This window comes from Calliphora vicina, chromosome 4 (genome assembly GCF_958450345.1).
Source record: "Calliphora vicina chromosome 4, idCalVici1.1, whole genome shotgun sequence".
Taxonomy (NCBI): Eukaryota; Metazoa; Arthropoda; class Insecta; order Diptera; family Calliphoridae; genus Calliphora; species Calliphora vicina.
Genome location: NC_088783.1, coordinates 20,527,076 through 20,599,164, shown reverse-complemented (window position 1 = coordinate 20,599,164; position 72,089 = coordinate 20,527,076). Strand labels below are relative to the sequence as shown.

General features: G+C 29.1%; 5 protein-coding genes across 8 annotated transcripts in view; 2 read left to right on the top strand and 3 right to left on the bottom strand.

Annotated features, from left to right (window-relative positions):
• Positions 1-32,577: 32,577 nt before the first annotated feature.
• Positions 32,578-33,334, bottom strand: LOC135957182 (thioredoxin domain-containing protein 17). The gene is made up of 3 exons (XM_065507870.1): positions 33,040-33,334; positions 32,893-32,977; positions 32,578-32,821 (listed from the first exon to the last, which is right to left on the bottom strand). The coding sequence occupies exons 1-3, from the start codon at positions 33,185-33,187 to the stop codon at positions 32,671-32,673; spliced, it is 384 nt and encodes a 127-aa protein (XP_065363942.1). The 5' UTR covers positions 33,188-33,334; the 3' UTR covers positions 32,578-32,670.
• Positions 33,335-34,600: 1,266 nt separating this feature from the next.
• On the top strand, positions 34,601-35,382 carry Fcp3C (Follicle cell protein 3C). Its single transcript, XM_065507549.1, has 3 exons — positions 34,601-34,604; positions 34,663-35,138; positions 35,200-35,382. The coding sequence occupies exons 1-3, from the start codon at positions 34,601-34,603 to the stop codon at positions 35,380-35,382; spliced, it is 663 nt and encodes a 220-aa protein (XP_065363621.1).
• A 1,253-nt stretch (positions 35,383-36,635) lies between these two features.
• Positions 36,636-43,152, bottom strand: Klp3A (kinesin-like protein 3A). Its single transcript, XM_065508617.1, has 8 exons — positions 42,823-43,152; positions 42,048-42,759; positions 41,790-41,941; positions 40,153-41,524; positions 39,273-40,008; positions 37,948-38,103; positions 37,353-37,849; positions 36,636-37,177 (listed from the first exon to the last, which is right to left on the bottom strand). The coding sequence occupies exons 2-8, from the start codon at positions 42,716-42,718 to the stop codon at positions 37,120-37,122; spliced, it is 3,642 nt and encodes a 1,213-aa protein (XP_065364689.1). The 5' UTR covers positions 42,719-42,759; positions 42,823-43,152; the 3' UTR covers positions 36,636-37,119.
• A 1,877-nt stretch (positions 43,153-45,029) lies between these two features.
• Positions 45,030-49,047, top strand: LOC135957256 (uncharacterized). 2 transcript variants are annotated; one of them, XM_065507971.1, is made up of 5 exons: positions 45,030-45,059; positions 45,753-45,795; positions 45,873-46,035; positions 47,749-47,838; positions 47,901-49,047. In XM_065507971.1, exons 2-5 carry the CDS (start codon positions 45,786-45,788, stop codon positions 48,940-48,942), a joined length of 1,305 nt encoding a protein of 434 aa, XP_065364043.1. In that variant the 5' UTR covers positions 45,030-45,059; positions 45,753-45,785; the 3' UTR covers positions 48,943-49,047. The 2 variants fall into 2 exon arrangements, with proteins under 2 accessions (XP_065364043.1, XP_065364042.1); XM_065507970.1 differs by lacking the exon at positions 45,030-45,059 and adding an exon at positions 45,135-45,297.
• A 6,444-nt stretch (positions 49,048-55,491) lies between these two features.
• The window catches only part of Pvf1 (PDGF- and VEGF-related factor 1), a 16,849-nt gene continuing 251 nt past the window's right edge, over positions 55,492-72,089 (bottom strand). Inside the window, exons 1-6 of one of the 3 annotated variants that reach the window (XM_065508861.1) lie at positions 71,915-72,089; positions 58,970-59,066; positions 58,846-58,872; positions 58,493-58,782; positions 58,228-58,413; positions 55,492-55,705 (exon numbers count right to left, since the gene is read on the bottom strand). The exon at positions 71,915-72,089 is cut by the window's right edge and continues 251 nt beyond it. In XM_065508861.1, coding sequence (XP_065364933.1) covers positions 55,580-55,705; positions 58,228-58,413; positions 58,493-58,782; positions 58,846-58,872; positions 58,970-59,066; positions 71,915-72,089 — 901 coding nt within the window. In that variant the 3' untranslated portion in view covers positions 55,492-55,579. Of the gene's footprint in view, positions 55,706-56,202; positions 56,357-58,227; positions 58,414-58,492; positions 58,783-58,845; positions 58,873-58,960; positions 59,067-71,914 lie in introns of those variants that run through there. The other 2 variants (XM_065508859.1, XM_065508862.1) reach the window with 2 other exon arrangements.

Genomic DNA, 72,089 nt, shown 5'->3' with positions numbered 1-72,089 from the left:
ATTCATATGAATATCCTTTAATTTTATTTCATTTTCATCTTTTTTGCTTTAATGTTATTAGAGTTGGTAACAAAATACTTGTTAAGTAGTCTGGAAAGAAATTTCATCAAAATCAACATTCCATCTAACATGCTTACATACATTGTTTGGATTGTGTCAAGATTAAATATTTTTTTTCTTTCATATACAAACAAATAACTGACACAGCTTAAATTTTCAACATTTAAGAAAAAGAGGACCCATTTACTGAGGACTACTACCACTACTGAGTGAGAGTGTCAAATAGAAAACCCCCAATTGATTTAAATATTCATGAAATAAATTTAAAAGATACAACTGTCACCATCAAAAAAAAAATCAATGATTATACTACATTCCTAATCTTTGAATTGTAACCGAAAAATAAACACAAAAGTACTCTTGCACACATTTTAAATATACTATACTCTACTGATGCTCTCATTTAAATTCAAATTTTTTTTTTTCGTTGCTTTTGTGTTTATCTCTGCAAATTCTTGTAAAATAAAGTATCAAATACCAACTGACAAAATGTAAAGAAACAAAATAAACAAATGGGATAATAAAATGGCACAAAACAAAACAATGACCGACTATTTTATGCACGATTTATCTATAACAGTAGTAACAACACTCCAACACACCACAAACAAAAGAGCTTGAAATGAGAAAGAGAGAGAGAGAGAATGATTGTTTATTTTATTTCATTTTGTTTGTTAAGGATTAAGAGAATATTGTATAACGAGAGTTGTGCGGTTTGAAAGGAAATGGATATATTTTGTGTAGCTAAAGAGAATGGGCGCATAAAGAAGGAAATTTGTAAGTGGATAGCTGCAAAAAAGTACTTAAAGGGAATAATAAAGGTACTATTTTAATACAGGAAATTTTTGTGAATTTCAAGCAATATAATGATATCTGTAATCAGCTTAATTTTCCACAAAAAATATATTTTTATACAAAAAATCTAAAATAGGCTGTATATCCTTAATAGACGAATCACGTCTATTTTCTATCAAAAATAAATTTGTATGTGAAAAACCTAAAATCGGCTGTAGATCCTTAAATAATGGCGCAATCGACAAAATAATGATAATCCGTGATCAACTCTATTTTCCATCAAAAATCTATTTTTATATGAAAAACCTAAAATCGGCTGTAGATCCTTAAATAGTAGCCCAATCGACTAAATAACGATAATCTGTGATCACCTTTATTTTCCATCAAAAATCGATTTTTATATGGAAAACCTAAAATCGGCTGTAGATCCTTAAATAGTGGCCCAATCGACTAAATAATGATATTCTGTGATCACCTCTTTTTCCCACCAAAAATCTATTTTTATATGGAAAACCTAAAATCGGCTGTAGATCCTTAAATAGTGGCCCAATCGACTAAATAACGATAATCTGTGATCACCTTTATTTTCCATCAAAAATCGATTTTTATATGGAAAACATAAAATTGGCTGTAGATCCTTAAATAGTGGCCCAATCGACTAAATAACGATAATCTGTGATCACCTTTATTTTCCGAAAAATCAATTCGGCTGTAGATCCTTAAATAGTAGCCCAATCGGCTTTAGATCCTTAAATAGTGGTCCAATCGACTAAATAATTCTGTGATCACCTCTTTTTCCCACCAAAAATCTATTTTTATATGAAAAACCTAAAATCGGCTGTAGATCCTTAAATAGTGGCCCAATCGACTAAATAATGATATTCTGTGATCACCTCTTTTTCCCACCAAAAATCTATTTTTATATGAAAAACCTAAAATCGGCTGTAGATCCTTAAATAGTAGCCCAATCGGCTTTAGATCCTTAAATAGTGGCCCAATCGACTAAATAATGATATTCTGTGATCACCTCTTTTTCCCACGAAAAATCTATTTGTATATGAAAAACCTAAAATCGGCTGTGATCCTTAGCCCAATAGTAAAAATAATGATAATCCGTGATCACCTCTATTTTCCATCAAAAATCGATTTTTATATGGAAAACCTAAAATCGGCTATAGATCCTTAAATAGTAGCCCAATCGACTAAATTATGATATTCTGTGATCACCTCTTTTTCCCACCAAAAATCTATTTTTATATGGAAAACCTAAAATCGGCTGTAGATCCTTAAATAGTGGCCCAATCGACTAAATAATGATATTCTGTGATCACCTCTTTTTCCCACCAAAAATCTATTTTTATATGGAAAACCTAAAATCGGCTGTAGATCCTTAAATAGTGGCCCAATCGACTAAATAACGATAATCTATGATCACCTTTATTTTCCATCAAAAATCGGTTTTTATATGGAATACCTAAAATCGGCTGTAGATCCTTAAATAGTAGCCCAATCGTCTAAATAATGATATTCTGTGATCACTTCTATTTTCCATCAAAAATCTATTTTTATATGGAAAACATAAAATCGGCTGTAGATCCTTAAATAGTGGCCCAATCGACTAAATAATAATATTCTGTGATCACCTGTTTTTCCCACCAAAAATCTATTTTTATATGAAAAACCTAAAATCGGCTGTAGATCCTTAAATAGTAGCCCAATCGAATAAATAACGATAATCTGTGATCACCTTTATTTTCCATCAAAGATCGGTTTTTATATGGAAAACCTAAAATCGGCTGTGATCCTTAAATAGTAGCCCAATAGTAAAAATAATGATAATCCGTGATCACCTCTATTTTCCATCAAAAATCGATTTTTATATGGAAAACCTAAAATCGGCTATAGATCCTTAAATAGTAGCCCAATCGACTAAATAATGATATTCTGTGATCACCTCTTTTTCCCACCAAAAATCTATTTTATATGGAAAACCTAAAATCGTAGATCCTTAAATAGTGGCCCAATCGACTAAATAACGATAATCTGTGATCACCTTTATTTTTCATCAAAAATCGATTTTTATATGGAAAACATAAAATTGGCTGTAGATCCTTAAATAGTGGCCCAATCGACTAAATAATGCTAATCCGTGATGACCTCTATTTTCCATCAAAAATCGATTTTTATATGGAAAACCTAAAATCGGCTGTAGATCCTTAAATAGTGGCCCAATCGACTAAATAACGATAATCTGTGATCACCTATAGTTTGCATCAAAAATCGGTTTTTATACGAAAAACCTAAAATCGGCTGTAGATCCTTAAATAGGGGCCCAATCGACAAAATAATGATAATCTGTAATCACCTCAATTTACTGCCAAAAACCGAATTTTATATAGAAAACCTAAAATCGGATGTAGATCCATAAAGAGTGTCCCAATCTATAAAATAATGATAATCTGTATTTTTCCTATCAAAAATCGATTTTTATATGAAAAACCTAAAATCGGCTATAGATCCTTAAATAGAGGCGCAATCGTAAAAATAATGATAATCCGTGATCACCTCTATTTTCCGTCAAAAATCGGTTTTTATATGAAAAACTTAAAATCGGCTGTAGATCCTTAAATAGTGGCCCAATCGCCTAAATAACGATAATCCGTGATCACCTTTATTTTCCATCAAAAATCGGTTTTTATATCGAAAACCTAAAATCGGCTTTAGATCCTTAAATAGTGGCCTAATCGTAAAAATAATGATATTTCGTGATCACCTCTATTTTCCATCAAAAGTCGATTTTTATATGGAAAACCTAAAATCGGCTGTAGATCCGTAAATAGTGGCCCAATCGACTAAATAACGATAATTCGTGATCATCGGCTATAGATCCTTAAATAGTGGCCCAATGGGTTTTTCTATGAAAAACCTAAAATCGGCTGTAGATCATTAAATAGTGGCTTAATCGTAAAAATAATGATAATCTGTGATCACCTCTATTTTCCAACAAAAATCGATTTTTATAAAAAAATAGTGGCCCAATCGTAAAAATAATGATATTTCGTGATCACCTCTTTTTCCCACCAAAAATCTTTCCCAAAAAAATGATGAACCAATCGACCTTTTTAAATTTTTATTTTCTTACACCTGTTAAGTACCACTCTATAAAAAAGTACCTTATCATAAGTCCTCTCTTTATTCATCTCTCTGCTTTTGCTACCTTTTTTTCATACATCCTACTCTGTGAATATCCTTAAGCCATTCAAAGAGCGAAAACAAATGACACAGAAAGGCAGCAAGAGAGAGAGAGCAATAAACAAATTTTCATTTTATGCCCTTTTAAGTTTTGTTTTTGTTTTAAAATTCGTATGTGTGTATGTATGTATTTTCCAAGAATTTAATCAATTTCAATTTCTTTTGTTTACAATAATTACACGGATATTGTCTACTTCTTCATCAACATCCACATCCTTTTAACAAATAGTACTATGCAGTAAGAGAAGGCCGTGTAATATAGACGTAACCATGGAGAGGCATAGAATGGAATGGTATGGAGGGTGAGATGAGATGAGATGAGATGAGGTAAGGTTTTACATATAATTGAAATTGATTTAAAGTGTGTAAGAATTTATGTTTATTGAGGTGAAAAGTCATTGACTTTTTAAGCCCTCTTTCATTAAGTAAATGTTTACACAACACAACACTGTGTCTGTGTCTGCATTGTAACCGTTGTAGGAATATTGAGAATCACAAGTTAATCTTTATTTAAATAAACAAATAAGACGCTATGAAATTTTAAGACGAAAAAAATAATAATTTATAGGAATTTTGTTTTTATAATGAAAATATATGTAAGTATTTTAATGGTATTTACAGACACTTGTAAGGTACTTAAAAGTTAAGACAGTTATTTAGTCTTATCGGGAAAAAGTTGGCAGGAGGTGGGAGGAAAATTTAAAATTGTGCGGAAAGATAAATTGTTTTCTTTTATAGACATTTATTGATTTCACATGAATTACAAAGATTAGCGAAGTTGTCAATTTTTTTCTTCGGGACTAAGAAAAATTATATACTACATAGCAGCAAACAGATGGGATAATCCACCCCCTTAGTAATAAATGAATTTTGGTATATAAATTTTTAAATTTTTTCAATATTGTTTCAAATTTATGTAACAGTTACTATAACAGCAAAACTTTGAATGATTTCAATCGGCGGCTCTGTATATAAGGATAATAATGCCAAACTTTTATAAGAATTTCACAATCTGATTTCTCCAAACATATAAATTTAGCTTTTTCTTTAATTGTTATTATATTTGTCCTCCAAGATTTGTTTAAAAAATCATAGATTAAAATGTATTTATTAGTTTGAAATTATTACATTTTCCTCTGCACAACAAAACAATGTTTATTCTTAAATTCCCTTTAATTTAATCAAACAATACCCATGTTATAATTTTGTATGTTAAAATTAAATAAATATTAATATCTATGCATATGGCAACACTGCATTATTGCAGTTATTTGTTTGTTTACGTTTAAATGTAAAATCAAAACAAAACAAAACGAATATAAACTTCAACAACAACAACAAGCGGAAAAATAAACTACTAACGGTAACAACACAACCTGATAAGAGAAATGGATTAAAACAAAAACAACAATAACAACTAAAATCAAACAAACCATAAAACAAAACAACAAAGTATGTATGAGAAGATAACGCAAACTAAACAATAACAACAAAGCCAGCAAAAAAAAAAACAAATGGAGGGTTTTTATACTAAAAAACAAACGGTACAACCGAAAGGAGAGTAGAGGTGAGTAGAGAGAAAACTTGCACAAATGTAAACAAAATACTATATCAACGAAATGAAAACAAAACGACAAAAGTAAACATGAATTTGCTTCATATTTTTTTAATAAAACCATTAAAATTAAACAATTTAAAAGTTTTATTTTTTGTCTCCTTTTTTTAAAGCCTCACTTATTTATTTAAATCCTACCCATTAATCCAAAGAAGGAAACTCGGTTTTTTTTTATTATTTTTAAATTATCCTGTATCTAACCATGAACAAAAGCAACTGATGAAACGGAAAAAAATTATTAATATTTGCGTGTTTAAAATAACAAAAATTAAAAAGCAAAAAAACTTTCAATGTAATAATGAATACGAAAAGAAGAACAAAATACTAAAATAATGCTAAAACAACACGCGATATGAAGGAAAAGCCCTGTTAAATACAAAAAATCACACAAATAAAGGACTTATAAAAGGAATATTGACAAGCAACAAAAAAAAATTTTGTAAAATAAAACTAACAACGGCTTTACGAAAAAAGTCCACATCATCATTATTATCCATGTTGTCGTCATCATCGTCATCATGGTTCGCATGAATATTATGTCAAAAGACACACAACCAAACCCAGTAAGCCAAAAATAATATTTTTTTGATGTTAAAAAGTTCTCTACATCAAAACTTAAATCAGCTGTTTGCTGAATCATGACGAATTTTAGAATTTCCAACTTTGGAAATGTCAAGCATAGGTATTACAAATCATTACAACTGAAAAATTTCAAATATTTGGGGTTTCAACAAGTGACCGACAAATAGCTTTATTGAATAAGATGTTATTGGTCTATTGAGGACTCCAAAAACACAGTCAATCGTTATTTGGAATTTAGGCTTAGAATAAATTGGATGTTTATCCTGCTGCCCTATTCCAAAAAAGGACAAGTAAAGGTAGTCTTTTTGCTTATATCTCAGGCATTTGTTGAACGATTTTCCCGAATTTTAGTAGCGTAAGAAGGACTAAAGCGGATATATTGATGTCTTAATCATGCACACATGAAAGGTATAAAAACATTAAATTGTTACCAATATCAATTGTGCCAGCCTGCTACAGAAAAGCCTTAAACTTTATACAGGTATTTTAAATCTGCCAGGCGGCTATATCTTGATGACAGCCCTTTGAATAGATTTCCACTAAGTGGAGAAGGACCAAACTTTAAAATCCTTTGCTATAAGAAGTCAATCGATTTCGAAGGGAACATCCAATATTATTGGATAGATATTTTAATTGTCTTGCGATGGATAATGGTGGCATAATTCTTAAACCACGGGTTTCTGTGGCCTCTGGAACTTAACTATCAATCTTTCTTTTGTGTGGTTCTTCGGTAAGCAACGTTGTGATTTAAACTCAAACCGCGGTGTATAATACTATTGATGAAATGATTTCCTTGTGTAAGAGAGAGACAGAGACTGCAAGAGTTTTGTGATTGTCTTTATCAAATATTTTCGATAGATTCCATTTTCTTATACAATTAGCAGTTTAGAGTAGTTTTACTTTGAATTATCGGGATTGTTAGATATTGTGTTATTGTGGATATTTCGATTTATAGAGGATTTAAATTTCTTTGCCCTTAACTCTCCAATGTGTACCATTAAGAAGCGACACTGTTTTGACAGTTAGATATAAAATGAGAGAAGTTACAATGTTCTATTCCTATCAAATAAGCGGTATTCACTCCCAAACGGATCTTCCTCTCACATGGTTCCTGTTTATTAACACTATGCGATTGAATTGAATTTAATTCTACTATAATGTAATCTGGTATTCGAAATGGTGAATGTTTAATCTTAAGCTTTTTAATGGCTTCTTGAACTTTTCTTTTCTTTATGAACCACAGCTCTGACTACAAGATTGTGAAGTTTGCGAACTTATCTCTCTCTCTCCCTCAATGTGTAGAGGACTTTAGAATATCCAATTAACCTTTCAACATCAAGAAAATGTATCAGTGTCCAATTTGACGCATATCGTTCTCTTACACGGTTCCTATTGATTTAAACTATGTAAGATTTCCCTGGCAAGTTATGAAAACAGTGCGGGAGATTTCACGGTATCCATCCACGGTATAAAGATTGTCTCTGAGCATTAGATGATATGACTTTTTGGTGGACTCTTTAGCTTTTCTATTCCTTACGTATTTAGTTCAAGAACAATCAGGTGGATGTTATCCAATTCGATTTATAATTCATACTTATTCCAGTTTTTAAAAGGAGTTTTCTCTGGATTTCATCAATTGCCATTTACAGTGAAGAAATCTTGAAAATATAAAGCTATCAATATTTAAGAGCATTCACAATATGTTTACCACAGAGTGTGGAGAGAGACTTTATCAATTTTCAATGATCTTCTACAGGTCCCTTACAAACATTAGACTTAAGTTATGATTGTGTGTTAACTGGTTGTTGCATAAATCTGTATGAAAGTAGATGGTCTAAAGCTGTACGATCGCTTAGACTTAAAGGAGTATACGAACGAGAGATTAATATTTTCTTATCTCGTAGACAAAGTGACTTGCAGGCAGAGGTTTTGGCAATCAAGCATGTTGTAGATTGGTAATGAAGTGTTATTTGTAGCGCAAACTGATATTTAGTCCAACAACATTCATTCTAGAGAACAGAAACCTAAACAACTGCCACTATCTTCTAAACCAAAGCAGTTAATCATCGGAATCAATTGGGTTTGAAATCAACTGTAAATATACAGAAATTTAACAACAGAAGTAGGAACTGCAGCATAACCAGGCGATATTTTTAACAAAAGGGCGTACGAAATCCTCAATCTCATTTCTGTCAACATATGGATTCCGAACCAAAAGAACTGTTCATCTTTTGAGGCCAAGAACGAATCAAGCCAATTTGGGATACTCTTATCCCAGAAAGAGCGTTCTGCATCGATCTAAACAAATAGTATTCTCACGGGGCAAGGACTGGACTATAAAGCGGGTGAGACAAAACACCCCAACCATTTCATTCTAAATAGTATTTAAAAGGTATTGCAACATGTGGTCGAGCATTGTCATGATGGAATATTACGGTATCCATGCATATTCTGGGTGATTTTCGGCAAATGCTCGCTTCAAACGAATCAGTTGCATTCGAATCAGGTTCTTTGTGGTGGGTTCGGCAGATTCCAGCAGCTCATTATAGATAGGACCCTTTTGCTCTCATCAAATACAGATCATTAACTTAGCGCCATGGATATTTGGTTTTGTTGTCGATTCGGTTGGTCACGTACGATCTCTTACGCTTCGGGTTATCGTAATGAATCCATTTTTGCATCGCAAGTAATGATTCGGTGCAAACATTGTTTTCTTTTATATCGTTCAAATATCATTTCGGCCATGCAAAATCGTTTTTCAAGGTCTCTCGGCTTCAATTCATATGCTCGCAAATGTTTCGAGCATATGCTTGAGTAGCTCCCAATGATTTTGCAAGGTCATGTTGAGTTTGACAACAATCTTCATGGAGTAATGCCTCCAATTCTTGGTCTTCAAACTTTTTTTTGGCTAGCATGGGTGATATTTGACTTCCGTGTCGAAATCACCACTTATATGGAAGGTCGAGCTAGTTATTTGATGTAGACAAATTTCCATTCCATTCACTAAATTATGTTGTCTTCTAAACTATTACATCCTGTTCTATGGGGTTGGAGACAAACCTAACCGGCTGCCGAAAATATGTTTTAATTCTTTCAATAATCTAATCATAAATATTTTTCGTTTATCACTATTGGCCGATCTGCTTATTAACTTTGTTTAAGTATGGATATGTACCAAACTCCTGTTTGTGGGAAGATCACTTTCCAAAATTACTGCTATATAATTTAGTAAATGAATCTAAATGTTTAACAGGATAAAATTCTCTTTAAACATTACTTACTCACGCACAATAAATTACATCAATCAAAATATTTAATTTCATCAAATATTTCCTCTATGGCTTATAAAGAAATAAAGTATTTTATTTCTTGCAAAATCTTCTTAAATACTAAAGAGAATTAAAGCAGATAAGGAAATAAATAAAAAGAAGAACTACAGCATAAAAAGAAAAATCAAAAGGAAGCCAAATCTTTATATTGTTTTTGTTGCTCTCTAAGCCAGACAACAACAAAAAACCAATATCCCTTTCATGAGAACTATTGTGTCAAATTGTTTACTGGTTTATGGAGGCAGCAATAAAGAAGACTAAAATATATATGTATTTTATACATATTTATTTCGGCTTAAGCTAACAAAAACAAAATGGGGAAAAATCTTGGAGAAAAAATGACTACAAAAAAAAGACATGGTTTGTTTGTTGGCTGGTAGCAAGTTACATTACACCAAAGAATATGGTGACACAATATTATGACTGAGGAAGGACCCAACCAACAACAGTCACCACCAACTAAACAAACAAAGTAAGTATTGGATTACAACATGAAAAAGATAAATGAAACAAGTGTAATGGAACAGATTTTCAAGTAACACATAGAAATATACATAAATATTATATAATTTTTTATGGCAAAAACATCGACTGCTTTAAGTGACATTATAATATTTAAGGCCAAAAGAAAATAAACACTCACCTTGGTCAATAATTTAAAGAGATTAATGCTTAAAGCTGCTTTAAAGATGACACCGAGAAAAAATTCCAAAGTATTACAGAAACAATTTGGCTGCCACTATGATGACTAGTAATAGCACATTTACATATTTATATTGGTAGATAATATTAAATATTTTGTTATTTAAATTTTATATATTTGCTTTAATTTTTTTTTGATTTTTATTTAACACTTTTTGATATTTAATTTTAATATTATTTTTTTTTTATTAATTTAACTTGTTTCACTTTTTTTATATATTATTTTTATATTTTATTATATTTAATTTTTGTTTAAATTTTCTTATTAAGTAGATTTTTCCTTTATTTATTTAAATTTTAATTTTTGTCTTGCTTGAATTTAATTCATGTTGTCTTACAGCTCGATTTGTACACTTAAACTAGTTGCCATTAACGTTGCCTCGTGCATTTAAACTCTTTTATTTTTTCTATTTTCCTATGATTTTATGCTATTTTTGCCTACTCTTTGATTTGCTTTTACAGTTACAATTATTTGTTCTGCTTTTTTTATTTTATTTTCTATATTTTCCTATTTTACAAATTGTCTCTGACTGACTGTTGTTGTTTTATAGGGATTGGTTTCCTTTCTACTGGCTTTCTGTTACTAGGAGATGATGATGTTTCCTCTTGTTCTACTACTTCTACTAGTGATTTTTACTCTTTTAAAATCAAGAAATAAACATAACAAAATAACATGCAAAAACAAAGAGTATAAACTAACTAACGGTACTTGAATGTTTGCAATGTAAACAAAATAAAGCATGTGTGTGGTTATGTAAGAGAGCTGTTATATATATAAAGAGCGGGAGAGATGGATGGGTTATAGAGCCTGCTTTGAAAAAAAGAGCACCAATTTATTATTGCAAATAGCAAAATGTGCAAATTAACAAGGATTTGTGTTACAATATAAAGGAATTTGAATTTAAATAAAATAAATGGCAGAGGGATCAGGGTTGCCAAAGCTAATGCAATAAAAAAGAAATTTAATTCTGAAATTGAAATTTTCAGTAATTACACAAATTTGTATCCATAAGACCGAAAGCTGCACGATAGCTAGGTCTTTAAGGTATACTAACGAAAGCTCAATCCTATTTTACATATCTCGTGGACCAAATGTCTTGCACACAGGACATCAAAACAAAATCAAGTATATATAATTGTATGGCTTAATAAAAACTTTTATTAGGTTTATATTTTTATCATAGTGATCAATCAACATTTTTTTTAAACAAACACAAACAGCAAAGCGTTTTCCTTGTCCCCGCAACCCCAGATAAATAGTCCAGCACATAATCGTGTAGTTATCGGGGTATCCAAATTATTAAAAATTGCAACCAAATACAATGATGGGAACATTAGGAGAGCTTACTCCAATTTTTGGGTCGTTGTAATTGTCTCGACTATGCGTGCTAAAATGGATGAATTAGAATCAAGATATTCCCTAACAAATAATTTGACTAATTTCAAACTAAAGCTCATACAGCTGCCATATTTTTGATACTTTGGAACAAATACATACGCTAGGGAATATGTTGATTCGAATTTGTTCATTTTTGCTTGCCCAGATTGTCTGGAGAGACAATTATAACTACCTGAAATTTGTGAAATCGATTTCAGTCCGTTCACAGGAATTGGGACTCTATCAGTCTTTTGCATAAGGATCTTTCTTGCCTACATCTTTACAAGATTGTATGAACTCAATAATTGAAGCCTCTCTATCATTTTAAGAACCGAAACATTCCTGATTGGTCTCTTGAAAAGTTTAAAAACAAATTTTATAGATATATTCATTATTGACGGTAACAAACACACATGTACTTCAGAGAATCTATTCATCCACAAAAATAGACCGTGAGACCGGTGAGGATTTCATGCCTGTCGTGGGACTGGACAGTATGGAAACCGATATTTATTTCATTCAATGTCTTTCATTGAATCAGTTTGTATTTCAGAGATCCCCGAAGCATCTATTTAGCACCAGCATTACGAATTGGAGAATATGTACTTTTATGGAAGATTTAAAAACATCAAAAACGAAGTCTACTCTTCGAAGATAATTATCTTTAGAAATAAGACTTCTTTTCGTCTTAATAACTTTGTTAGTCATCAACATTTTTGGTGCAAAAGATTTACTAGTTATTGTTGAGCTAGAAATGCGTCCTTTTCCTTGTCTTATGGAAGATTTACATCTTCCTGCTTAATGATATCAATTAACTCGAAGATCTGAAGCCTAAAGCGAAGGAATTTCGTCAAATGAACAACAAGAGACAAGTGGATTTTTCGAAGAAAATCATTTTTAGCAATGAGGCTCATATTCATCTCAATAAATTTGTTAATCGTGTAAATCAGATCACGGCAGAGCGTAAAATTTCCTTTGCACACTAACACCACTTCATTTTGTTTTTGCGTTTTTTGAGTAGCGCTCTCTGACATTCAGTGCACTGAGACAAAGGTTTGTAAAGTTGTTTGCGAGAATGATTCTTTTCTTTTTTTTTCAATTACGTACGTGTGAAAGAAAATAAAACCAGAGAGCTCTTAAGGTGGCTCTTTGCCGATGTCTGGCATTCTGAGACTCCAAAAACATCTATTTGGCACCATGATTACGAATTGGAGAATTTGTACTTTTATGGAAGATTTACAAAAGCAAAGAGTTCAGCGAAACTTTTCGAAGACAATTATCATTAGAAATAAGGCTTATTTTCTCCTTAATCCATCCTTTTCCTTCTCTTATAGAAGATGAACATCTTCCTGTTTAATGATTTCAATTGACTCAAGATCTGAAGCCTACTAAACTTTGAAAGCGACGGAAGTTTGTTGAATGAACAACAAGTTTACAACTTGACTACTTTTTGGGTGCAATGGGTTGGATTTTTGTACTACATACATCATCGAATATTTCTTCATAGAAAATATGTATATGTCGGTCTTTCAAAAATAGTTAAAGGTGTTCAATATTATCCGCCCAATTTCGGATAATAATATGGACACTACCATTTATATTGGTGCCCGATTTATTATCTGCCTGTGGGAAGCACGTCACAGGTTGCGGATAGAGGTACCTCCCGCAGATATGCGGGGTAGCTGTTTTATGCGAGTGTCAATGATACTCGAAATGACATGTCGAGTCATTGTCGCCATCTAAAACCAATAGCTACTTCCGGGTGTCGCCGATTTGATACGTCTGCAAGCGTACCAAGCCTGTTCTTGCATCAAGCGGCTCGCTCGGACGTTCTACGTGCCCGTGCCTGTCTGCTAGGCTTAGCTAGCAGCCCTAGCACCACTCTAGGATGCTTTAGCCCAATTATTGAAACCGTATACGGTCCTATGCTCCTTATAGAAACAACAGGAATTAATATATAATACGGCGTAGTCATAATCAATGTTGAACCCTGTGATATCTATTCAATGTGATATCAATACAGCGCTAAAGTAGACGGAGTGGTTTATTACTTTGTTATGGAGAAAATCGCAGAAGTTTGAGTAGTATTGATACAAAATAGTTTAGATTTTGAGAGATGAGCCATGAGACCTCTGAGCATATGGATTGTAATTGCCCCTTGGGTCCTACAGGGAGCAGTAACATAGAAGGATCTTAATGGTTCCGAAAAATGTGTTGAACTCCCACCCAACATCTTAATAAATAATATTAATAACAGCATAAACAAGAAAATGTAAGACTTTTCAATAAATGTTATTCAAAAGCTAGAGATTTTTTAATTTCTTAATATTACAAGCATAAAATCACTAGTAGCTGTCTAGAAAAAATGCTATATTGGCATTATTGAGAGCCTTATTACACAAATAAGAGTAAACTAACTGGTGCTCTTAAAAAAAGTAAAACATAACTGCGCAATATTGTAACCAAAACCAAAATAACCAAAAAAAATACATATAAACAAGAAAACCAATAATATCAAAAACTAACAAAAACAGTACATAAAACTCCTGAACAAACTAAAAATTTGATAAAATATTTACTAAAATTCTTAAAAAAAACCTACATCCTACCTTCAAATTAAATATTAACTTAATCAAAATTTCCCTTAAATAAACAAACCTTACATAAAACCTCTACATTGCTGTCCTCCCTTTAACTACATCAAGTAGCAACAACAAAACTCACTCATTTGTAATTGTTTACATGTGTTACTCTTTCACTCACTCACTAATCAATCAACTACTCGCTGAAACTCACCTTACAACTGGTTTAGTGTTGAGTATGTATTTTTGTTGTTATTTTTCTGTTATTAATTCAACTACTCTCCCTTTTGTTGTTGGTGAGTGAATTTTTTACACAACCCTCTGGTTTAACGGTATTATTGTAGATGTGTGCGTTTTATTTACGATTATGTGTTTGTGTGGCGTTGTTACAACCAATTAAAGTTTTATTAAACAAAAAAAAATATTCGATTTTTTTTATTTTTTTTGTTACTTCTTTTTCTTAGTGTAAGTTATAACCCGACGTAAATTAGTTTGTTTTTTTATTTTAACCGGAAATGAAAAATTTTAAATTCGTTTTTATTTTATTTTACTTCTTTAAAGTATATTTGCTTGGCGGATTTTCTATTTTGTTGTAATTTTACCTTCTTTGTAGTTGTTAGCAAAATGTTCGTTTTAATTTTGTTGTTTTAGTTTGATTCGTTTTGTTTCTTTTTTTGTTGTTGAGTAAGAGACGACAACCTGTAATGAAAACGAAAGGAAACAATTTGTTGGTTAGATTTTTATCAGTTGTGGTTACGTTGTATTGTTTTGTAAATGATATTAACTTAAATTTAAAAGCTGGCAATTTATATAATGTGTAGTTTTTTAAGGTTTTAAGGGGTATGAAAACAAAAGCATATTAATTGAGTTCTTTTTTTGTTATGTAATATATTGCTTTCATAAGTTATATAATAATGTAAGATTTTTTATTTCGATTTATTAAAAAGATGTGTTGTTAAAGGATCGTTACTTAAAATCCAAAAGAACACAAGACAAAAATAATAACCAAAAATTAAATGTTTGATTGGTAATCATGAATAACTTAGAAAATTATAAAAAAAATTATCTCGGAAATGTAATTGTTATTCTATTTAAAAATAAAATCCCAAACGACAATTATTAGCCGATCCTCGCAAAATTTATATAAAAGCATGAACAAATGATCCTCACAGTACTCATTAAAGTGAGTTCTCTTTATGTAAAACTTACAGTGTTGGCCATAACTAAAGCACCCCCTCAATGGATTTTTTCAAATCATAATTTTTTTGATAAAAGCGGTTTTTTTGGGATGTATTTTGTATATATTTTATTAACTAATATTGTTAATGTTCATTTAATATTCATTTAGTAAAAGATAATTTTATTAAAAATTAATTTAAAATGATAAATCATATAAAAACTCAAAACACAACGGACAAAACAAAAGCACCCTCTTATAAGATGTTTAAAAATTTGACTCGGTACTGCATATTTGCAATGTGAATTATCGGGAATCACAATGAATGGACTTAAAAATTCCAAAAGATAAAAATATAGGAAGACGTAGTGTGCAAAATTTAAGTTTTATACAGTTTATTGTGAAAAAAAAACAAGGAACAAGTACTCCAGTAAATTTAAAATTAAAGTTATTGAAGACTGGAAGACGGCGTTATCACTACATGAATTTAGTAAAAAATATTCAATTAACAGATCAGTTATTTCCAGGCTCGTTTCAAAATTTTTTAAGACTGGTCGAAAATCTCCGGTGCATTCTGGAGGTCGTTCGCGAAAAAAACACGATATTATGATTCCTTGATCAAAAGAGCAATACAAAAAGATCCTACAGCATCAGCTATTCATGTAGGAACAAGTCTAAGATTATGCGTTAGCGAAAGAACAATCCGTAGAAGAGTAGTAGAAGCCCGATTATTCAGCTGACGACCAGCAAAAAATACATTATATCAGCTAAGAACAAGAAAGCTAGACTGGAATTTGCCAAAGCGCACATCGACTAGAGTGTCCAAAAATGGAAGACAGTACTGTTCACTGATTAATCCAAATACAACTTAAAAAGTTCCGATGGAATAAGGCGTGTACGCAGACCAAAAGGAGAAAGACTGAATCCTAAGTATTGCAAAGGAACAATTAAACATGGAGGAGGCAATGTAATGGTCTGGGGTTGCTTTTCTGGTCAAGGATTTGGGCCAAATCATAAAATTTATGGGATTATGGATCGGTTCATGTGCCGTGATGTATTGAAAGCTGTAATGTTGCCTTATGCCAGTGAAGAGATGCCAATTATAGGGAGCTTCCAACAGGATAACGATCCTAAGCACCCCTCCAAAGTTTGTAAGACTTGGCTACACATCAATAAGATTCAAATTCTTCATTGGTCTGGTCAATCTCCCGATCTCAATCCTATTGAGAACTTGTGGCACATTGTTAATATGAAAATAAATCGTGAAAATTGTTGAAATAAGGATCGGAAATTTTCACGATTTATTTCATGGAAGGAATATCGAAAAACGCCATAAAAACATATTATCTTCTATGCCAAGAGATGTTCAAAATTCATTGAGGGGGTGCTTTAGTTCTGGCCAATACTGTATGTACAGAATTACAAATTTTAAAAAAACTTCAATAATTTGTTTTAACTCGCTCTATTAAACATTATAGCTATATATTACAAAGCATTGTTCACTTAAAATCCGGCCGCACTTAAGCTTTGATATCCACATAAAGAAAAATGCGATTTCATAATGTTCAACCATAAATTTAATCTTATTTATTAACAGTTATGAATATGCAAAAAAACTAGTTAAATATCTTCATTTTTAATAAAAATTCTATCTTTTTGACTTGATGGTACCCATTAACAAGGCGTATTTAACAAGGTGGCAGCGTAACGCCAGCTGTTTGGCCTTGTAAAATGTCAAAATCTTGTTTACAAACATTTTTAAATTTGTTATAAGATTAAAAATATTATTTTATATTTAAAAAAGTGAATATTTGTCACCGCTTTATGTGTATAAAATATTTAAAAGTATAAAAAAAAAACTATTTCATTTATAAAAGTGCGTTTTTGTGAATTTTTTTTGACAGTTTACACGGTTTTACACAAACAAAAATGACTATTGTTCTTATTGTTGTAGTTACGCTTGGTTGAAGTTCATAGAACAAGCGGCTAAAAATAGAAAAAGTTGTCAAAGGATAATGAAACTCGGCACATAGGCATTTTATGTTTGAATCAAGAAAAAATGGAAAAATCAAAATGATCCACCCACATTTACGAAAATAAAATTTTGACCTACGGCATTGTTTTTTGGCACATAGCATTTTTAAACACTCAGAATCATTTGTGTGAAATTTTAAAAATATCCGCCCACTTTTACGCCCACTTCCCATACAACTTGTATTGAAAAAGTGGCATAACTCCCTTGATTTTTAATGCATCAACTCAATTTTCACAAGAAATAAATATTATAATTGTAGAATGGGCTCCTGAAAATATATACCTGATCCACCCACTTTTACGCCCATCTCCCATAGATTTAATTTCTTCTTTTCACATCTAGGTCTATTCCTGAAGGGTATCACAATTGAATCATTTATTTCAAAAACCAGTCAAGCAACAAATTATTGATTTTGAGTAACTCAAAAAAACTTCCTAGTAACCTAAAAATTATTTTTACAAAATTTATATTTTTCCTGTGAAACTTATACATTTGTGTAACTGTTAAACATAAAACTTTTTTATCTCTATTAACATATGGGGGATTTCATGTCAAGTGAACCAGTTTTTAAAATCGATGTCTTGCGATCGGGATGTCTTCTAACTCAAGACATAAAATTTATTTTGGTATATATTCCACTCGAATCCCACTACGAGAACAAAAACCTCATAAAGATATAGACTTAAGCTTTCTTTTGAGCAAAAAAAATTTTAAAAAAAGTTTTTAATTTTGCCAAAAAAAATCAAAAATTGTATATCTTGAGTTACAAAACATTTATTTTGATATATATCCCACTCGCATCCCACTAAGCGACTAAAAAGGTCTTCAAGGAAAAGACCTAAGCTTTCTTTTGAGCAAACAAATAAATAAAAAAGCGGCCATTTTGAAAAAAAAATGTCAACAAAGTTTTTGATTTTGCAAAAAAAATAGCTTGTTTTGAGTTACAAAACATTTATTTTGATAGATATCGAACTCGCATCCCACTATGCGACCAAATAGGTCTTCCAGGAAAATATCTAAGCTTTCTTTTAAGAAAAAAAAATTAAAAAAAGGGCCCATTTTGAAAAAAAGTCAAAAAAGTTTTTGATTTCGGAAAAAAATATTAAATTTTTTTTTTTTTAAATATTTTTTTTCTAAAGATTGAAGAAATAGCTATCTAAACTATTTGGGACACATTTTGCTAAGAACAAGAGATAATAAGTTACATGGATGAGAAAAAACATATGTTTGGCCAAAATGTAAAATTTTGATCCCCTATAACTCAGAGAGTTCTTCACCGACCCTGTTGAAAAATTGTATCTGAATTACTATCCAATAGGTCTAACCTTGGTGCAAATTTCATCCCGATCGGAAGACATCGATTTTAAAAATTGGTTCACTTGACATGAAATACCCAAATATATTTAAGTTTGCATTTGACTGGTTTCTGAAACAAACAACCATTAGTATTGTAAATTTCATACAAAATATTCAAATTTTATTAGGAATTTAAAAAAATGCTTTATATCCACCCAAGTAGGGTTTTAGAGCTTTAAGTCTTTTATTTTTTTCACATTTATTGAGACCTATACATTTATGAAAAAATAGATTACAGCCTAATATTAGTTGACTTCTTTCTGCACTAAACACGGATTTCTCGGCTTTGCTTCACCATAATATGGGGGCAGTATGTTTTAGTAATCGCCCAATAACTAAATTTTTTAATTTTTGTTGCTTGACTGGTTTTTGAAATAAACGATTCAATTGATCCTATGGATCTCCGAGCAGAAGTGTATTTTATTCAGGCAGTGTTCATTAACTAGTACAGGTAACCTTCTTAGATGTATCCAATAAATATATAGTTTTTAGAACTACTTATATGAATTACAAATTATTTTTAAAAACATTCCAATCTCATGAGAACTCAGACAGGGTAAAGTTAACTTTAAATGGTTACAAACATTAGTACAAGCTCATAATACTATCGCAAACAGTGTAGGGGTTAAACATACATATAATTATTAATTAAACCGCTATAACATTTGGCAAAACATTACCTTATATTCTCGTATTTATTTTGTTTACAACAATAATTTCTGCCATAAAATACAACAATTTAATTTGATTTATTTTACAAGCAAACGATTATTATGCCGTTATTTACCGTACATATGCTCATACATCTGAATGCTTATAAGCAGATACATATGTTTACCGTTAATTTCGATTTAAAACCATTAGAGCGTTAAATATAGAACTTGTGCGTATATGTACAATTTATTTTTGTGCTAAAGATCGTGGTGGAAGAGAGATGATCGCGCTAACCGGGAAATGAAGGGAAAAACTATCGAACGACGTAAAATTCACAAACATTATACGATATTAGAGAAATGTAAATATTTTTTAAACAAAAAAAATAAACACTTTATTAGCATGAACTAAATTTCTTTAGCATCAACAAAACACATGAATAGAAAGATAAATTTATTTAATTAAAAAATGATTTGTCATGTAATATTTGACTGCTAAATGAAATTGTATGACATTTTTCTTTTCATCTTTATTCTTTTAATAATTTTTACACGGGTTTTGAAATTTCAGGGATGAGCAGGTTGCTGGGCAATGTTGTAGAGACGAGGTGCTGGTCATTATAGCTGTAGAGCTATTGATAGTTTCTTGGTTAAAATCAATATTGTTGCATGTAAATATTTTGGTATTTTTATTCATTCATAATATCGTAGGTGTTTATTTTAAACAATTTTTTTTTTAAATTGCAGATTTTGTTAATGATTTTTGGTTATTTTTATATTTTTAATTTAATTTGAAGACAGGGTTATTTTTGTAATTTTTTTAAACAAATTTTTTTTGTAGATTCTTTTTTAAATTCCATATTTTGTTAATGGATTTTTGTAAATTTTCTGGAAATTGTAAATTTTTTCTGAATTTCTTTTAAATTTATTTCGAATATAGGTTTATTTTCGGCATTTTTGTAAAATTCAAACCCGATTTGTGTCTGGACTTTTTTATAATGATAATTTTCTTTAAATATGTGTTTACTGTTTTTTTTGGGAATTTTTTTATTTTTCTTTTAGAAAATTTGTTAAACGTTTGTTTCAAATGAAGAAATTTGAGTGAAAAAATATGTTTGTATTTTTGTATGGTTTTTAATATTTTTCACAATATTTATTTTATAATTTTTTTTATTTTAAAATTTTTTCAAATATTTTATAATTTTATTAATTTGAAAATTATTTTTCTATTTTTTTTTATTTTAAAAATATTTTCTGTTATTTCACAATTTTTTTTCAAATATTTTATTTTTAATATTGAGATTTTATTTATCAGTTCGTTTAAATTTTCATATTTTTTTAATTTCAATATTGAAATTGACACTATTTTGGGAAATATTTTATAAGTTTCTTAATTAATTTTTTCAGTAGTTTGATATGTTACATCTTTTTGAATTTAGTGCAACTTTTTTTAATTTCTGAAGCAATAATTTTCATTTGATAATTCTGAATATTTTTTAGTTATATTTACGAAAATGTTCATATCAATTATTTTTATTTGTAGAATTTAAAACTTTTTTTTATAGATATTTTGTTTTTTTTCACTTGTTTTTGAGGAAGCTTTTACACCGATTATGTTAATTGTATTTTGAAATGATTGAAATTTTTGTAAATCTAAGAATATTTATATAATTAATTAAAAACTTGCACATTTGTTTATTAAAGAAAAATTATTTTAGTCAATTAAAAACATATTCGCTTGTGTAGTCAGGTTTTCCATACAATAATTTGCAGAAATTTTTATATCAGAATCTGAATGTTTACTTTATTTTGTTTCAAAATTAATCAATTCGAGGAAATTAATATTTTTTTCCAAGATTTTTTTTTTCAAAATTCAGGAAATTTTTGAAAATTTTCAAATATTGTCGTTATTGTTCTCGTTCAGTTTTTGTTTAATATAGAAATTATTTCGTTATTTTGTTGTTAATAATTTCACTAAAATATTTTGTTGTTAAATAATGATAAAAATATTTTAAGCTGAAAATAAAAGATTTAATTAAAATCACATTAATTTTTAAAATTAAACAAAATGCTTTAGAATATTTATATTCTATTATTATTATTTTTTTTACTTTGTTAGTTAATAGACTTTTGGACACTTTTGGTCCATGAAAAAACTTAGTTTTTCTTATATAAAATTTTGAAAATGATTTCGACGTTTAGCCCGGCTTATAAATCTGCACTAGATCTTTGTTTATAGACAGTTTTATTTTTTTAGAAAACAGGCAAACCTATTTAAAATTGGACATATTAATTACATTTGTATTTTCTCTCTCTTATTTTTATACCCACCACAAAAAGTCTGACTTGTTGAATGAAAGATAGATGTTGAAAGAAGAAAGGACTTAAAGAGATTAAATATTCTCTGTTAATGACAAATATTGGGTGTATGACTTAAATTTTGAACACAGTTTTTGTTTCTAATAACTTATATGTCATTTTGAAGGGTACATATCTGTCATTTATTCTCACTTAGTTATTGAACATTATAGTGGAAACAACGTTTTGTTTTGCTTCGAATTATATGCGGGAAGTTTTGCTTTACTTCTTTAATTTGAATAAAAGTGCCGCTAAAGCACACCAATTGCTCAACAAAGCTTACGATGAATGTGTTCCATCGGTTTAATCGGCGAGAGATGGTTTGTGCGGTTCAGAAGTGGTGATTTTGACACGGAAGACAATGATTGCCCAGGCCAGCCAAAAATGTTTGAAGACCAAGATTTGGAGGCATTACTCCATGAAGATTGTTGTAAAACTCAACAAGGGTTTGCAAAATCATTGGAAGCTACTCAAGCAGCAATTGGGTATTATACGAATTGAAGGAGAGATACCTTGAAAGACGATTTTGCATGACCGAAATGAAGCTTGAACGCATAATTTGTGCACCGAATCATTACTTGCGATAAAAAATGGATTCATTACGATAACCCGAAGCATAATAGATCGTACAAGAAGGCCGGCCAACAAGCCAAAGCCAAATATCTATGGCGCTAAGGTAATGCTCTATATTTAGTGGGAGCAAAAGGGTCCCGTTTATTATTAGCTGCTGAAATTTGTAACGAACGCAACTGATTCTTTTGAAGCAAGCAGAATATGCGGCCAGACATGAAACTGTAATATTCCATCATGACAACACTCGGACATATGTTGCAATAACCTGTTAAATACAATTTAGAATGATGTGGTTAGGAAGTTCTGCCTCATCCGCTTTATAGTACAGACCGTCTGACTACTATTTGTTTCGTTCGATGCAGAATGCTTTTTCTGAGATACGCTACAGAGTATCCGAAATTGACTTGATTCGTTCTTGGCCTCAAAAGATGAGCAGTTCTTTTGGGAAAGATGGAAAAGCTCATAGCTAACAAAGGTCAATATCTATATATATAAAAATGAAATGGCATCACGTGAGAACGGCTAAGCGATTTGGTTGATTTTTTTTTTATTCCAGTCAACTGTAATAAAAAAGCTCCCTAAAGTATGCAGTACAAATTTAGATATTTTATTTCCAAATAAATAAGAACAGGCAGGTGAAGACCTAATATTAGTAAATACTACCGGGCGAAGCCGGGGCGGTCAACTAGTTGTATATAAAAATGAAATGGTATGTAATGGCATCACGTGAGAACGGCTAGAGCGATTTGGTTGATTTTTTTTTATTCGATTCGAAATTTTCATGAGATGTAAAGAATTTGTAAAGAAAAAAATTAAAAAATTCCGGTTAAAACTCGAACATTTTTTTTATTTTGATTCCACTCAACTGTAATAAAAAAAGCTCCCTAAAGTATGCAGTACAAATTTAGATATTTTATTTGCAAATAAATAAGAACAGGCCGGTGTATGTGGGTTGGAGAAACTTGAAAAACTAACATTAGTAAATGCTACCGGGCGAAGCAGGGGCGGTTTCAAAATAAAAGCTAAACATTTTAAAAAATTTCGCATTTTTAAGTCATAAACCCAATATGATTTCGATATATATTTTTATTAAAAAACTTATTTATTTTTCAGAAAACAGGCAAATATTGAATTTCTCATTTCGTTTGTAACTTATCGAAATATTGGTCGTAGACACCCAAAGTTATATATATTTAGGGTCCTTATAGAATTCTAGGACGATCTAGCAATGTCCGTATATCAGACTCTTGAATGAACGATAGTGCTTTAATTTCTTAAAGTTAAAGTATTATTTCTGCACAGAGAAAACATAAGCGTTATGCTGCCAATGTTGGCTCTAGCCAACATCTAGAATTACGAATTTTTGTCACCCGAACTAAAATTTTTCGGCTACAACTGAAAAATGCAGTCACTAAGATTCGAATTATTTTTTTTATAATTTTTTCATTGCCATAAAGTTCAAAATAGTACCCCCGTATTCAGAACCTTTCGACAATGGACTTAAACAAATTGAAATTTTGAGCTTAAAAATTATATGTATTTTAATAATTTTTTAAGCTTTCATTGCATTGCGGATGCCAGATTAAACAAGTAGGAGTGTTATATTCGGCTGCGCCCATCATCAATATGTGATAATAAAATATGTTTCTAAAATGGGGGGTAGGGCCAATTATGGACCCATCCTCACAAAAGTTGGTAGAACGATTTAGGTTTAAACTTAAATTTTAGCAACAGAGAGTATTTGTGGAAAATTTCAGCTAACTCCTTTCGTTTAGGCCCTACAATCGTTTCAAATGACAGACGGACAGTCAGAAGGACGGACATTGCTAGGTCTTAGAATTTTATAAGGACCCAGAATATATATACTTTTATGGGTCTGCAATAAATATTTATATTTATATTAGGAAATGACATCTTTTTTGATGGTCAGTATAAATAAACTCAGTCATAAAACGTTTGAAATATTTTAAATTTTGTCTAGATTTTTTTTTAAAAAAATAATTTTATTAATTTATTTTCTTGTTATAATTTGTAGCTCTTGTATTTGCCATAAAGTTTAACAGGGGCCTTTATCAACCTTGTATTATTTATTTGTTATGTATAGTTAATATTTTATAACTTAATTATAAATATATAAGAAGTTTTTGATACATTTTCATTATTTTTTTTTAATTTTTTTATATTTGTTTCAGTCATAATTTATAAATTTATGAGTTTTCTTCATTTGAATAATTTTGTGTTGTTGAGAATTTATGAAAATTATTAATATTATTTTTTTGTTTTTTAAATACAAGTATGTATGAGTGTTTTTAATTTGTTGTATTAGTTAATTTATAGCTGGACAGTTCAATATGACGCACATCAAGTTGTTGTTTTTCTCAGTTAATGTGAAAATCCAAACAGCATTTTAAAAGTGAAATAATTTTGACGTTTCATTTGCTCGTTTTTCTATTTTTTTTTATTTATTTTTTTTGTAGATTTAATTAAATTAAATTGTTTGTGATTATCCCCATTGATGATAAAGCAACAAAAATTGTAAATTATTTGTTATTTTAATACACACACAATTATTATTATTATTATTTTATTGTTCTTTGCTGCTGTTTACGAAAACATTTTCAAATTTTCGTAAACGTGATAAGCAAAGAGTGTCATTTCATTAACACCTTTTGTCAAAACTGACAAAATTTGATTTGATTTTTTAGATAAATATTTACTACTAACAAATTCTATACATTATAACACTTTAACAAATTTGTATATGAAAAAGTATAATAAAAAATAAAACCTACTTTAGAACATTTTCATAAACGTCAAACTGTTTATTTTCGCTCCCTTTGTTTTGAGGCGCAACAGTTTTTAACTTAATATTTTTTTTGGAGTTTTATTGCCCAAAACAAAATACATACAATGACAATTTTGCAACCCCTGCAAGTAAATGTAACTGAAGTGAAGTGAATTCATTCGTTTACTTTCCGTCTTTCCATACACATGTGTTTTGAATTATTTTTTTTTAGCTTTAAAAGCAATAGATACATAAATTTAACAAAAAAAAATGAATATTTTTTTAACAAAATTATCTCATTATCTTTAGCACTGTAATTATTTTTTTCTTAAATTTTTCATATTTTTTTAAAATATTTCTTTTTATTTACTTTCTTTTTTTTTGTATATTTATTAAGTATGTATTTTCAGTAGTATTTGAAAAAAAAATCGTTTTATTTTTTCATTGCCACAACACTTTTCATTCTACGCGCGCCGTTTTACGTTTATAAACAATTTGGTCTTTCTACCCCGACGTTCGAAAGTACGCTGTTTAGTTTTGTTGCATTCGTTTCATTTGTTTACTTGAATTTAGCACAAAACATCAGGGTACAAATCAGTTTTTCTAGATTTTCACTCAATTTTACCCTCAGCCATACAAGTAATTGAGTGCTTTGGGTTGAGAGTGTACTAAAAGTTTTCTCTCTTGCGCTCTTTAATGTTGTCCGTTAGGTTTTTAAGAGATTTTGAAAAATGTCAGGAAATGGTTGAGTGGCAGCAGCAACTTCCGGTTAGTAAAAGTAATATTTTGCAACAATAGAAAACTACTTCTTGCAATGAATGAAGAAAAAAGAATTTAAGTTATTTATAAGTTATGAATTTCAATGGAAGAGGTGAGTAAATAAACCACATAAGTTAGAGCTATATTCCGCTATGTAGATTTTTATAAACACTTCACAGTAGTATTAACGTAAAGCAAAATAAAAATTTTCATTTTTTGGGGAAAAAACTGGTGTCGAATTACCTCAGATTTTTGCAGATTTCAGGCTATTTTAAATATGAAATATATGAAAATATGGAAAAATTTTTAGAAAACCTCTTGTCTGGACTTATTGAAACAGCTCTGGCGTTAAAAAACTTTGACTTAATAGTTGTTTAAATCATAAGATAAAATTAAAAAGACGTTAAAGTTTTTTGCAAATAAGCGCTGATTAATAAAAACAATTATGAGAGCTACAATCCGACGATTATTACAGAAAACATCAATAATGAATTTTTGATTTTTTTTTAAAGAAAATCATGAAAATCATTATATCTTTTTTTCAGAAACGATTTTTAATCGATGGATAGATTTTTAAATTTTCATTATCTAAAAAAACAATCAAATAATTTTGGCTCTCTGTATATACAATTAACCAAATTATATTTTAAAATAAAATTTTACAAAATTTATTTATAAATTTTTAACAAAATTAAAAAAAAAAATTTCAAAAATTTTTTTATTAAAAAAGTTTTTTAATTTTTTTTTGGTTTTAATTCAGTAGTGAATTTTATGTCCAAACATTTAAAAAAAAAAATTTTTTTCTGAAAAAAAAATTCCGGTTAAAAATAATTTTTCCCGATTTAGTTCCGACTTACTATGTCGTTATATACGTCGTTGCAATGGACTTGGAAATATCTATTATTAGTTATCCATATTCTCTATATTAATGAATTAGATATACCGATTTTCACGATTTTATCTATTGTTACGAAATTGTACTTGAATTCAAATATAACTATTTTAACGGCTTTCAAACAGCAGTGCCTCTCAAACTGTAACATATCTCTGGGCATTATTAACATTGAATAAAAGCTTTGGGTTGATCATTGATCGTAGGTATGGCAACGCTGAATGTTTGCAGCGACTCGTATATTCGAATTCGAATATACGAGCTTTGACAGTTAAAGAACATTGTAGAAAGTTCACCAGAGATGGCGTGTGTATTCGAAAGCTCTAGAAAATAAGAGCTTTGACAGTTAAAGAACAATCTAGAGTGCAAATGGCAGTGTTATAAATAGTGGCAGAGGTTGCAGTCGTGAGTGAGTTTATCAGAGACGATATTCGAATTAACATCAACTGAGTGCTTTAAAGTGTGCTGTATTTTCCAGTGAATTCTTGTACATTATAAGTGTGTCTGTATTTCCTCGAATTTATAAACGTGTATAAAAAACAGTAAGCGACTATTTAATTCTGTTGTTGTACATTTTAAATAAATAAAGAGTTGTTACAATTTTTAAATTACTAAACGGCTTTTATTTGCAATCAAAAGTATCCGGTTTATTTAAAGGAAATAAACGTTTTAATAAGGTTAAAACGTAACAATATGTATGAATAATGTTTGTAAGTTATTTGGGGGATAAGGAAAGTTGATTTCAATATAGAGACTTATATAAATATATCGACTTCGATATCTATAACGATCCCGAAAATTCATATGTCTCTTGTCACTCATGGTGAAGGGCAGAAAAACAGTCATTTAGGCTAAACTGACAACGCACATTAAGGTCGTACGAAAAAAATTTGTAATAAATCTGACTCTTCTGATGTAATGATCCGATTGCAAAGTGATGTACATATGAACGAATCGTAGAGCAGAACATATGTTTTAAGAAAATTGATTTAGTGACCTCCCTGTTAGAACACAAGGTGAGCTACAGGATGTCAAAGTCGGCAACCTTTGGTAACTTCTACAAATATGGAAAGATTTCTCTAAGTTATCTCTTAATGTTTTAAAAATATTTAAGTTTAAATTTTGAAATTTTTAATTTTTTCGTTTTTTACCTTGACTTTATTTTATTTTTCGCAAATATCTTCTGTAATGGATGACCAATTATTTAAAAAAAAAATATCCTCCTAGTTTTTTGGAAATATCCCAATGTCAATAAAAGATACTATGTCTGGAATCGTATACAGATCCATTTGAGAGATGGAGATTTCAGTATCTAGCATGACCCCAAATACACCTATAGGTTTATAACCGAGTATTTACAATCTAATGAGGTACGTGTTTTAATCGCCAGAACTCAATACCATAGAAAATCTATGGAAATTGTAGATCCCATACAAGCTGATGTATAATTTTGAGATACAGACTCAAAATTATACATCAGCTTTATCGTATGTGGTTATAAGGGAATGACAAACTATTTCAACGAAGACAATTAAATTGATACAATGAATCGTTGCACAAAATACTGAGTCACTAGAAGGGACAGAAAATGTTTGTAAAAATTAAACTTAAGTTTCCATTTTTTTGTCAATACCATAATGTTGTTTCAAGACACAATATATGCTTCTTAGGATTTTCAATATAACATATTTAAATGAATTATATACCCCTATCGCGAATCAATATTTCACATGAAATATTTTCCCTTTTCCTTTTTTCGTTCATCAACTTTGTTCACGTGAAAAAATTCCCCTTGTTGTGAAATTTTTAGATGGAATTTTGTAAACAATAAACTGCTGTTACGAACAAAATCAACTATTGTGAATGTAAAGTTAATCGTGATATTCCCGATAGCAATTTTCCTTTCGAGGGAAATGAATATTTCATGGGAACAAAATTTCACATGTTATTGCCGATAGGGGTGATAGTTAAATATTGTTACTTACCAATTTACAGAAAAATATAAATTTTTATTTCATTTGATTTTTAATTTAGCTTTTTTATGTTTTTTTCCATTTTTCTAATTTTTCGCCTTATATTACTAAATTTATTTAATTTTATTATTTTTTTCATTTACAATTTTTTTCTTCTATATTTACTTTATTTTAAATTTACTTTACATTACACACTTATTTTTAAAAATTTCCCTTAACATTTATTTTATTTCCTTCTTGTTAACCCTGACTTATTGACACTTCCGTTAACTTTTACTAAATCTGCATTTTCTAACTTGTCTTATTGTCAACATACACTAACACACTCATCCGCTCTACTAAAGAGAAATTTTCGCGCTCATACACTACAATGCATTGCAAACTTTTTGTTTACGACGAATTTTCTTTGTAAAAAACATTTGCTGCTCTAAAATGTTTATCACCTATTAATAATTACACATTTAACTATATTTTTGTTTACTTTTATTTATTGTAGCACTTATTTATCTCAATTTATTTAGATAATAAAGACAGCGTACCGTATTTGCAATGCAGTTGTTATAATTGATCACGATTAACTAAATGTCAGTGACAAGACATTCACTGTGAATTGTTATTCTTATAAGAAAAACGTATTAGTGTTGCCAGCCTTGTAGTTTAACATAACAATATCAACAAATGAAGAAAAATATAGGAAACGGAAAGTAATGTTAGATATTTAGAGGAAGTGCGAGTAAATGTGTAGGGAATAATTTTGATTATGTGAAATTATGTGTACAGGCAAATCCCGGTATAACGAACGATATGTTGTCAGGCCCATTCGTTAAATTGAAAAATTCGTCGAGATGTTTTTTTTTTAATTTTGGACAACTATTTCTATATTGGAATTTAACTAAACGTATGGCGTTTTGATCTCTAGATTGGATGAGCGGTGTGACATTAGGAGGCATGAATATCGTCCAAATTTGTATATTTTTAGTAGTTTTTACTAATTGTTCTTCCGGAGGATGAAATTTCGTTGGAATTCTAAGCGAAAGAAAGCTGATTTTGGATTCCCTAACTTCATGTTTATATGAACGAATCAGTTTTCTATCGCTTAGAATGTGAACGAAATTTTTCATTCGATATTGTGAAAACAAACAATTAAAACCACTATAGACAAAATGACAGCACCTATTATTAAAGAGAGTTACCATTGAAAACGGTACTGTAACGACTTATTTTCTTGTTTTTACATTCTTTACTACTTTTTGTTAGTTTGTTTTTCCTCATCATTCGTTATATCGAGCATACAATTTTTGAAACGTTCGTTATATAAGGTATTCAATGTTACGAATTTGACCGTTAAATTGATATTCGTTATACCGGGATTTGCCTGTATATTAAAATTTAAAATAAACTTTTCTCACATAAAAATGTAAACTAAAAAACCTCTCTTAATCAGAAATAAATGGAATTTTATTAAAAATTTAATATTTTATTGAATAAGTCCAAATAAATGGCATAATATCCTAAATAATATTGTTATATATTTTGAATTTATTTAAATCATTGTGGATATTAAAATATGTCAACTTCAATAAATAATATTTAACATTATCTTACGGTTGGAATCATTGAAACACTCATTCAAACTCCATTTTATGCGGTTAGTAAGGACATTTCAAAAAGGGCTGTTAAAAAAGAGTTTTATTATTTGAGAGATGATTAATTTTTAAAATTCCCTCTATTATTATTCTATTTTTCCATTAATTTAATAAAATATATTTAAACCAGAAAACGTTTAATAATTTGTTTGTTAACAATGAATAAAAATTCATAATTCAAACCAGAAAAGTATATGTATGTTTAATAATATATACATACATAATAGTAAATAATAATAAATTAGATCATTTTAATTATAAAGAGACTCGCTAATGCTTTGAGGAAACCGTTGATTTAAAAAGATTTTAAATTAATCCCCATATTCATAAACAATTTTTAAAGTTATAAAAGGTTTATAAAACGAAATTTTCATACAAAATTAGCTTTATAATACTTTCATAAACTTAAAACCCATTTATAAATAAATCTATATTGTTTATTATTACTTGGAAAATCATTCTAATTTTATTGCAGATACTTTAACCTTTCCTAGGTTTTCAGTGATCACAAGGTTTTCGTTTTTAAGTTCAGTATCATAATGTTCTGATATTGTTGTGTTATCCAAAATCGATTGGAAATAACTACAGTTACCGCTAAAATACTATTACCGTCATAATCGTAAATACCGTTACGGATATTCTATAAATAATTTGATATTACAAAAATAAAAATGTTTGATGAGTTTATTAAAATCTACGGAATTTAAAATAGCGGTATTCACAATGTAGAGTACTTGGCCTAGTAACATAGCAGAAAAGCTATTTATTGACAAACATTTCAATTCCTAATAAATTTTATTTTTTTGATATTGTTCTCTTTTAGTACATTAAAAGGCCAAGTACTCTACATTGTGAATACCGCTAATGTAATAAATTATATACATACTAACTTTGTCAACTTATTTTCGATTTTAGTAAATTTTATTAATAATTTAATTCATGACTACCGTTATTATTAAAATATATACCATTACCGAAATAACAGCAAATATTGTTACCGCTAAATTATCCTTACCGAAATAAACCACCGTTGCCTATACCTATTTACCGTTTTGAATCGGTAACCAACTTTGCAATAAATACAATTATGTATTGAAAATAAAATTTTGTAATTTTAAAATAGAATAGAAATGGTATTTTGCGGTAACGTTAGTTGAGCTGAATGGATATTTATGGGACATTTTTATTGATTTCCTTTACCTGTAGTCTAAAAATAATGAAAATTGTCAAAAATGTAACATAAATATGAATTTTAGTATAGCACAAAATTGTTTTCCGAATATGGTGACAAAATTCTCGAATTTGAATATATAGTTTAAACAATTACTAAAATAAAGTTAACTAAAAACTCACCGAATTACAATAAAAATTCCAAATTTAATTTTATTTTAAAAACAATATCATTTTTTTAAGAGCCATGATAAAACTTTTTTAAAATTGTCTTTATTTTTTATTTACAACTTTTTATATTTATTTTTAAATGTGATTTTGCATATTTTATTAGAATTCCATTTTATCGTTTTAATTTTAGCCTAACATTTTTTAATTTCCTTTCTTTTTAACATTTGCTATCACTTCTATTTACTTTAATACAACAAAATAGGCAACCATGACATATACACACACACTAACACTATTTATTACATGAACAAATGAAAACACTTTCGCGCTCTTACACGATAATGCATTGCAAATTTTATTTAGCGACTTAATTTCTATATTAAAAACACTTGCTGCACTCAATTTTTAACACATTCTATTAACAACATATTAAACTATATTTCTATACACTTTTATTTTTTATAGCACTTGTATTTACAACAAAATTTAACAAACAAACCGGCATATCTTATTTACAATGCATTCGTGTTAAAACAAGACATTAAACTAAACGTCAGCTAGTGCAGGCATTCACTGTGAATTGTAATTCCAATAAGAAACTTAATGCGAGTTGCCAATTTGTTTAAACTTTATTTTGATTTTTAATTTATAGACATTAAAAATCATTTCCTCACATTTAATTGATTTCTAATGTTGATTGCAGTTATCTTATCAATAACATAACAAAGTTTAGATTTAATTATTTCTTGTAAAAAACGTGCTTGTCATAATTTATTTTAAACAACTTTATAGCTTAAAATATAGGAAAACATAGTTAATAAATACAATTATTCTTCATTGAAAAACATATCTAACAGATCCATTTTAGTGAGCTGGTCACCTTCTAGGCGGACAACACTCTTCCAGCGTACCAAAGTAGGAATGACCATGAGTTTTATATTGGCATCACCACGGAAAGGATTTTTCATATCTTTCCAGCTAAAAAATAAAAAAAAAATCAAACACTAAGCATAAGAAATTAAACATTTATATATAAATATACAACTTACAAAGGTCTATCGCCAACATCTACTGTAAGCAAGATAGCCTCAGAATCGGCAAATTTCTCTACAGCTTGATCGACGAAAGGTTGGGCTAAACAAAAAATCATCACTTTATCCAATGGTCTGTATTGCTTTTAATAAGCTCAAACTTACCATCATTACAATCGGGACACCAACTAACACCTTTGTTATCCTTTTCACCCGTAAAGTAGATATATAATTGGGTATTTTTATCTTTGTACAACTCTTCTACGGATTTTTGATAACCCTCAAATCCCTTGGTGTATTCTTTGCGTACCATGTTGTTTGTTCGTTTAATACAGTTTCTTTACTAGCTTATCTTGCTATTAATCAAATGATTTTTAATGTTTTATTGAACTACTTGTTGATTAAATATTTTTAGATAAACAAATTAGATTGTAAAAAATACTATACGAAAAAAGCCGGACAATAAATTTGTGGAGTTGTCACATTGAACAGCTGTTTGATATCAAAATATTGCCAACTATTTGTTTAGAACTTTCAGAGTAAGCTGAGTTGTATTTTCATAGTAGTAAAATGTTACCGTTAGAATTTAAATTTTGGTACATGTAATTGTAAAAATAATCAAAGAAAGTAAAATAAACTGAAAATGATAATAAATATAAACAATTTTCAGAACGCAGTTTTGTTGTTTTTTAATAAAAATAAAATAAACCCAGTATGCGTAAGATGGGTTATATTACTTTCTATATGTACCCTATAACTGCTGGCTAGCGTTTTGATAAAGAAGAAATTTAAAAGTATTCATTATTACAGTATTGACAAAACAATGGAAGCTTATTTCATGTTTACATCAATCGTCTGCCAACTTTTAGTGAATCAGTATTTTGTTGGATATCCCTTTGTATTACTGCTTCACTGCGACGATGTATTGAACCAATTAATGATTCAATTGTCCTTGAAATATTTTGTCATTCTCTTATAACCGCATCTGATAAAGCTTCCTTCGATATAATTAGAGACCGTATTTTGTGATCTTCAATTTCCCATAGGCTTTTTATGAGATTGAGATCTGGCGACTGTGCAGTCTATTTGAAAACATGTAACTCCTTGGATTGTAACCACTCGATTTGTTTGGGGTCTCGAAATTCATATTTTCCTCAGTCAATGGATGCATATATTTCAGTCTCGACAGTTTAAATGTTTTTGGAAAATTGTATACGAACAGCAAGTTTTTTTTAGAATTAAAATGTTTTTTTGTTAAGAATTGGTGTGCTGAATTCCCAACTATTTATAAATTCACTGAAATTTATTTGTTTTTTATTGGGACGATAGCAACCACAGTTCGAGAACAAATTTCCAATTTTAGATTATTAAAAGTTAATCCCACCAGCAGCTAAATAAATACTTCTCTATATTAAATTGATCTTAACTCTTGTATAAAACGATAATTTTGGCTAATATAGGTTAAAGATGAATTCAACAAATTTGACCTACATTTGTATATGGCATTATTATAAACTTGAACCTCAATTTCAAGTTCAGACACAGTAAATTGCTTTCAAAGCAAAACATTTTCAACAATGCAAAAGAATGTAATAAAAGAACATAAACAATTTAATCGTGAAATTTTTGGAAAATCAGCAAATAAATGTGAAAATTACAATTCATTTAAATACACAAAACTTTGGAGAAATTGCAGAGAATTAGACAGTAGAGAAATTTGCTTAACATGGGTAAGATGAAAATCATAATTTCTTTAAACAAGATAAATAAATTTTCAAATATTTTTAGATTTTAAAAATCTCTTCTTTTACATCTTTGTGATTTCGAGCGTAATGCTGAGTTGTTGCATAGATTCTGCTATAACAAAAATTGCTTATAAGAAACCCATACATATTAAGGATAAATCCTATAGCAAGGTTAAAAAGGACATTTTATTGGACATACAAACCACGGATAGCACTATGACTTTAATGTCAAAAGAAGATGATGATTTAATAGCAACTACTCCTTACACCAAAGAAACCGCCTTGTCTTCTTACACAGATTCATTTGAAACTACTTCCAAAGAGGACACCACCACCTCAACAGCAAATGCACCACGTGAAGATCTATCCTGTACCTGTGGCATTTTCTTAAGCTCACAATTTGTTAAGGGTTCCCCTGAGCCACCAAAAGGTGAACCCGTTATCTCTACTACTCTGGAACGTTCATTTGTTTGCAATGCCATTGGCCAGAAACAGTGTCAAACTAAATGTTTGGAACAGGTATGAAAAATAGTAGTTTACTATGAAAAATTCTTAAAAAAAAATTCGATTTACTTTTTAGATTGTTCAACATTTACCTAATTCAGCTAATATCTTGTGTGCTTCGTTGGATCGTGATATAAGAAAGGAAAGAGCCTATTTGTTTGTACGCAATTGCGGCAATAAATGGTATAATACAAATTTAGCTGCCGGTAGAGAATATTGCTGTAAAAATGGTTTACCCTATAACTGTTCCAAGAAATAAGTTTTATTTAATTTTGATGGATCGTTCATGTTGTTATAATATTAGTATTTATTAGTAGTCCTTTAAGATTATTTAATAAAAATTAAATGAAAAATGTTAAAAACATTTCAAATTTTATTAAAATTTTTCAATAGGTTACATTTTATATACCCATCACCAAAGGATACTTTAAGATAAAAAATTGTTGGTTAAAAACAATGTTGGTGAAAAGTAAGTTAAAAATCGAGGTAGTCGGAATTTTCTTTTTATATCTCAGCCATTTGTGGGCCGAATTACTCGATTTCCGCCAACCGGATGACAATCTTGACGCGATGTGGTGGCTTTAGTGCTGGTTTTTATCTTGGTTGTGTATTCCGCTAATAAAGGATCAACTTTCGAGATAATGAACTTAAAAGCCTTCACGACCAATGATTAATCCCTTCTCCCTCTTTTTCAACCCTTATAAAGTTAATAGTAGTTGGGCCGAGAACCTGAATGGCAAATTAGAAGATTAGTCGACAGAGTACTGCCCTCTAAAAACTCGACAAATGAACCCCTTCAATCGGTTGCCAACGTTAGTTACCAATTGAAGAAAAAATAACAAGGAGGAAGAAAGACATCCTCAAGTCTAGATACGTCAAGTCGATATTCATTCTTAACAAGGTTGATAATTTTTAATGAGACATATTCAAAAAGTATTTCTGAAAAAATGCGTCTGTAGAATTGGATTTTTGCAAAAATATTCCGTTCATTTATAGATTTATTGTTCCGATTTTCAGTATCAAATTTCTCGGAGGCTAAGAGAATAAAAATTGTCGTGAAACATTTTAGGGGTGAACAAATCTTTGTTGAAAAAAATATGTTTAGTCAGTCAATCTCAATTGTCAATCTCTGTATATAATCATTGCTATTCAACCAAAAATAAAACAAACATTTTAGTTTTTTAAAAATAATTTATATTTAAATTTTCTTAGAGAAAGAGAGAGTTTTCCAGAAAAATACAAATTTACAAACCATTATAAAAGTAGTTTATTTTTAAATCATATAAGTATTAAGAATAATAAAAGATGCAGCCGTATTAACAGTTTAAAATTAAAGAAAAAAAAACTAACTCAAAAAGATACCTAATTTTGAGATAAATATTAATTAAAATACAAATTTACTAATAAAAACATAAAATCACAAAAAATAATTAAAAATGTTTTTAACTATAAAAACATTTTACAAGCAAATGACATAAATTAAATGATAAATGATGAATATTAAAACGCTAATAATGACAATGAACTTGTATAAATTAAAGAACACTAATGTTTTATTTAATAAACATTAACAGAAAATCATGACTAAGAAAGCATAAACATATTTTTAAAGAAAGGCTGCCTTGCCGGTATTATGTAGGGCAAAAATTAAAAAAAAAAACTTTTAAACGTTTCTTTGCAGCCTTGTAAATGCTTCTAAGATTTTAAGCCTTTTTCTTTTAAGTAATTAAGATTTTTTATAAGTATGTCTTTTCTTATTACAAGTGATTGGTTTCAGTTTGAGAGAATGTGATAGTGGGTATAAATAAAATGTAACTACAGTTCAACACTCGTAAAATTATTTAAAATACAAGTACATACTACAAGTTTGAATTAAAATTCAGTTTAAGAACATACAACTTAAATAAATAATTAAAAGTTGATTATTTTTCTATAAACAAATAAGACGTTTAAACGATAGGTGGGTGATATGAGGGGGCGAGGCACACTAGAGAAATTAATCATTAAAGAATTTCTTTTTTGCGGTAGCAGTATCAAAATTGATGGTAGATAATCTAAAATAAATAATAAACAAAAATTAACTTTTTTGTCGTATATTTCTGTAATTGAAAAGTGTATAAAAGATTAACAATATTCAAAACTGTATGCTAACTAACGAGTGGCTTTCTCTTAAAGAAAAAAACTTTAGCCCCTCGTTAGTTAGCATTTTAAATAATTGTTCGGACTTACCTAGCCATTTTGGGTGTTAAAAATGTTGATGTATTTATATTTGATTGTATTGTTAAGAAGGATTCATCTACACATTCCTTGGTGGTGGTAATTTTAACTTGTTTGGGTGATTTGAATTGATTTTCAGTTTCAGACGAATCGGTGGTCACATCGTTTTCTTCTTCTTTAATAACATCTTCTACATTCTCGTCGTCCGAATCACGGTTTGTGGGTGTTTGGCGATTTTTACATTTATCGGTACAGTTACAGCTTACCGTACATTTCTGATTGAGCGAATTACATCCGCAACGTTTCTTTCCGCAGTCACCACGGCATTTGCAGCCCTTGGACTTCCGCTGGTGCTTACCCTTGACAGATGTGTTTGCAGTTTGTCTAAATGTTCCTGTATCAGAGGTGTCAAAGGTGATCTGTTGCCGGCTGTCCTCATCCAAATTATGGGAGATGTCGGACTGGGAGAGGGATCGCTGTGAGGTTTGTGAGGTTCGGCGACGCAAGTTCTAAAATCAAGACGTATCTTTTTGTTTACCCATTATTCGAAAATGACAAATATAATTTCAATGGAGCTAAGGCGTTGTTTATTCATTTCTCTACTTACATTTGTACGCTTTCGAACAACCATTGGTGTTTTTATCCAGTCTGGATCGTCGTCTCCGGACGCATCGAATTCGTCTTCACTTTCGGTTAATTCTTCTTCCTCTTCTTCGATGTTTTCTTCTTCCATGGGTTCGGGTTTAATGTATGGGGAAATTTTCTAGATGAGTTACAATTTAAAAGTAGAAATATTAAAGTTATAGTATTTTTTGGAAGAGAAAATTAATAAATTTGTCTCTAACAAGGCATTAGGAGTTCAAATGAATTGAATATTGTCATAGTTTTAAGAAAGATTGAGTTAAACTGTTTTCTGTGTTCGATATTTTGATAAAGATACAGAGTAAAAAAAATCAATACAAAGACCGGCGGCAAGAAATAATTTTTACGGTAGCTCATTCGTTAACGAATGCGGTAATTCGGCCTCAGGTCTATACCCGACTTTTTGATGTATCAATCATGTTTACAAGTTATTTCAACAGGCGGTCAGACATTGCTATATCGACTCCGCTATATATAACGATCCAGAATATATACTTTAATGAAAAATGTGGAAATTACAACGGAATGACTGGAAACCAAGTAGACAAATAAGACAGTCATGTTTGCCATTGTGGTGTGGGGCTCTTTTTCAGGGCAATTCATGGCATTTTAAACTAAGTTCGAGCTGATTCAAAAAACGGCTTAAGTTGGTTGTTTTTTATGTTTCTCTATACCGCCGTCTCTTTTCCTTCCTCTTATCATCTAAAGATGAAATTCAATAAAAACCAACTTTCGTTTAAATAAAATTTGTCATGCTAAACTTGAATTGAATCAAAAGTTTCAAAAATCTGCTACCAGAAACGCCAAAGTAATGAAAATAAATTAGATTTTCAGTCACGAAGGTGACATTAGAATGCCTATAAATGTATTTGGTGTAGGATTTGGCAATACCTTTACGAGAGGATTATTTCTAAAACTCAGGTAATATTTAGACATTTATCGCACATGCTAGGAAGTAATGTAAAAAAACATAAAAAATATGAAACAAATCAAACGAAAAATGTGTAAAAAGATGTGAAAATTAAACGAAATCTGGTAATTATACTCACATCTATTCATCGCATTATATCAGAAAACTTTGTGAAAGCCGACAATATCTAAATTTCAACAACAAAATGTAATACACAAAAATATTATAAAAAACGAAGGAGAAAACAAGAAAACAGAAAGAAGTTTTACAAAGTTATCAAGACATTAAAATATTTAATTAACACTGTAAAATAATTATGAAAATATAGGCTTCTAACTCGTCTGGAAACACAATTGTATTAATTTCTTCAAACCACTTACCTTGGCTGATGTTTTTCCCTTCTTTTTATTGTTGTTGGCTGCATTGTCGCGCAACTGTTTGCAATTTTCCAATTCAATCATAAGGCTTTCAATCTTTTTCTCTTGTTCTTCTAGCAACTTCAAACGTTGTTCTTGCTCTGGCGTTAGAGCCACCGATATCTTTTCTTCGTACTCCGCTATGGCCTGTTCATGTTCAAGTTTCATTTGTTTTATCAATTTGCCTGCCTCATTAGATTTATCTTCGGCATTGTGAATTTGTGAACGCAGCTCTTCGCAGAGTTGTGAATATTCACGCCGCATGTCGGCCAAAGACTTTAACAGAAACCTGAACACAGCCCGAGCCTCGGCTAGGGTGTGCACACTGTCGCCGAGGGATTTGATGAGCGTATCGATATCGTTAGCGCACACTTTCTGCTGGAGGTCGGAAATTTGGGCGTTTCGCATTTCGAGCTCCTCCTCCAAATTGGCTATTTCCAAACCGGCCGGGGATTGTGGATCGGGGAGAATTTGTTGCTGTTGCAACTCTCCAAGTCGACTGCTAATTATGCCACGATCATCCATTAATTGTTCAAGTGTACGTTCAGCATCAATAAGGGATATAATTACCTCTAGTTCGCGTTCAACACAGGCTATAACCTGATCGATTTTCACGGAGGCAGCCGTGGCATCTTTGGCCGATTGCATCTTTTGTCGTTGGGTTTGGGCCACTTTTTGCCTTTCGAGAGCATCTTTGAGTCTAATATAGAAAACAGAGTTTGGGAAGGGGGAGGTGGGGAGTGGTATAATGGTTAGGGAGAGACAACAAACACATCGATCAGTCAAGTCACAACACTGCAAAAGAACCAAAAACGCTGGAAAAGCAAAACAAACACAAACTTACCTCTTGTTAATGGCCATGGCTTCCTCACATTTACGCTTAAGTACATTACGCTGTTTATTGTGCAAGGCCTCCTTGCGGGCCATTTCATTTTGCATTTTACGATCTTTATTCTTCAACAACATCAACTCCTTTTCACGCATCATTTTGAATTGCCGGAAACTCTCGGCCTCGGAACGCATAGCTCTCACAAGCTTAACCTTTGACTCTTTCATAGCTTGAATTTCACTGCTAAGATTTTTAATTTTCTGCGTTTCCTTTTCACGTATCTTTAACAGTTTGGCTTGTTGGATGTTTTTACGTTTCATATCGCTGATTTCTTGCTCTAAAGTCTGCAAACGTTTGCGTCTTTCTTCGGCCAATTTTGCGGACGCATTCACTTTTACATGACGTAGTTTATCGAGAAGTTCGGACTTTTCGGCTTCAAGTTCGTTTATCTTTTGCTCACATTCCTTGAACTTCTCTTCAATGTCGTCATCCAAAGTGGAGAATTTACTAAAATTGCCAGTGATACGTTGCTGCAGTTGTTCCTTTAGATTTAATTCTCGATTGATGCGACGCAATTGATCATTAATTTCTATTTGTTTGCTGGTAAAGGCCTCGGTGCGTTCTTGCATCATGGCATGCATTTCGGACACGTTCGCATTATTTTCCTCATCTTCACCGGCTTCGGCTGTGCTCATCGACGAACCCAACGAGGAACGTCGTTTATGGTCCATTATTTCCGTTTCAGCTCTGCACAGCTCTTCATCCAAACCTTCTACCAACTTACTAATGTGCATGACCGTGTCTGCCAGCTTCTCTTCATCCAAAGGTAATTCTTTGTTTTTTGTTAATTCAGTAACAAAATTTTTCATTTCTCCTGCTTTTTGTTTAAGATTCTCATGGGCTGCCTCGGCTATGTGAGCTCTCATCTCATGTTCCGTGACATCGTGCAGTGTCATTTGCCATTGTTGCTGCAAATTCCGGTATTTCTCTTGTAACTCTTTGTATTTACGATTTTGTTCCTCCGAAGGCATTATTGTGGGCATAGACGTAGCCATAAGGGGTGCAACGGGACCAACAGCTTGCAAGTCATGCGTCAAAGATGCTGTCATTGTACCACCTTTGGTTAGCAACTCCACGCGTAGCTTTTGTATGATGCCCTTGAGACGATTGATTTCGGCTGCATGAGGATCTTGATTGACAATTGGTTTATTTTTAATTTTACGTGCCCGATCGGCATAGCGGAGAGTGCTCAGTGTCTCAGCGACATTGTAGTCGGCCGGTGAGACACAGGCAATCATAAGGGTAACGGAATTGCCACCCAGCGAATCCTGCAGCAGCCGAGTCAATTTGGAGTCACGGTAACGCACGAAACCGGCACCTTTGCCATCTGGAAAGTTTTTGAATTTTCATTAATAATGCGTTTTAAAATGGTTGTGATAAAATTGGAGGTTGGAGGCAAAAAGTCTAAGATTTGATAAACACTTGCAATAACTGCAGTAAATTTTGTTAAAATCAGAAATTAAAAATCCAGCAGCAAATTCCGCTTTGAGATGGATTATTCCTATTTTGTTTTTTAACTAATTATAAATTTAAAAATTGCTTACGAATATAAGGGAATCATTTAAAATAATCAATCATCTTGATAAACCTACCTCCCAAAGCTGATATTACATTTCCCAAAGCCAAAAGTCCTTGATTAATTTTAACGCCTTCCTTAAAGCGGTCACCGGTAGCACCGGTCTTTTTCGAACGTTCCGAACCAGCCAAATCCACCAAATGAAACTTTGAAGTAGTAACTGAACGACTGAAAAAGAAAGATAAACAAAACACATAACCTCAATGTCTGCTTAATAAAAAACAAAAAGGATGCTGTGACATGCAATCACAAGGAAAACAACAACAAAACTTACGATTCATCTTTTTTTGTGGCTTGCAAAGTAACCGTGAAAATGGCATGAGATCTAGAGGAATTTTCATTCATAGCCGTGGAAGCAACAGCTCTTCCCGTAGAACCTTTTACCAAACAATCGGTGGTTTGTTTTGCATCAAACACTTCCCTCTCCGTTAATCCCACCATAATGATGCCACTGCGATCTTCCCGCATATCAATAACACTTTCTTCTCTCGACTTCTCCGACAGCAAATCGTACAGCTGCTCCTGATACAGTTCCATAAACGAACACTTAATAACAAAATCAAACTCCTCCGAGTTTTCTTTAATGCGTTCGAAGATATCGTGCATAGCACGGGGTATAACACCCACATTTTCATCTAGTGAACCATCAAAGGCCGTACCCATGGTATGAGTTTTGCCAGAACCAGTCTGGCCATAAGCCAAGATGGTGGCATTGAAACCGCTAAACAGTTTATCCAACATATCAGACACTGACAAATTATACACCTGCTCCTGAGTGTCACGCCAATCGAATACGAAATTGAAGGAGAACGCATCGGTATTGTTCACCAATACTTGATGTGCACCATCTATTTTCTCCACAGCAACTTGACAGCCGCGCGCCTTTTCGGAATTCACTAGCGGGCGAACTCTTAGAGCCACCCTTACACTTTCCAAATCACCCATTAGTGTTACTTTTTTATTCTTGAGGACTTATATATTTTGCACTAAAACAATTATAGATTGATTTTATTTAAACTAATCAATAATTTTCGAATTCTTTTACTTACATTTTTATCTTAAACCGCTTTTCTCTTGGTTGTCTGGTGATTTGTCTTTTTTTCTGCTGTTTTTATGCGGCTGCTGTATTTGTGTGTGCGAAAATAAAGACGATTCGTTTGGAGACAGTCAAAAGTTACAAATGACAAAAAATTCGAAACATACACACAGTTTTATACATTTGTGGCAGGTAAATTAAAAACACATAAAATAATTTGTCACAACACGGATTTTCCTTAATAATTTTCCTTGAATTAACAAGCAAGCAAAGGAATTTTCCTACGTTTTTCTTGTGTATGCTGATATTTTTACCTCGATCTTCCTCGAAAACAGTTTTTAATGAAATTTACCTTGGTTATTGGTAATTTTTGTGCAAATCCCTTAGTATTTTTCTATAAACACCAGGTATCCTTCCTAGCTGTTGATAAGAGTAAAAAATAACTAATCAAAATCATACTCATTTTTTACTTATTAAATTTTCCTATTTCTTACCAAAAATATCCACACATTTGAAGCAAAACACTATTATGTATTAATATTATAACTACTATTTTTAATACTTCAGCACTTTTAACATTTATACAACTTCTTGAGTTGTTGTTGCACGAATGAAAACAAAAATTGGAATGAAAATGTCTTTTTTGTTGTAAGATCTGCGACAGAAAATATCTTCAAACTTGTAACTTCACACGAACACTTGTAATTCTATGTGCCTGATAGCCAGTGTTCCTGCCAGGAGATCAATAATCTTCAAGCACTTATGGCAATTTTACATTGAAACCCTGCCAAATTCCGACAGTCAAGCTGAATTTTCATTCCAATCCTGGAAATGTATGGAATTGGTAAACCGTTTAATTTGAAAATGAAAAATGGTGGCGCCGAACGCTTCGAAAATCGAAAAGAAAAATATTCGAAAAATTCACAGAGGTGTATTTGTAAGTAAATGATGTCAACCTAAAATAAAACGCTAAAAAAAGTGTTTCAGTGTGGTTCCATATTATTTTTCAGAATGGACAGCAACTGAAAATAGTAAGAAAATTGTCTGTTCGAAACTGCAAGAGTTCAAGGAGTAGATAAGTTATGTAAAATTTAAATATCATTTTACTTTGCTTTCATTGTTAATTTTAAAAGCTTTATGCATAATCAAATTTATTAAAGGTTTATAAAATCAGAGTTATTTAATATCAGCGATGATTTGTTCAACTTCTTGTTCTTCCTAAGACCCCTTTCAGACTGGGCAATTTAGTTGCGCAAGTCTCTTGCCCAACAACAAAACAACAGGCATGATTTTCTTCTCCTTAACCCGACATTACCTCTGGCATCTACAAACACAAGAGACTTGCGCAACTAAATTGCCTAGTGTGAAAGTGATCTTATGAAAACCAAAAGACCTATTAAAAATCTATTTTGTAATGTATGTAATGAGCAAGTTCTTATCTATAATAAAAAACATATTTGTCTTTATTCTGAAGACAAAAATTTTCAAAATTTTGTCCAGATAGATTTGAAATTTTAACCAGAGTGTGGAGGTGGGAGTAAAAAATTAAAATTTGAAGTAATAATAGTTCATTCGGTAGTTTACTATTTTCCAAAAATGCGATCCTAATATCACAATATGTATTGACGGCGATCTAGTATCGCGATATTTATTGAACGTGTTGCATATAGTATTGATGGATTGCAGAATAGCCTAATATTCTGAAATCCAGATCGCGATCCAAATATAAAAATATATATTGAACGTGTAGCAGTTTTTTAGTCGACCCAAAACACGGTTTCTCAGAAATTCTACAAAGGGAAGCGTTTTATGTCACCAGTTCCCTAGTTACTGTACAATATCACACATCTGTTTCGATAATGTTTTAAGGCGGCATTCAATTTAATTATATGTTTAATGGAGAATCTTAAGGATCAAATTAACTATAAAATAAGTTTTAAAATAATAACAATTCAAATGTTTAATTAAATGAACCATTTTTCTCACACTGTTGCCGCAATCAAAAAGCGCATAATTTTGTTCTGAACACTTATGTTTTGCAAAACAAATAATTTACAAAAACGCCAAATCTAAATTTATCTTCAAAAAATAATGAATCCACATTATTATGGCTGTTTGATAAATGCAACTCTGAATTTTAGCATTACTACTAACCGCTAGAGTTCCATTTAAATGTAAATTTGACATAATGACGCGCCATTTTTAGTGTCTGGTTGTCAACTCTATAAAATCAACTCTCTTCGAAATCAGGTAGATTTTGTGTTAACTTTCCTAAAATTAAGTAATAAGCCAGTATTTTGGCAAGTAATTAGCGAAAGTAAAGTATTCACATATTGCATTATCAACAAATTAATAAGTTTTAAAGTGAAAGGTAGAAATTCCTGTTAAAAATCAAAAAAGAAAATACGCATTTTTTGTGGAAATTGTAAACGTGCAGATGTGTGCGTGTTTGACTGGAGACAATAGAATAAAGAGAAATACAAAAAAGGTGAAGAGAGTAAACAATATTCAAAATTTAACGTTAATTTTATAATTGATAAATAATTTTATGTATATTTTAACGAAAAATTTAAAGAATTCATTAATTTTACGATTGCAAATTTGATTTAAGGTACTTTTTATGATATATCATGAACTTATATTATTAAGGGTTGCTTTTTATTTTATTGTTGACATTTTGTTTTCAATCATTCTCTTAAATTCTCACATCAGTCAGTTACAGTCAGTTTTCTTGTTTCTTATTGTATATTTTGCTTCTGAATGAAGTGTTGGCATACCAGCTGCATTAAATTTTGTTTAAAAACTATAAATAAAAGCAAGAAATATATCTGTAAAGGCTTTAAAATTACAATTATTTCTTAAAATTACATAAATAATTATTTGTTTATCTGATATAAAACGTGTGTGTTTATTTTGCATTTCTAATTTTCATCTTTTGAGCAGCCGGAATTTTCTTATGAAAGAAATTTTATCAACATGATGGAAGGTTAGTTTTTCATTTGTTTGTTTTTTTTTATTGATGAACAAAAATCAATTTCTATTTATTTTTTCTTCTAATTTTAGCTTCACATCAAACTCCTGCCGAAGTTCGTGAGGTGTTAAGTAAATATTTGGAACTGTTTCAACAAAATAGCATTGAATTTAAATATTATCTGGCACCGAACAGTGTGATCGATTGGTATGGCCGCACTATACGTGGAGCAAATAAAATTCATGATTATTTAAGGTAGGTCGTGGTGGCATCATGTTGATTAATATTTTTTATTATCTTCGGAGGTTTTATTAAGGCAATTTAGCTATTGGCCAAATATTTAAAGTCGAATTCTATGTGGGAATTGTGTATGCTTACTTTAGGCCAGAAAGAACTTTTCATTTTGTGATGAAATTATTTATATAGTGTGGAATAAGGGGTACATTTTGGAATTTACCTTTACATATTTGTTGAACTAATATTCAATTGCAATTTGTCATTGAGAAGGCGAAACTAAAGGCTTATTAAATAAATACTAGTGTAAACTAGACATTTTCTATGTTCAATTATTTTGTTATAGGAATTTAGATAAACAAGTTTTACCTATTTCATATTGGAATATAAGCCCAAATAAATATTTTTAATACAATCTTAAATTTGTATGTATATCTCCAACTTAAAATTTATATATTTTTTCAAAAAACAAGAATTTTTTAAAACATTTCATAACTAATTTTTAAAAATTTTAATAAATACTTTTTGTAAAATAAAACTTTTGCTGATTTCGTAAATAATTTGCATTCTGTATTGAATAAAATCTACAATATTTTTCATTACAAGTTTTAAAAAGAGAGGCATTGCTTGTCAAATAGTACAGCAGTCTGATTACACATCTCCAATTTCAGCTCCCAATCTATGTGGATTAAAAATTTACAAAACGTCAAAATTTTTGTGTTAGAACTGATATAAATCTACTGTTTTATTTAAAAGGTACTTTATTAAAACGTACTTTGTTAAAAAGGTACTTTATTAAAAGGGTACTTTATTAAAAAGGTACTTTATTAAAAAAGTACTTTATTAAAAAGGTACTTTATTAAAAAGGTATTTTCTTAAAAAGGTACTTTATCAAAAATGTACTTTATAAAAAAGGAACTTCCTTCCTAAAAAGGTACTTTATTGAAAATGTACTTTATTAAAAAAGTACTTTATTAAAAATATACTTTATTAAAAAGGTACTTTATTATAAGGTACTTTATTAAAAAGGTACTTATTAAAAATGTACTTTATTAAAAAGGTACTTATTAAAAATGTACTTTATTAAAAAGCAACTTAAAAAGTTACTTTTTTTTTAAAAAAATTTACTTTTTAAAAAAAAAAAATTTACTTTTTTAAAAAAAATTACTTCTTAAAAAAGGTACTTTTTTAAAAAAAATAAAATCAATGTCATCTCCATGTAATGAATAATGTTTTTAACTATAAATTGTAATTTTTAATTGTTTTCTGTTAAACAATTTGTATTAAGTGAGTGTATTTTATGAAAATTGTGATTTCTTTATTATCTGAAATATATTTCTTACAAAACTTGGCGTATTATATGTTCAAATGAACATAGTGACAAAAATATTTATTCCCTTATAATCAGAGTTAAAAATTTTAATAACATGAACAAAACTTAGTTTTCCCTAATTTCTTTTGTTTATGAAAACGAAATCATTTACAAATTTATATTTTGCACCTTTACACATACAAAAAAATACCAGATTTAAACATTTAGGGGTTGTTAGAAATTTGTCCCTTTTAAAACAGTACCTACTTTCATATCTACCTACTTTTTTCTATTAAAATTCAATTGTTTTAATAAACCTTGACCAATAATTTACGTAGAAGGGAATTTCCCAAACAAATTTATATACTCCACAATATAAGTTTAAAGATATTAATTATTATTTTAATCAATTCTTCAAACAGACATGAAATTCACAATAACTTTGATCACACTGAGTTTTTGGAACCAAACAAATGTGCACCCATCGAAACCAAAACCAGTCACATGCGCACGTAAGTTTTAAAAGACAAAATTTTCAACCTTATAAATATTTCATAATAAAAAAAAATTTCAGCAAAATTATATCCACCAAACCCATTGATCTTGTACATCCCATAAATCGTGTACCAGATATGGTACCTTTAAAATCCTACGCCGACAGTGATGTAGAAGACAATGATCTACCCGAAACATCAGCATTTGCTGCTGCCATTATCAGTAATCAGCGAAAAACTCCTGAAAAATGTACCAGTACATTGGCCATAGGGGATTTAACGCCACCAGCAAGTGCAACAAAAGATGAAAAAGAGCCGGAATTACAAGAACAAGAAAAGATCGAAGACCTAGACAGACCACCTAGATCTTTGAAACGCATACATTCGGGACGTTTTAGTTATTTGAGGCGATTGCCAACGGCTCCTTCGACCAGTAAACGGGTGAGTAAGGAATACAAAGGTATACGTACCTTGCTAGATGATTCATCCAGTGAAGACGATGATTTAGAAACAATGGAGGCTCTCTATACCCCCTTGAGGTATATAGAGGTCAAGGGCATAATACGTAATCGCAATACTGCCCCGTCACGCCAAAGAAGTGCTCTCTGGCGTGATTGCACTCAATTGGAAACTCGTTTGCGTATATCTTATCGTCGCAAATTGGAAGATAATCAATTACAATTTGCCCTTATAATATATGAGTCATGCAATGCAACACCTACTACCACAAAACGTAATCTAATGACACATTTCTCAATGACTGAACCACCGACTGATAATAATGATATAGAAACTAATCTGGAACATCATGAACACACAGAAGAAATGGTGGTAGAAAGTGTTTTGCATGAACCAGTACTTATAGAACCACATACGATAACAACTACCACCACTTTGCTGGGCAATAGCGATGATCCTTTTAATGAGGATGATGAGGGCTCTTTGGAAACATTATCGGTAGCTCACATGCGCACCCCTACCAAATTTACGCACACTCCGCCGGCTACACCCAAACGAAAACCTCGATCTTTGTTTCAAAGTGCTTCCGGGTTGAAACGTTTAAATAGTTCACCCACCGCTCCTACGCCCAAGCGTAGTGCGGCTCGTAGTTTAAGACTTTAATTATACAAAATATGATTACGACCAATTTATTTTATATCGTTTCTTGAACAGTTTTACTTCTTGTTTTTTATATATATTTTGGTTTGTTTTACAAGTGAACACTTTTATTTCGGGGAAAAGAAAAATCACAAGTTTTATTTTTATGAATTTTATAGAAATGATTTATAATAATAAGTTGCTGTAAAAAGAACGTTAAAATTGAGTGATTATTTTATAAAACAAAAACAAAATAGCTTGCAATTTATTCGCTCTTGTTCACTCATATTACAGAGATTATATATTAATCGTATTTCTAGATTTTTAGAAAATATCTAAGGTTTACTTAAAACTGCATGTTTAAAATTTAAAAATTATTATATTCCAAAAAATATTGTAAGAGTTATTTTTTGGAATATAATTTAGAGTTTAGGTTTTTTAACAGCAACCATAGATTTATCTTAAACACTTTTAGAAAATTCTTTCAGATTTAGAAACCTTTTAAAAATTTTAAAATAATTTTTTGGTGAAATTTAAACATATAATCAATTAAGGTATAATATAATGGTTTGTAGAACCTTTTCTACACAAAATCACCAAAAGTAAAGAATTTTTTTATTAATAATTTAATAAAATGTTAAGCAAATTTTAACTCTTGCTGACTCTATAAACAATTTGCTTTCTGTATTAACAAAATCAACACTTTTAAAAATGTACTCTATTAAAAGAGTACTTTATTAAAAATAAACTTTGTTCAAAAGGTACTATTAAAAAGATATTTTTTTAAAAAGCCAATTTATTTTAATGATACTTTTTGAAAAGGGTCTTTATTAAAAATTTATTTTTTTTTGAAAAGGTACTTTATAAAAAAAGTACTTTTTTAAAAATTAATTTTTAAAAAGGTAATTTATTATAAAGGTACTTTTTTAAAAAGGTACTTTATTATAAAGGTACTTTATTATAAAGGTACTTTATTATAAAGGTACTTTATTATAAAGGTACTTTATTATAAAGGTACTTTATTATAAAGGTACTTTATTATAAAGGTACTTTTTTAAAAATGTACTTTATTATAAAGGTACTTTTTTAAAAAGGTACTATATTATAAAGGTACTTTATTATAAAGGTACTTTATTATAAATGTACTTTATTATAAAGGTACTTTATTATAAAGGTACTTTATTATAAAGGTACTTTATTATAAAGGTACTTTATTATAAAGGTACTTTATTATAAAGGTACTTTATTATAAAGGTACTTTATTATAAAGGTACTTTATTATAAAGGTACTTTATTATAAAGGTACTTTATTATAAAGGTACTTTATTATAAAGGTACTTTATTATAAAGGTACTTTATTATAAAGGTACTTTATTATAAAGGTACTTTATTATAAAGGTACTTTATTATAAAGGTACTTTATTATAAAGGTACTTTATTATAAAGGTACTTTATTATAAAGGTACTTTATTATAAAGGTACTTTATTATAAAGGTACTTTTTTAAATAAGAATAGTACTTTTATAGTAAATACTTTTAAAAACTTTCTAAATGAAAAATAATAAAGTACATATTTAATAAGAAAAGTACTTTTTTGATAAGAAAACCTTTCAATAAAATACTTCTTTCTTAAGAAAAGTACTTTATTAATAAAAATTGTTCTCAAAAGTACATTCTAATAAAATATACAAAGTACATACTTTTATAAACAGTTTTTTCACAAAAGTACTTTTTAATAAAAATCTTCACGAATGTACATTTTGAATCAAATTTTTAAATGAAATGTTTTTAAAAGGTACTTTATTATATTCAACCAAAAATTTTCTTAAATATTTCTTTTATTTTTTTCAAGAAATATTTGACAAAGTTTTAAATTTGGCAATTTGTTTAGACAATAAGCGCCTCTTAATTTCCTTAACTCAGAAACACGGATGACTAATTATTTTTAAAGTTTTTTATGAAAAACAATCAAAAAATATTTAAAAATTTAGTGATTTTCATACAATCTTTAAAATAAAATTTACAACCTTGTTTCTAAATCATAGAATAAGAAAATTAATAAAAATGCTATGTATTGACAGCTAGTTACTTCCTAGTTCTAGCCAATACTCTTTAGTTGCGGTCTTAGCACGATCAATTTCAATGTTTTCTATATTTGTTTTCTAAAAGCGATTGACCAGCAGATTCAGGGGTTTTATTATGTAACTACTTTCGAAAAGAAATTCGTTCGAATTTGAATTTCGAAGGTGTTTCGTTTCTAATCGAATTAAATAATAACCCCCCAGTAAAATTGTTATGAAAATCACTAATATAATATAAAAAAGTTGAATAATTTAAATAAAAATTATTTATCTTCCATAGATAAATACACATAGATCAGAAACTCTCCTGTCAAAGACCTAACTCATTTGTCAAGTGACGAGAATGTATTAGTTAAAAAATTAATGAAAACGAAATAACACTCGCACATGTTGATTTGAGTTTTTTTTCTAGTTTCCGCTCTATGTGTATTTGTCTATGTTTTCTTCATTAACCACCTGATTCAGAAATAATAACGTAAAACAATTTTAACAACTAAAGTTAAAATAAGTTCATAATTTTTCTGTTTTTATAATTTACAAAATTAATAAAATAAGGGTAATTTGTAATAGATTTGAATTGAGAAAATGTTCAAAGAAAAACTTTCTTATATAAATTTCTTAATTGGAAATTTTAGAAAATTATATGACAAAGGTTTTTTTTCCAAATTACATAAAATTTCAAATAATTTGTGTCATTATGAGATAGCTGGGATGTTACTTTATTAACAGTTAAATTTGTTGCTCACTGTTTTCAAAATCGGTTTAATACTGCTGCAAATACAGTTAAAAAATTTAAATTTCCAAAAATATTTTGTTAATTTTCTAAACCTTAATTTAATTGATCTCTTTATAACATAAAAACTTGTGATTTTTTTGATGGACCATCTAGAAAAACAACTAAATATTTTATTTAACTATTAACAACGCCTACAATTTATGCCATAAATAAACATAAATATAAATTCAATATTTTTATTTATTTAAAACTTGCATCCATTAAGAAAACAAAGCATGTTTGATAATTTATCAAAAACTTTGTGTTTTTATCATAACAAATATACTCTTATATTTATATGCAATTTTTACCTTAGTTTATTTCATTACTGGATATAAAAAACCACCCATTTCTTTTTATTTTTCTTAAATATTTTTTATTTGTTTTAAAATATTTTTTTTTTTTATTATTTCTCTTTATATTTATGCTAAACTTAATTTTAAATAAAATAAATTTTTTTTCTCCTTAATAATATAGTAAATTTTTTTGAAAGATATGCATTTATAATCTTTAAAATAATATATTTTTTATTATTACATATATTTATCTTATATTAAAGTTATTTTTATTAATGCTGCTACAATCTTTTTCAAATATATTTTTTTAAGTATTGAAATATGTATTTAAAAAATAAAAACACCATGTTTTTGTAGTAAAAATATTTTTTTTAATAAATAAAGTGTTTACTTTTTTTAATAAAAGTATTTAAAAAATAATAATATAAAACAAAATTTCTTTTTATCATTAAAGAACAAAGTTACATAAGTTTCACAAGTATTTAAATAAATTAGGCCAAAGTACAATATATTTTTTTTAAATAACAAATAATTTTAACAATAGTTTTACAGGAATTTTAAACAAATATTTCTATATAATTAAACTGTTCGTTTACACTACTACAATTATAGAAAAGTTTAAAGGTGGATAATTAAAGTAAGAAGATTATTAGGCCTTACTTAAGTTGTATTTACTTTTAGTTAAATTTTGTTTTTGCAAAGTATTTACATTAGTTTAAGGTTTAATATAGGCTGCCAAGTAATTTTTCTTTTAAAAGTAACAAAAGATTTCAAAATTATATATTGAAAAGTGGAAATTTGTTTGGTAATCGAACAGTGTAGGGATTGTGATAGATTACATTAAAATTTAATTTGCTTTAAACTTTTATCATGATGATTGATAACTATGTAAAGGAAGAATTCATGTCAAAACGTATAAAAAACGTTATTTCAGGAATTGTTATCTTCGATTTTATAGAAATTTACTTTTGAATAATGAAATCGTAAATTTTACTAAAAGCCGCCAAAAGTTTCAGATCACTGGTTCAATAATTCAAATATATGATTTAATGTTTAAAACTCCTTTTCTTAAATTCGAAATCTGTTGAAAATTTACTTCATTAAAAAGGTACTTTATTATAATGGTACTTTATGAAAAAAGTACTTTATTAAAAAGGTACTTTTACTTTATGAAAAAGGCACTTTATTAAAAACCTCCTTTTTATAAAGGTACTTTATGAAAAATACACTTTTATAAAAAGATACTTTATTTGAAAAGTACTTTCTTATAAAGGTACTTATTAAAAAAGTACTCTATTAAAAAGGTACTTTATTAAAAAAGTACTCTATTAAAAAGGTACTTTATTATAATAAAGTACCTTTTTAAAGGTACTTTTTTTAAAAAAAGTACTTTATTAAATAGGTACTTAATTAAAAATGTAATTTTTTAAAAAGTACTTTATTAAATAGGTACTTAATTAAAAATGTACTTTATTATAAAGGTACTTTATTAAAAAGGTACTTTATTGAAAAAATGTACTTTATTAAAAAGGTGCTTTATTAAAAAAAGTACTTTCTTAAAAATGTACTTTTTAAAATGGTTCTTCATTAAAAAGGTACTTTATTAAAAAAGTAATGTTTAAAACTCCTTATCTTAAATTCGAAATCTGTTGAAAATTTACTTCATTAAAAAGGTACTTTATTATAATGGTACTTTATTAAAAAGGTACTTTTACTTTATGAAAAAGGCACTTCATTAAAAGGCTACTTTATGAAAAAGATACTTTATTTGAAAAGTACTTTCTTATAAAGGTACTTTATTAAAAAAGTACTATATTAAAAAGGTACTTTATTAAAAAAGTACTCTATTAAAAAGGTACTTTATTATAATAAAGTACCTTTTTAAAGGTACTTTTTTAAAAAAAAGTACTTTATTAAATAGGTACTTAATTTAAAATGTACTTTTTTAAAAAGTACTTTATTAAATAGGTACTTAATTAAAAATGTACTTTATTATAAAGGTACTTTATTAAAAAGGTACTTTATTGAAAAAATGTACTTTATTAAAAAGGTGCTTTATTAAAAAAAGTACTTTCTTAAAAATGTACTTTTTAAAATGGTTCTTCATTTAAAAGGTACTTTATTAAAAAAGTACATTATTAAAAAAGTACTTTATTAAAAAGGTACTTCAAACATTTCGAATTCATTATTAATCGAATTAATTCCTTATTGAATTATAGAAAAGTGTCCTTTAATTCAAATCAATTAAAAAATAGCATGATCAATATATTGAATGACTAAATTTCTCTTCAATTCAAATCTATTTCAGAAACACTTTATTTTTTCAATTAATTTTGTGAGTCATAAAAAACAAATTGAACGAAGGAATGATATTTTCATTCTATTTGGATTAGAATGAATAAATGAAAGAAATTTATTTTGAATTAATTTACCAATTAATGAATTCTATTCAAATTAAAGACTTTGATTGAAACTGAAGAATTTGTTTTGATGAAAATAGTTTTATGGAATGAATTGCTGATGAAAGCTTAAATTGTATTATTTAATTCGAAGCTCTGATTAAAATCCGTTAAGGCTTTTTCACTCATTTGTATTACAAAATATCGAAAGAATTAATTCTTAAGTTTATTTTTAACATCAAATTAAATTGTTTCTTTTAAACACATTCCATTAAAAAATGCATTACGAATTAATTCGTACATAAAGGAATTTCGAATTCTTTACTTCGTTAAATCCATTACAAAATAGATTTATAGAATTTATTGAATGATTCAATTCTATCTCTATTCAACAATTTGTATTAACAAAAAATTAACCAATCAAAGGTTGAATTAATTTCAAAATAAATTAATTCTATTCAAATAGTTAAAACTATTGAATGAAGCTAAAAAATTCGTTATGTTGGCAAGTTTTATGGAATGAATTGCTGACATATTTTAATACATACTGAATTAAGATTTTAGTGAATTATGATTAAATTCGAAGTTCAGAAATTTTCGTATTTATAATTTATAACAATTCGAATAATACGTTTAGTGTGCGTTTTGACATGTGCATATTTTGAAAATACATAATGGAAAAATACATAAAGTTTAACTACACTTAATTAACATTAATAATTTGAATAAAAAATATACTAAAAAATAAACATAAAAATATTTAATTTGTAAATCAGACGTATGCATAATAAAGTTTAAAAATTATTATTTTTTAAATAGAAAAATAAAAATTTTAATTTTTTTTAACATAAAAATTAAAAGTTGCTTTAAATTTAAAAGTTTTGAAAACATTTTAAAAGTAACTATAAATTTATCTAAAATTTGTTTTAAAGAATTCGAAAATATAAGTGAATAATGTTAAATTATTTTAAGATGTAATGACAGACAGTCTTTTATGCATACCTCTGTAAATGACTAAATTATGGATTTTTTGTATTTGATTTCTTTCTTTTTTTTAACATTAAATACTGATAATTAATAAATTCTAATATATGTATATTTAAAAAAGAATTATACCTCATAAATTGTGCTATTATCGGGATCTACTTCTATGGGTTTGACAAAAAATCGACGACGACTATTAACAATCGGAGGAATCGCAATATCTCCACTATTACCATCATTGTTAGCATTTAGCTGGAAAAATTAAAAACAAATAAAGGTATAATATAAATAAAATTTTCTATTTCCATATAAATATGTATCAAACTAAGAAAATAACTATAAATAAATTTGTTATGTTTTTTTTTTAGAAAAAAAACCCATGCAAATCCAAAAAAAATGATTCATATATAACATAAATTAGAATAATTTTATATAAAAATAATGTAAAAAGTGTGTTTTTTTACTTACTCATTTGAAAAATTTGAATTGAATAACAAGCCAGAAACACTTGAAATTTTTTAAATTGTTTTTTAATACTAAATTACACATTTTGAATGCAAATCACATTGAACAATTAGATGATGACGATCGATGACTTATTATTTTAACAAAGTTTTTATAAATGACAAGGACAAAACAAAAAATACATTAATATTATTATTATTATTCTTTTCTTTTTATATAAAATAATTTATAATTTGTAGTCTTTTAGTGTTTTGGCTCTCTCAAAATTACTTTTTGTTTTTATTAATTTATCTTTTATTATTTCTAACAGTGTAGGGCTTTAAGTGTAACTGTGTATGAGTTTTTAAAGTTGGTTTATTTTAAATAGTGTGAGAGACTTGGGGAGAGTTTTATCAGTTAATTTTGTTGATTTTCATCAACATAATCAATGGAGGACGTCTAAAAAAAAGAAGGAAAACACAAAGAAAAAAAGAAACACATAACATTTAGTTGGTGAACAAACAACAAAATTAATATTTACTTAATATAAATATTAATACAAAAAAAAACAATAACAATTGCATATGTAAAAATTAAACAAACATATTAATTCTCTATATGTACATTATTTTAACAATATTTTAGAAATCATTTGCTATACGATTTCTAAGTATATTATTTTCGTTTTCTTATTCTCTTAAAAAATATATAGATAAATATAATATATTTACAATCCTATTGTCCTTTATTTCCCCCTGTTCTAAATTAGGCAGCTTTACGAAATTTACAAAATGCCAGACATGAAACCGTAATATGACAACGCTAGGCCTCTCTATCAATACCTGTTAAAAAATATTTAGAAAAAAGTGGTTGGGAAGTTTTTCCTCACCAGCTTCATAGTGCTGACCGTGGCCTGTCCGTCTACTATTTGTTTCGATCGAAACAGAACACTCTGGGATACGATTCACTTTGGAACAGAGTTGCCGATATTGACTTGGTTCGTTCATGGCCTCAAAAGATGAGCAGTTCTTTTGGCTTGTAATCTATAGATTGCCAGAAAGATTTGAAAAGGTCATAGCTAACAATGGCCAATACTTTGATAAATGTTTCAAAATAAAAGCTAAAAATTTTAAAAAAATTTCGCGACTTATTAATCATACGTATATCAATTTTATAAAAGCAGGCTGTTAATGTTTAAAAAAAAAAAACAAAAACAAATTGATTGAAGTAGTGAATAGTATGAAAAGCTAATAATCGATTTTCGAGTTTTCGATCAACCATTTTCATTTCGATTTTTACAGTCGATTAATCGAACCCAATAATCGATCTGCATTTTTGGGATCTATAGCAAATGACCCATATACGCTATAATTACAGATTAAAATCATGTTTGGGAAGAGTATTATAACTCCTTTATAGAGGTGCTCATTTTGAAACCGTAACGGCACACATTTTTATACAAATTTCTTAAGTTTGAAAAAATTTCGCTTTAAAAAATGAGGTCCTCCGTGATTATTTTTCACTATCAGCTGAATATTAATATATTGTAAAATTTAATGAAAGCAAAAACGTAGGGAATACTAGAAATTCCGGAAATCGATTTCAGCCTAAAAATCGGAGTATATAATCGATCACGAAAAAAAATCGTTTTTAGATCCTGAAAATCGATTTTCGACCATATTCGTAATCCATTTACAATTCACTAGAGTGAAGAAAACATATTTTCATTCAAAAAAAATTAGATTTGAATTAATTGAAACGTTGTATGAATTTTGTTAGGAATTTCAATTCAATAAAAACCTTTTTAATAAAGCTAATGAATTTATATAGTTGAGAAACTGTTTTGTTTAATCGAAAAAATCATGTGGAATCGATTTACAGAAAACCAAAATATGAGAATTCGTTTAAAATTTACAACGTTACTCGGTTTCGGTTTACAGAACAAGGGGGATTTTTTTTTGCAAATTCTCATTACCTAAAGAAAGTATTTAACAAGCGGATATTATACGTTCTATAACTACCCAGACACCTGCCAACAATTACAAAAATAAAAAATAAAAACATACACCCAATGTCAAATACCATTTAAATTCTAATAAAATGAATTGAAACTCATCACCCACCTTAATTTACTTAACAAACTAAATAATTCGAAATATTAGTATAAGTAAAACATACTACAATACATAAAAACCAAAAACAATAACAAAAAAAAAAACTTTTGTTTTACTACAACAAATAAAATCCCATAATAATGAAATAAAACTGAGACTTAGAAAAACTAATATAAAAAAAAATCACCAATCAACAAGTATCGGTTTTATACGCACCAGTAGACATTTGCATTGATTCTCATCGTAATAAGAACCCGTTGTGCAGTTCTCATTCTGTTTACACACACAGCGACAATTCTCATCATCCCATATTTTGTGCTCCAGATTTAGGCACTTTTCCCGAGCCTCATCATTTATGCAATGACAGCGACAATCCTGGTAACGTTGATAGGAATTGCAGTCCTAAACACACACACAAACACAAAATATACAGTTATTAACATTGTTTAATTAATTTAGTTTAAATGAGTTCATTACTCACCTCTGGTTTTTTGCGACAATCACATTTACATTCTAAATGTTGTTCCACGGGAATCACCTCGAAACCGCAAAATTTGGCTTTTACCTCCTCATAGCAATAGCGATAGACTTGAAAGTTAACTATTTCAGATTTTGTTGGTTGACACGACATCCATTGGGTGCTGCAGCAGCCACCGCAACGTTTTACACGCGTACAACGGGGAAAGTAATTATTTTTGGGATTGATGGGCGTCAAATCGACCACTGTATTCTCGGGTATACAATTGGCGGCTTTAGCACGTATAACGGCAGCTTTAAATTAAATATAAACGTGAAAATTCATACATACATTTGGGAAATTATTTTAAAACCTACCTCTTTCAACGGTTCTTTTTAAATTCTCTGTTAAAAAAAATAGAAAAATGATAAGAAAAGATAAAAATATAAAAACATCTTTTTTTAATTTTCAAAAAATTTAACAATTTATTACCATGTATACCTAATTGTGGGTCTATACTTTCAGGATCAATGAATTTCTCAATAAATTCCGATATGTCTGTTATATTATTTAGTTGTCTATAAAAATCCATAGGAATCTGGAAATAAAGGAAAACAAAGAATTCAATTATTATAAGAAAATCTCAAAAAAGGAAACACAGCAACAGTACATGTTTTTTTTTTATTAAAAGCTGAATAAAACTGAATGAAGAAACAACATTTTAACTCAATTTGTAGTAGATTTGAATCAACAAAAATTTAATCATTCAAAGTTTGAATAAATTCTGTTATTAATTAACTGCAAAATTAATTAAATTTAAATGAAGCTAAAGAATTAGATACTGGGAATGGATTTATGGAATGAAAGGCTGACATTTTTTAATTACGCTTAAAGATTTTAATGAATTTAACTCAAATTTAATTAATTAATACGAAACTCTTTATATAATGATTATAACACTAAGTTTTTATATGAAAATTTGCTATAATATTCCTAATTTTCAGTATTATATATTTCGGGAATAGCCGGGTACCCGGGAATTTAGAAACAAATTTTCCCGATTCCCGGGAATCAAAAAAGGTCGGGAAATTAAAAACTCTACTCCTGGGCAATATCGGTCTATAAGTGCCCGAAATATAATAAAACTTGAAAATGCGTAATTTTTTAAAATTTTTAGGTTTTATTTTGAAACATTTGTACAATATAAATTTCCCATCTTTCTGACAGTAGTATATGGATTCCGAGCCAAAAGAACTATTCATCTTTTGAGTCCAATTTCGGATACTCCGTTCGGAAGTGAATCGTTTACCATAAAGAACGTTCTACATCGATCGAAGCAAATAGTAGTCGAATGGGGCACGGTCTGGACTATAAGGCGGGTTAGGCAAAACTTCTCAACCACTTTACTTTTCAATAGGTATTGCAACATATGGCCTAGCGTTGTCATATTGGAATATTACGGTTTCATGTCTGGCAGCATATTCTAGGCGATTTTTGGTCAAAAGAATATGTTGCATTCGATGCGATGGTCTGGGCAGACTTCAGCAGCTCATAATAGATACTCTCACCAAATACAGAGTATTACCTTAGCGTCATGGATATTTGACGTTGGTGTCGATTTGGCTGGTTGGCCGTGCTTTACATACGATCTCTTACACTTCGGGATATCGTAATGGATCCATTTTTCATGCAAGTAATGATTCGGTGCAAAAATTATTTTCTTTTATAGCGTTCAAGCAGCATTTCAGACATACAAAATCGTCTTTCCGGGTTTTTCAGCTTCAATTCGTATGGTACCCATTTACCCTGCTTTTGGATGAATCCTGCAGCTCGCAAATGTTTTGAAGTTGCTGTTTGAATAGCTCCCAATGATTTTTTGTCGATCTTTGTCTTCCGTGTCAAAATCACAAATTCTGAACCGCACAAACCATATCTTGCACGTTGAAACCGATGAAACACATTCGCCATTAGCTTCGGTGAGCAATCGGTGTGCTTCGGCTGCACTTTTTTTCAAATTAAAGATATAAAGCAAAACTTCTCGCATATGACGCTTTGTTGCCATAAAATTCTCCATTTTCGATGCAAAAAAAAACTTTGTTGTTTACACTAGCGGAATTCACTATTAAGTTGGAATGGTTTTGCATCATTGCAAATGCAAAATTGTATAGGTTTTCGTGTGCATTTTGTTATTGGATTACGGTAAAATTTTGCATTTGCAATGCTGCAAGACCATTCGCACTTAATAGTGAACTCCGCTACTATAATTTTCAATAACTAAGTGAAAATAAATGTCAGATATGTACCCTTTCAAGTTATTAAAAAACAAAAACCGCATTCAAAATATACGCCATCTATTGTAAATCCCACATTTTTAAGTCATACACCCAATATTTCATAGGCTTAATTTCTTAGAATGAATTGTTAAATTTATCACCATTCTCAAACAAAAGAATTACTAAAATTAATCACACATACGAGTGTTGTTTTTGTTTTTACTAATACAGTCTCACCACTTAGGTTTTTGACAACTGAGTTAGGTCTTTGACAGTAGAGTTTCCAATTTATGTGTGTGTAAATTTAAATGTAAACCAAATTTAATGAAAATAAGAAAATAAGTTTTCTTCATTCAATTTCTTTTAAATTATTTATATAAAGCCTATTGGTAATACATTTGAATTCAAGAACATTTGATTAAATTATAACTATTTTGTAATGAATTGGAATTAAAGAAAACTTGAATTATTCATTAAGGAATTAATTCTATAAGGAAAGAAATCTCAAAGAAGTAAATTCAATACCTTTGAAGAACTAAGCAATTAAGCTTATGAATTAATTCGTAATGATTTTTATTGGAATAATTAAAAGATACAATTGAATTTGAATTGAAAATTTTAATTAAGAATTAATTCTTTCTAACCCTGTGGTATATTTTAAATATTTACTGAGAATTTCAATAATTTATGACAAATTTATTTACAATTTTTCCAAACAATTAGTTGTTTGTAATAAAAAATTCAATTGTTTTCTTAAAGTTGTCAAAAAATTTCAACAATTATTTTGTTTATAGCACTTGTTCTTGTTTCGCAGATGCAAATTAACAAATCAATTAACTTTGAAAGGCTATAAAGTTTAATTTGTTTAAACAAAATTAAAGTGAGATATTTATACATACAATACTTTTCATAATAATAAAAACAACTTGTTATTTTTAAAAGTATGTATATATAGTTATTTAAAAATATATTATAATTTTTTAGTGTTTATTAAAAGAGTTTTGAAAAAATAACCTCAAACAACCATCTCTACAAAATTTGTTTTAATATCCTTAACTTTGTGTCTACACTGTATACATTTTTGTTATGATAAACTTCAAAATAGTTGTGAAGAGAAAAAATTATAGGGTATATTCTCCATTTATTAGTCTTATTGTATTGTTACCCCCTATCTATACTTGACAAATATTTAACATAAGAATTAATGACGTTTGTAGTCAAGACAAAGTTGTCTAGGCAAACGCACTAACAATTTTGTCATAACAAAGCAATAATACTAATAAATGGGGACTATACCTGATAATTTGTTATCATGACAACAATTTTGACGTTTATAATGATCAAAATGTATCAGGTATAAACAAGGCATTATGGGAAAACTGTCAGAGCTTCAGCTCAGACAACTTGGTATTGATAACAAAGTCATTAAATATTTAGCAAGTATAGACAGGGGGTAAATATCGGGCGTAATTTTGCATGTTTCTATTTTATTAATGTGTAAATTCTTATCTAAATTTTAATAAAATATTTTCATTTGCCAAGGGCAAAGGTGTAGTTATAAATATTTATAGCAACTGCTAATTGATCTACTAACATTTTAAATCAACAATATTTAAACATCGGCACTCAAGTGTTGCATATCACAGCGATTAATGGATTGTTATTGTTAAGAGTTCGAGAAGTACATATGTATTAACATTACTCATACGACTTGAAAATAAAAAAAACAATAATTTCCGCTGAATATAAACAAATAAATACTTTAGGGCAAAAAGAAACCGGGCTAAATGACAATAAACATAATATCCAACGTACTCATGCTTAAGACATTTATTATTGTGGTAACGGAAATCTGATTTCAAATAAATTTAACTGAAACTCGTGTGTAACCATTTTATGTTGTTTGTTGAGAAAAGTAGTAGTAGAAGTAAAACAAATAATCTATAAATATAATAAAATTGATAACAAATTAAAGAAAACAAATATTCGCACTAAATAAATAATAAACGATACACAAACATCATTAACAAAACACACGCTTTTAAAATAAAAGTTATTTTTTTTCTTTTTAAATAAGCTAAAAACAAATTTAATTAATTAATAACAATGACTGCTAATGGAATTTCATATGAATCATCATTGTCATCGTTTGTTTTTATTGCTGCTGCTTGGAGACAGGTGAATTGTTGGTTTTTAACTGAAACTATAGGTGAATGAATGAATTTAATATTTGGCGCCAATTATTTACAACAAAAATAGACAACTGGTTAACCACTAACAAAGTTTCAAAATTTGTTGTTATTTTTGTTTTAAAAATTAACATCTTTATCTTGTTAAAACAATGTTTAAGTTGAAAAGTCAGCCAGATCGTTTTGTTTACATAAATGATGATGATGATGCTCGGCTACAACAGAAGCGTCATACGAGAGACGGTGCGATGAATTCGAAATGAAATGATTTTTAAGCAAGATTAGCGTTACCACTAAGCCCCCATTACCCCCTAATTCGAAAGGAAATCTTTTCGAATCACAATGTATTTAGCCATAGAGAAAACACATAGAGCGGAAACTCTCCTGTCAAAGACCTAACTCAGTTGTCAAAAACCTAAGTGGTGAGAATGTATTAGTAAAAAAAACTATGTGATTATTTTGAGCAATTTTTTTGTTTGAGCTTTTTTTCGAGTTTCCGCTCTATGTTCTCTATGTATTTAGCACACATTTTCGAACATTTTCATTTTCGGATTGAGTTACGCAGTAACCGCCCTGCTTAACTACCTCTGCAATCCCGTTATCCAAATAATCTGATACTCCGTTACCTCTAAAATACCATTACCATAGGGTAACATAGAGACGAGACGTTATTGTCAAAAACATAAGTTTGTTGTCAAAAACCTATTTCTGGCAACAACAAAATACATGCTAGTGAATGTATTTTATTGTTGTATCAGACATATGATTTGTTGTATTTTTGTTTGACAAATCGGAGTATCTCGCCTCTATGTATAATTCTCTATGACCATTACCGTTACTATTCTAGAAACAATTTCAAATTATTGTGTAAAAATAAACATTTTTTTTAAATGTTTGTCAACTTATTAATCACTAGGATCGCCTGGTGACCGAAATTCGACCACTTTTAAATGCTTTTTACCACTTTTATGGAAAGAATTTTTAAATATGTTTTTATATTGTGCACATCTAGAGAAAAAACCTTTTAAACCATATATGTTTCATCAATATTTGTGGACAATAACATACTTAAAAGTGTACCATAAAAAAAAGTGTGGCTTATTTATATATAAGATTTATTTCAACAATTTCCTAACCTCTAATAAGCCAGATCGTGTGAAAAGTTTCATTTTGTTGACATTTGTTTTAATGTTTACAAATCTTAATCGCCTGTCGCTTCAATTTCAAATTCGCCACATCAAGTGCTTCTGTACTGTCTGTCAATAATTGAGCATTAAAATTAATAGTACGTAGAGAAAAGATTTATTATTTACTTTTGATTTTTTTTCTAAAGTTAATTGTCATTTTATCACGTTCTATGGGTTGTTGGTGTTTTATATTACTTTCTTAACGTTTTTTTTTTTATTACCCATATTATTGGTTAGAACTACGTTTCAAAACGATGATTCATTTCACTTAATCGTTTTTATGTCTATTAAAATATTTGTTAAATATAATATTGAATAAAATTAGAAAACTGAGCGTAAAATATGTAATTAAAATAGGATAAAGGTGATAATAACTAAATGCAATTATTTCTTGATCAATTTAACAATACACAGGGAAATTCAATTACTTTCACAATAGTTTTAATAAAATTAAAGGAAAAAAAACGGTTCAAATAAAACGGTATGTACCTCTAATTTGTATTATTTCAGTAACGATATTTTAGCGGTAACGAAATTCGCTGTTATTTCGGTAACGGTATTTCATTGATAAAGGCAATTTCGCCCAGACTTAAATTGTTGATAAAATTTACTAAAACTAGACATGACGTTACCTTAGAGTGCAAACGTGATAATACACAAGATAGAAACATAAAGGAGAGTTTTCAATATTTACCCCAATAACGTAAAACTATGAATTTAACACGTAAATTTGTTATCTTGTTTTCGCGATATTTGACAAAATTAACAACACGTTTATTTTGAAAAATATAAAATTGTTATTTATTTTGTTCTTAGACTTTTCATTTTGATTTGTTCATATTTTCTTTTGTTTGACGTTACATGAATTGTTTAATAGAGAATTTATTTTCTAATGAGTCCACCTTATATTGTAGTGCCATGCATTTCAAAAACTCAATGATGGAAAACAAAAATTTGTATTTTAATAGCGGTAATTTGGAGGTTACGGCATTTTAGATTATTTCGGTTAGCGGTATTTTAGTGATAACGTTACCCAGCTAAAAATATACTTTGAAAAGTAATGAGTTGAAAAGCTAATATAACTACTATTCACTACATTGGCATTTGAAATCATTATTTTAACACTGTGATGTCATTGTAGGCAAGTATTTACCACCTTCGCTTACAAATAGGGAGAAAATATGTCATTACCACGTTCGCTTACAAATAAGTTCTTAATTCGATTCAATTGTATTCAATTTGTATTAGAGTTGAATCAACAAAAATGTATTCAATAAAACGTTAAATGCATTTTATTATGAAATAATTGTGAATTGCAAGTACTTATGTGTCAAATTATATGACAGCCATTACTTAACTACTTCTATGTAATACAGGTGGTATGAAGTAGTCATTGAAAAGTAAAATTGCAAGTCATTATCAAGTTTTTGCTGGGTAATTGTTGAAAAGGTATTTTTAGGCGAAACGGTAGCCAACCTGGTAGGTTAGGTTAGGTTTCCAGGCAGCCACGAAATGAAGGAAAAAAGAAGAGCGGCTCACGTGGGTCCAAGCAATGGTCCCTTTGTGTTACCTGAAAGTAGAAGAAAACAGAAGAAAGAGGGACAGATATAAATGAAAAGAGAGAAGGAGAAGATTGAAAAAGTTAAGAAGGAGAAGGTGATGTCCGAAGAAAGAGAGAGGGAGGAGATTTTAAAAAGTTGCATGCCAATGAGTCGGCGGTTATTAGGTTACTCTAGAGAGATCCCCATGCCTGGTCTTTTTAACCAATTACTACTTATAAAGGCATTAATACCCTCAAGCCTCATATTCGAGAGCTCAGAAAGACTATTTAGGGAACGACGACCCAGAAACCCTGCAGTGTCCAGTTATTACCGCCACTACACAACTCAATTGTGAGCTTGTAAGGCCAAGAAGATATGTAAAAAAAAATCAATCCATATTTTGTGATACAACATATTTTTCAACATAATCTCCTTTGAGCTCTATATACTTTGTTCAACGTTTCTCAAAATTTGTTTATCCTTTTCAAAAAATTAGATTTGTCGAGATCATCAAAATAGGTATTTGTTTCTAAGATGATTTCATGTGCGTATGAAATTCACATTTTTCCATTTTCTCCTCAAGTCACGAGGTAGTGACTAAATGACGCAGCTTGTTAAAATTTTGAGTGAAATCACTTTCCTCACAGTAATTTCTGAGCCATGTGAAATGCCTATAGTTTCCACAATCTCTCGCACTTTAAATCTCCGATCGGCCAACACCATATGGTGATTGTTTCGGATGTAGAAATCTCAACAGGGCGCCTAGAACTTTCGGCATCTTCCGTTCTTGTACGACCATAACGAAATTCAATGAACCACTTTTTTACCATTGAAATTGATGGTGCAGAGTTTCTATAGTATTTATCAAGATTAGCTTTGGTTTGAGTAATGGTTTTTTCCGCAAAAAAGAAAGCTTGAACGAAATTCACATTTTTCTAATTTCTACTCAAGTCATGGCTGTCAAACACAAATTAAATTTGGCAGGAGTCAACTGACAGATGTCTGTTGACAGGAGAAGCGTAATGTATTCATATTTAAAAAACTTTTTATTTAGCCCAGAACTTCGAATTAATTAATCAAATTTAAAAAAAATAAGCAAATTATTCCATAAAACCAATCCCAAAATCTTTAACTCCATTGAGAGACTTTTATTTGAATAGAATTCATTCATTGTCGAATCAATCATACGAATGTGGTTTTATGTTTTCACATAGTTTTTTCTACTAATAAATTCTCACCACTTAGATTTCTGACAACTGAGTTAGGTCTTTGACAGGAGAGTTTCCGTTCTATGTATATTCTCTATGGCTCTATGTTAATGAATTTTTTTCTTAATTCAATTTGTTTTCAAAACATTTTTCTATTAGATTTAAATTGAAGAAAAATTTTATTATTCAGTCATTTCGCAATAGATTGATTAACTAAAGAAAACTTGAATGATTTAGTGAGCAATTAATTCTATATACAAATGAATTCAATACGTTTAAAGTATTAAAGAGTTAAGCCTATGAATTATTTAGTGGAATTAAATTAAGAAATAATTATATTAGAAATAATAATAATAATAATTGTATTGGCCTTAAAGGCTTGTAATCTATTGAATTATTAAATAAATAAAAAATAAATAAATAATTCTTTCAACTCTTAGATTTAGGTAGAATTTTGTTTTATTTACTCTAATAACTTTCCACTTTTGCATTAAATAAAAATGCAAATCATTATTTTTCCAATTAAATTAATAATATTCAAATAACTTTTTATCTTCAAATTAAAAAAAATTAATTTGCAAAATATTTTTTTCAATCAATATTTACCTAAATAAATTTTGTGCAGATTACAAAAATGCAAACAATTTAATTAAAAATATTTGCCAAAGAAAACAACTGTTAAATCAACATATAAATACTTAAGAAATATTTTTTCTGAATCTAAAATAAACATTAAAGGTCTGTAAGACAAACAAATATAAATACGAATATGTATATAGTATGTGGATGGCAAATGCGTGGGTGTTTTGTTTTATTTTACCATAAGGATTTTAAAGTGCCTGCTGTTTTAATGGTCATAATATGTACTTGTACACAACTAGACAAGTACATAAATATTTATATACCCTGCGCCAAGGCAACCAGATTTCTTCTCAAGTTGCATTAATTTATTTGTAAGACATTGAAATATTTATCGCATTATGACCTTCAGGGGGCAATTGGTAAAGCATATTTATTGCTCACATAAAATACATGTATAAACATTTATTTCTTCTAGCATAATGTGAAGGTAAAATCCTCGTTAATCATAGATTTCTGTAATTGTTAAGACTGATTTACTTAACCGAAACAGTAATCGCGGTTTTCAGGACCTATAACCGACAATTATTTGTAGGTGTTTGGCTTTTCCTTTTGAACTACTTCCAATAGAAAATTTTCATGAAAAACAAACTTTTTATTAGAAGGTATTTCCAAAAGCAATATATTTGTATGGAAAAAGCAGACCTAACAGTGAATAATAGGATTTACATCATATTCATCATCATCAAATTTTGCTAAAGTCAAATCGATATAAAAACTTATCATTGGATTTCTTTAAATTGTATAACATCGCTTCAGATGAAACCTAAAATCGGCTGTAGATCCTTAAATAGTGACTTAATCGACAAAATCATGATAATATGTGATCACCTCTATTTTCCATCAAAAATCGATTTTTATATGAAAAACCTAAAATCGGCTGTAGATCATTAAATAGTGGCTTAATCGACAAAATAATGATAATCTGTGATCACCTCTATCGGCTAAAATCGGCTGTAGATCATTGATAATTTGTGATCACCTCTATTTTCCATCAAAAATCGATTTTTATATGAAAAACCTAAAATCGGCTGTAGATCCTTAAATAGTGGCTTAATCGACAAAATAATGATAATCTGTAATCACCTCTATTTTCCATCAAAAATAAATTTTTTATATGAAAAACCTAAAATCGTCTGTAGATCTTTAAATAGTGGCTTAATCGACAAAATAATGATAATCTGTGATCATCTCTATTTTCCATCAACAATCGATTTTCATATAAAAAACCTAAAATCGTCTGTAGATCATTAAATAGTGGCTTAATCGACAAAATAATGATAATCTGTGATCACCTCTATTTTCCATCAAAAATCGATTTTTATATGAAAAACCTAAAATAGGCTGTAGATCATTAAATAGTGGCTTAATCGTCAAAATAATGATAATTTGTGATCACCTCCATTTTCCATCAAAAATCGATTTTTATATAAAAAACCTAAAATCGTCTGTAGATCATTAAATAGTGGCTTAATCGTCAAAATAATGATAATTTGTGATCACCTCTATTTTCCATCAAAAATCGATTTTTATATGAAAAACCTAAAATCGTCTGTAGATCTTTAAATAGTGGCTTTATCATAAAAATAATGATAATCTGTGATCACCTCTATTTTCCATCAAAAATCGATTTTTATATGAAAAACCTAAAATCGACTGTATATCCTTAAATAGTGGCTTAATCGACAAAATAATGATAATCTGTGATCACCTCTATTTTCCATCAAAAATCGATTTTTATATGAAAAACCTAAAATCGACTGTAGATCCTTAAATAGTGGCTTAATCGACAAAATAATTATAATCTGTGATCACCTCTATTTTCCATCAAAAATCGATTTTTATATGAAAAACCTAAAATCGGCTGTAGATCATTAAATAGTGGCTTAATTGACAAAATAATGATAATCTGTGATCACCTCTATTTTCCATCAAAAATCGATTTTTATATGAAAACCTAAAATCGGCTGTAGATCTTTAAATAGTGGCTTAATCGACAAAATAATGATAATCTGTGATCACCTCTGTTTTCCATCAAAAATAGATTTTTATATGAAAAACCTAAAATCGGCTGTAGATCATTAAATAGTGGCTTAATCGACAAAATAATTATAATCTGTGATCACCTCTATTTTCCATCAAAAATCGATTTTTTATATGAAAAACCTAAAATCGGCTGTAGATCATTAAATAGTGGCTTAATCGACAAAATAATGATAATCTGTGATCACCTCTATTTTCCATCAACAATCGATTTTCATATAAAAAACCTAAAATCGTCTGTAGATCATTAAATAGTGGCTTAATCGACAAAATAATGATAATCTGTGATCACCTCTATTTTCCATCAAAAATCGATTTTTATATGAAAAACCTAAAATAGGCTGTAGATCATTAAATAGTGGCTTAATCGTCAAAATAATGATAATTTGTGATCACCTCCATTTTCCATCAAAAATCGATTTTTATATAAAAAACCTAAAATCGTCTGTAGATCATTAAATAGTGGCTTAATCGTCAAAATAATGATAATTTGTGATCACCTCTATTTTCCATCAAAAATCGATTTTTATATGAAAAACCTAAAATCGTCTGTAGATCTTTAAATAGTGGCTTTATCATAAAAATAATGATAATCTGTGATCACCTCTATTTTCCATCAAAAATCGATTTTTATATGAAAAACCTAAAATCGACTGTATATCCTTAAATAGTGGCTTAATCGACAAAATAATGATAATCTGTGATCACCTCTATTTTCCATCAAAAATCGATTTTTATATGAAAAACCTAAAATCGACTGTAGATCCTTAAATAGTGGCTTAATCGACAAAATAATTATAATCTGTGATCACCTCTATTTTCCATCAAAAATCGATTTTTATATGAAAAACCTAAAATCGGCTGTAGATCATTAAATAGTGGCTTAATCGACAAAATAATGATAATCTGTGATCACCTCTATTTTCCATCAAAAATCGATTTTTATATGAAAACCTAAAATCGGCTGTAGATCTTTAAATAGTGGCTTAATCGACAAAATAATGATAATCTGTGATCACCTCTGTTTTCCATCAAAAATAGATTTTTATATGAAAAACCTAAAATCGGCTGTAGATCATTAAATAGTGGCTTAATCGACAAAATAATTATAATCTGTGATCACCTCTATTTTCCATCAAAAATCGATTTTTTATATGAAAAACCTAAAATCGGCTGTAGATCATTAAATAGTGGCTTAATCGACAAAATAATGATAATCTGTGATCACCTCTATTTTCCATCAAAAATCGATTTTTATATGAAAAACCTAAAATCGGCTGTAGATCCTTAAATAGTGGCTTAATCGACAAAATAATGATAATCTGTGATCACCTCTATTTTCCATCAAAAATCGATTTTTATATGAAAAACCTAAAATGGGCTGTAGATCCTTAAATAGTGGCTTAATCGATAAAATAATGATAATCTGTGATCACCTCTATTTTCCATCAAAAATCGATTTTTATATGAAAAACCTAAAATCGGCTGTAGTCTTTAAATAGTGGCTTAATCGTAAAAATAATGATAATTTGTGATCAACTCAATTTTCCATCAAAAATCGATTTTTATATGAAAAACCTAAAATCGGCTGTAGATTATTAAATAGTGGCTTAATCGTAAAAATGATGATAATCTGTGATCACCTCTATTTTCCATCAAAAATCGATTTTTATATGAAAAACCTAAAATCGGCTGTAGATCATTAAATAGTGGCTTAATCGTAAAAATAATGATAATCTGTGATCACCTCTATTTTCCATCAAAAATCGTTTTTTATATGAAAAACCTAAAATCTGCTGTAGATTATTAAATAGTGGTTTAATCGTAAAAATAATGATAAGCTGTGATCACCTCTATTTTCCAACAAAAATCGATTTTTATATGAAAAATCGATAGTGGCTAAAAATCGATTTTTATATGTAAAAACTAAAATCGGATGTAGCAGCCCAATTGTAAAAATTAAGCCGCTATATACGTTTAACGTTTGTGTTAATTATTCTTTAGAACTTACTTAAACCTATTAAAAAACCTATTCCTAGAGCGAAAACAAATGATACAGAAAGGGGCTAAATATAATCGGTAATTTACTTGTTAACAAGGCGAATGTATATCATAATTTAATAGTAAGTTATATTAAAACAGACAAAGCATGAGCATATCATGTTATTGTCCATGTTCTCTTTATGCCTACCACTGACTTAACGATGCTTGATGGTCATAACAAACGCTTCAAAATGTAGGGTACCTAAATATTTGCTAGTATGTAAATAAATTTAACTTGTGGCCTATGTGTATTTGCTGTTGTGGTAATTGTTTTTTTTTATTTTTTTTTTGCTTACAAACTTAATTCACCTTTTCATACTCACCGGATCTGTTCCGTTTTCTTCAAGTAGTTTAACATTTGTATCTGTACTCTCGGCACTGGTTGCATCCGTTTTTGATTTATTGTATACAAAACGTGCATCATTTTCCCCAACGGCAGCATGAACACAATGCAGAAGGCTGCATGTGAAAAGGCCCAGTATGAAAAACATTTTTATT

Coding starts and splice junctions, on each gene's coding strand:
- LOC135957256 (XM_065507970.1), top strand. CDS start 45,247: ATGTGTGCGTGTTTGACTGGAGACAATAGAATAAAGAGAAATACAAAA. Junction 45,298..45,752: donor TAAAGAGAAATACAAAAAAG/GTGAAGAGAGTA, acceptor TCTTTTGAGCAG/CCGGAATTTTCTTATGAAAG. Junction 47,839..47,900: donor AAAACCAGTCACATGCGCAC/GTAAGTTTTAAA, acceptor AAAAAATTTCAG/CAAAATTATATCCACCAAAC.
- Fcp3C (XM_065507549.1), top strand. Junction 35,139..35,199: donor AAACTAAATGTTTGGAACAG/GTATGAAAAATA, acceptor TTTACTTTTTAG/ATTGTTCAACATTTACCTAA.
- LOC135957182 (XM_065507870.1), bottom strand. CDS start 33,187: ATGGTACGCAAAGAATACACCAAGGGATTTGAGGGTTATCAAAAATCC. Junction 32,978..33,039: donor GTGTCCCGATTGTAATGATG/GTAAGTTTGAGC, acceptor TTTTTTGTTTAG/CCCAACCTTTCGTCGATCAA. Junction 32,822..32,892: donor GATGTTGGCGATAGACCTTT/GTAAGTTGTATA, acceptor TTTATTTTTTAG/CTGGAAAGATATGAAAAATC.
- Klp3A (XM_065508617.1), bottom strand. CDS start 42,718: ATGGGTGATTTGGAAAGTGTAAGGGTGGCTCTAAGAGTTCGCCCGCTA. Junction 41,525..41,789: donor TGTAATATCAGCTTTGGGAG/GTAGGTTTATCA, acceptor AAAACTTTCCAG/ATGGCAAAGGTGCCGGTTTC. Junction 40,009..40,152: donor GCCATGGCCATTAACAAGAG/GTAAGTTTGTGT, acceptor TTTCTATATTAG/ACTCAAAGATGCTCTCGAAA.